The sequence below is a fragment of the Taudactylus pleione genome, unplaced genomic scaffold (genome assembly GCF_031769625.1).
Source record: "Taudactylus pleione unplaced genomic scaffold, aTauple2 ptg000535l, whole genome shotgun sequence".
NCBI classification, from domain to species: domain Eukaryota; kingdom Metazoa; phylum Chordata; class Amphibia; order Anura; family Myobatrachidae; genus Taudactylus; species Taudactylus pleione.
Window position 1 is genome coordinate 5187359 of NW_028284937.1, and position 72089 is coordinate 5259447.

General features: G+C 44.4%; 1 protein-coding gene across 1 annotated transcript; it reads left to right on the top strand.

Moving 5' to 3' along the window:
• Positions 1-8123: 8123 nt before the first annotated feature.
• Positions 8124-45354, top strand: LOC148501065 (immunoglobulin superfamily member 1-like). The gene is made up of 7 exons (XM_088450988.1): positions 8124-8186; positions 27871-27906; positions 27998-28282; positions 35844-36128; positions 37126-37416; positions 43974-44234; positions 45092-45354. Exons 1-7 carry the CDS (start codon positions 8150-8152, stop codon positions 45322-45324), a joined length of 1428 nt encoding a protein of 475 aa, XP_088307114.1. The 5' UTR covers positions 8124-8149; the 3' UTR covers positions 45325-45354.
• Positions 45355-72089: the final 26735 nt, after the last annotated feature.

The following is a 72089-nucleotide window of genomic DNA, read 5'->3' on the forward strand; positions in this document are numbered from 1 at the left end:
AGAGTAGTGCACTTTGTGGGTTACACCACCCTTTAAGAAATGAGCCAGCCGGCTCTTTACTTATGGGACACAGGCGCACGCTTGGCGCTGCTCCTTTGTTGATGCACGTGCAGCCACAGTGCACACAATTCACAAACACAGAAAATAATTTTTTTTTTGGTTTGGACTGGAGTGTACTTTCGGGGGTTACAGCACCCTTAACGGTCAAGCCAGCCGGCCCTTTACTTATGACACAGGTGCACGCTTGGCACTACTTTGTTGATGCACGTGCGGCTACTGCGCACACAATTCACAAACACAGAAAATAATTTTTTTTTGGTTTGGACTGGAGTGTACTTTCGGGGGTTACAGCACCCTTAACGGTCAAGCCAGCCGGCCCTTTACTTATGACACAGGCGCACGCTTGGCACTACTTTGTTGATGCACGTGCGGCTACTGCGCACACAATTCACAAACACAGAAAATAATTTTTTTTTTGGTTTGGACTGGAGTGTACTTTCGGGGGTTACAGCACCCTTAACGGTCAAGCCAGCCGGCCCTTTACTTATGACACAGGCGCACGCTTGGCACTACTTTGTTGATGCACGTGCGGCTACTGCGCACACAATTCACAAACACAGAAAATAATTTTTTTTTTGGTTTGGACTGGAGTGTACTTTCGGGGGTTACAGCACCCTTAACGGTCAAGCCAGTCGGCCCTTTACTTATAACACAGGCGCACGCTTGGCACTACTTTGTTGATGCACGTGCGGCTACTGCGCACACAATTCACAAACACAGAAAATAATTTTTTTTTTGGTTTGGACTGGAGTGTACTTTCGGGGGTTACAGCACCCTTAACGGTCAAGCCAGCCGGCCCTTTACTTATGACACAGGCGCACGCTTGGCACTACTTTGTTGATGCACGTGCGGCTACTGCGCACACAATTCACAAACACAGAAAATAATTTTTTTTTTGGTTTGGACTGGAGTGTACTTTCGGGGGTTACAGCACCCTTAATGGTCAAGCCAGCCGGCCCTTTACTTATGACACAGGCGCACGCTTGGCACTACTTTGTTGATGCACGTGCGGCTACTGCGCACACAATTCACAAACACAGAAAATAATTTTTTTTTCGGTTTGGACTGGAGTGTACTTTCGGGGGTTACAGCACCCTTAACGGTCAAGCCAGCCGGCCCTTTACTTATGACACAGTCGCACGCTTGGCACTACTTTGTTGATGCACGTGCGGCTACTGCGCACACAATTCACAAACACAGAAAATAATTTTTTTTTTGGTTTGGACTGGAGTGTACTTTCGGGGGTTACAGCACCCTTAACGGTCAAGCCAGCCGGCCCTTTACTTATGACACAGGCGCACGCTTGGCACTACTTTGTTGATGCACGTGCGGCTACTGCGCACACAATTCACAAACACAGAAAATAATTTTTTTTTTGGTTTGGACTGGAGTGTACTTTCGGGGGTTACAGCACCCTTAACGGTCAAGCCAGCCGGCCCTTTACTTATGACACAGGAGCACGCTTGGCACTACTTTGTTGATGCACGTGCGGCTACTGCGCACACAATTCACAAACACAGAAAATAATTTTTTTTTCGGTTTGGACTGGAGTGTACTTTCGGGGGTTACAGCACCCTTAACGGTCAAGCCAGCCGGCCCTTTACTTATGACACAGGCGCACGCTTGGCACTACTTTGTTGATGCACGTGCGGCTACTGCGCACACAATTCACAAACACAGAAAATTATTTTTTTTTTGGTTTGGACTGGAGTGTACTTTCGGGGGTTACAGCACCCTTAACGGTCAAGCCAGCCGGCCCTTTACTTATGACACAGGCGCACGCTTGGCACTACTTTGTTGATGCACGTGCGGCTACTGCGCACACAATTCACAAACACAGAAAATAATTTTTTTTTTGGTTTGGACTGGAGTGTACTTTCGGGGGTTACAGCACCCTTAACGGTCAAGCCAGCCGGCCCTTTACTTATGACACAGGCGCACGCTTGGCACTACTTTGTTGATGCACGTGCGGCTACTGCGCACACAATTCACAAACACAGAAAATATATTATTTTTTTAGCACTTGGGGGGAGCACCCCTGATGGACAGAGCACCCCCTGGACAACACTGCAGCACTCCTTTAGGACTGGGACACTGCACAGGACTTTGGAGTGGACACAGCCCCTATGGAGAACTGACTGCACAACACAGTCCAGCCAGCCCCTATGGACTTTGAAGTAGTGGACACAGCCCCTATTAACAACAGCAGCACAGCACAACACAGCCAGCCCCTATGGACTTTGAAGTAGTGGACAACAGCAGCACTACACTACACTACACTACACAGCCCTAACTCCCACCCTCCCTCTTCACTGTCCACAGCCGAGTGAGAAAATGGCGCCGACGTGGGTACCTTATATAGGATCCAAAACCCGCGAGACTCGGAAGGCGGGATGATGACGTTTTGCCTCGATTTCAGATCCGAGTCAGGCGGGAAAAGTCGAGCCTGATTCGGATCGGACTCGGATCGGGGGGGCTCGGGGGGGTTCGGATTTCAGAAATCCGAACCCGCTCACCCCTAATATATATATATATACACAGTATATACACAGTATATATATATATATATATATATATATATTTACCACAAAAAATCCCAAACTGCACTGATCAATTCACATACAGCAGCACCCTTCAGTAAGTCCCCTGTTAGAAGGACTAATTCAAAGACATACAAATGGATTACTGATGGGGCGCTAAGTCGCAACACAATTTATTTAAAAATTTGTAAAATACAATGCAATCTCTCCAAAGGCTTATACGTCTTCTTTTTCTTTTGAAGAGACAACTTCACCGTTATTCCTACTCGTTCTCAATTTTGTTCAATTAGTCCAAATTATAAGTTCACATTAAGTCCTCCTCGAGGTTCTAAAAAAGATACCCTTGTACCAAGACACCCAAACACAGGCCCAAGGCCAACGTTAATAAAAATTAGAAAAATAGAAAGTAAAATAATTCTTTATTAAAATTTAACAGTATGCTAGATGGACAATCTTACACAATTTGGTAATGCACAGCCTTCCAATCTTAGGAAAGGGATATCGTACACCTGAATCGCGCCATCGTGGCCCCGCCCCCTGCTTCACAATGCTGAAAATAACGGCATTGTGAAGAGGTGGCGGGGCCATGATGATGCAATCACGCGGCTCCGCCCCGAATGTGTCATAACTGTCCGGACACGCCCCCTGCTGTTAGCCGACAATCAACTCCTTCCGGGAAGGAGACAGCTGATTGTCAGCAAGTATGCGTTTATAGTGTAGTGGATATTGTCCTCTTCCAAGATCCTGTATTAAATAGATTACGACAGGAAATGTTAGAATATTTACCTCATGCACTGGAAAAACAGCAACCAAGAGAGGATTATCGAGAGCTTTTGCATTTATCTCTTTTGTTTCTTGGTAGTGGAAATAGCAGGGAAACATTTCGAGCTCCTGGTCCTACTCACCACGCTCGATAGATGGGTAAAGGCATTAACGCTCTGAAAGTATGTCTCTTTCTAAATCAGTTCCACTTAACACCTAGAGAGGCAAACAACATGGTGAATTTGGCCTTGTTTGTAAGTCTGGCTAATGTTAAGGATCGGAATGAAGCTCTTTTGGGAATTAAAGCACCATATAATGACATCGAGCTCTTACGTCTCCTAAAAAAGTACCCTGATGTAGCAATTGGTAAGAAAGCTTACATTGCTTTTACCAGACACCTCTGGATTCTTTCTGTACACTTGGTAGCTTTGGTAAAAAATCTGAAATGTCCACAGATACCCGATTTCTCGCGATGTATTAAACTATCTGAGGACGCAGACCTAAGTCTAGAAAAGTTCAATACAGTATAGGGCGACCCCTAAATATTGTTTGTTTGGAAAATGTTTTGGTGTACTACCCATTGATGTGCTAAGGAATAAAAATAACCTTGTGGAGAAATAAAATTTTAATGTTTTATTTTTTGGCCCACCTTAATATATACTGTATATACATATATTTATGCAAATAACAGAAAAGTCCGGCACTCAAGCAAACTCGAAAGGTGTAGATACCTTGGTGCCCTCCAGGGGCATTTTAAGAGAGCAGGGGGCCCATGTGCATTCCCCGTGCAGGGCCCCCTCCTCTCTTCCCGGCGGCCAGCAGCCGACTGACGTGGCTGGCCGGCCACCGTAGAAGCAGTAGACTCTGGGCACTAGAATGTGCCATTTTCCGGTGTGTTCTGTGCAGCGCTGACACCCAACACTTGACCAAGGACAGGTGAGCTTAAAATAATATGGGTGCAGGGTGTGCGGTGCGGGGCCCCCCTGGACCAGAGGGCCCGTGTGCCCCGCACACCCTACACCCATTATAAATACGCCCTTAGTGTGCTCCCAAAGGTAATGCACAGCAATGGAAACACAGGCGGCACTCAGAGGTCTTGTATACGTATAACATAGCACACAATCACATGTAGGTGCGTCTGACGTTTCGGTTTTAATAACCTTCTTCAAGGACAGATATATACAAAATGCAATAAAACACCTAAATAAGAGAGAACACAAATCATGCAGGAAAAGGCAGTTCATACACAGCAGCAGCACATGCCGATGACATGATCAGACAGTGTCCAAAGCAGAGACCCACACCTATGACATACCCACACCCTGCTGCTCACTGGGCTCGGTTGCCTAAGAAACAAGTGTACATAACTATGAGCACCAAATATAGAAAATAAATACAAAGAGTAAATCCAGAAAACATGGCAATGCAAAAGATAGGCAAATATGAATGTAGTCACAAGGATATATCAAAAAACATTTATACAGTACACATTATAGCAAAACTACACTAATAAAACAAAAATACTCATATATACCAAAAGCAGAAGAAAAAAAATCATGAATCACAGAAAGCAGCCAAATGATTGATATTCATTAAGACCAAATGGACGAACTGAATTCAGTTTATGAATCTACCTGGCTTCTAATTACAGAAGCATTCTATTTCTGTCACCTCCACGAGGGGTATAGGCAGATGAGCTATCATCTTGTACCTTATGGCTGCCAAATTATGTTTACACTCTCTAAAGTGACGTGCCACTGGCTGGTCATTAGCCTTGCCCTCCAAGGCAGCTTGAATAGCTGACCTGTGGAGCATACCACCCAACTGTCCCGCATTCAGCGGGACAGTCCCGTTTTCCTGTGACCGTCCCGCTGTCCCACCCGCGGGCCGCAGTGTCCCGCGGTGGGAGGGGAATTGGTGAGAGCAGAAGGTGAACAGATGCCGTGTGCTCAGGGCCAGCTCCAGGGGTCTGAGCACCCTGTGCCGTCCCGGTACATAGCGCCCTGCAATCGCTCGACCGAAACAAGGGCGTGGCCTAATTTTCGCATGGCACGCCTCCATATAATGACAGGCTGGGGGTAAAGCCGGGTAGAGCCGGGACTCGGTTCGACGCCAAAGTTCGGGTACGTACGGTTTTCATAAGCGAAAACTTTCCCACAACCAGGAAGTTCCGCTAAGGTAAATAATGAAGGACAATCATGGTTGCCAGCAACTGCCTGTATTAAGATTTTTATAATGACTGGTCCATCTTTCACTGTCTCTCCTCATTCCAACATTGCCACAAGTACCATTTGTCAATGACGGCTTTAATATTGATGGCTGATATGGCGTATGCCTTCGGTAGCCACGCCCACTTCTCCTGTCACCGATTACAATTGTTATTTTTCTAACAATTACAAAGCACAATGTATTGTGCTATGTAGTATGTTGACATTTTATAAATAAATGAAAATAATATTCTTACATTTCTGCTTAAAAGGAGATTGACTATTCAAAACCTTTCTGATTTCTAACTTACGAGCTGCACTGTTACGGGTGAGATGTTTGATTTTTAATGTCCATAATATTCCTGCATTTTTTCCTGTATGAAACATTTGATGTATATAACGTCTGTTTATAACAATGCATGCTCTTCCTATCTCCCTGCACATACTTTACCTTAGTTCCAGTACATCAGTATATTCCGTACCAAGCTGTGAAACTGAATACTAGAAAAAGTTTAGCAAAATCAATTATAACATGAACTGCAAGATCCAATTTATTATACACAATGAAAATATCCTTATGTGGTAGGATAGGTTCTACATAACAACTTTTTGGAATCTGTGACCAATTTTTCTTTTACACTACATTTCTCATACGCATACTCATCTCTCTTTAAATATTTTACCCACAATATATATTAGATTCACTGTCTATAATTTCTTCGTAGTTTATGTTATTTATTTAAGATAATCTGTTTCATGCTAGTATTGCGGTGCTGAGGGAAGTCCATAAAGCATTAATGGACTATCGGCCTGATTCAGACCCGGTCGCAAAGCTGCGCTCGCTCATTTCCAAAAGGGTCCGGCTATGCAAATCCCGCACTCGCATTGTCTAGCTTAAGGACGCCCTCTATGTCTTAGAGAGTGACGGCAGTGACCGTACGCTGGTGTTTCAAGACCCCCACTTTTCATTCTTAACCCACGTCATCTCCAGGAAGTGTATGAATTATCGGTAACATCAAGATCCATCGGAGCAGCTCGCAGCCCTTGAGGTAGACCTTTCCCCACCTCAAGCACTGCGATCAGTTCAGGGAAAAAAACAACCAAGTGACGTGTTCAGTGACGCTACTTTGCTAATTATGCACAACCATTAAACTCTGTTTTGAAGCTCAGACACGCCTGCGTTCGGACCACCACTCCCCCGTTCACAAGCACCTTCCCCTGTTACCACCCACAAACGGCACTGTCACTTAAAGTAGCGGTCTGTCTGTGTACAACGAGTGCACGATTCCTGATCGCATTGACTGGCTTGCGCACGCACACTGCGAATCATACACATGCGCAAATGTGCGATTATCGCTCCTAGCGAGTGAGCGCAGCTTAGCGACCGGGTCTGAATCAGGCCCAATGTACAACTGAATTCTCTTAGTACGTGTATTTGGGGAAGGTGATCTCTATCTTAATTTTGCTTACAATATATTTGCAGTTCCTCCTTTTTTAGTTAGGTAACATTCACTGTTGTGGTTGGGTTACTGTGACACAACATATTTCTTCAGGTCAGTCTTCTTTTCATTTCAATGCCTTCTTTAGTGCTAGTACAGGTTTGGAAATGTATTCCCAGTCATACAAACACACAATAATAATTTATATAACACCTTTTAAATCCAATGGGATCAGAGCATACATTGTTTCAGAGGATGAGGCAGCCATCTTGTGTAAGCTAAATTAGGGTCCAGGTTTGTTAGGAGCTATGAGCCCTCTTGTTTGTAAAATGCAAATTGTAGATAAGCTTATCTAAAATTCCATTAATAATTTAATTTGGTTTTATTTCATCCACATCAAACTTGATATGGTCAATTATATCATAGAGAAATGCTTTATACTATTGGGTCTTTATCATACATTAACTAAGTTAGACACTGCTGTATGTCATCCTGATTTGATAACCATTTGTGGAAAGCATTCACTTATATAATATGCGTATATAAATACCACAGATACAAGTTATAAACAGGGCTGTAGAGAGCCATCCCGGGCCCCCTAATCATGGGAGGCATGGCCATTCCCCTTATAAGAAATATTTAAAGTGTCGTGCCAATGAGAGGGGTGCTGTGAATCCCTCAGCCAGGGGCAAATCAAAGAGGGGGCGTGATCAAATCCAAGGGGGGGGGCGCGATCAGTGTGATCGCTCCCCCCCATCCCCACACAGTCAGAGAAGACTGCCGCTGCTGCTCAGTGGCAGCAGTCTCCTTGGTCCCCCTGCAGCCCAGCACACAGCAGCCTGTGCTGGGCTACTGACAGGTGAGAGGGAGGGGGGAAGGCGGTGGCAGACCCAGGCCTCTCCGTTGGGCCCCTACCATAAGCACAGACCTGGTAATTAGTACTCGCTCCCCTGTCTTCTTGGCTCCCCTGGTTATAAAAGTGTTATATATACTGTTTAATCAGTCTACACCCATCTGTTATTATTGGTTGGCTAAATTTACATTTTCAGTTTCAGTATTAGTACAGTATGTTAAGTTCCTACTGCAACCAAACTTCTGCAAATTCATCATCACAACAAACGTTTAATCAGTTACTTACAACATGAATTCTGCCCTCTTCTGTCTTATCACTGTGACCTGTAAGTACTATACTCTCTTCCTTTTATTCTATGAGCAAGGTAATAAAATGCAAGGTGTAGTTTCAGGTCTTTGATAGCACGTGTTGGTAATATTAATGCCTTCAGAAATCAGTTCATAACATGACTTGAAAATATATATTTTTTATTTTACAGTTTTGTTTTTTTGCCTGATTACAGCTGAATTCTTTATTCTGTTTACATTCTTCTTCTAATTAAGGTCCACGCCACTGTAAATATAGCATACTGGTTTTTGGAGGTACCACATGACTAATTTTCAATGTGCATTTAAATGTGAATCTGTAATAACAATTGTAATATTTCATTTAAAATTTTAAATAAATGCAAATTGAATAAAATCTTGTCTTCCCAAACTGTGTGCCCAGTGTGACATATATATATATACGTATGTGCAAGGATTTGCACTTCTCGCCCAATTTTTGTCTAGATACAAAAATGTTTAAGTATTATTGGGCTGATTGAGTAAATTATTGCCAGGTGCTCTGCTAAATAAAAGAGGCAGCGTATAACAGACAGCAGCATACAGCACAGGGGGTTGTAATCTCGCTAATACCGGCTTTTATACCTAAATTCCGGACCTGAGCCGGAGGTTGGAACAGGGTTCCAAACCGAATCCAACACGGAATTTAGCCGGCGGCGACCCAGGATATTCCCGAGTCGGCGCCGTTCACACCAGAGCTGGGTTTACAGTGACCCGGCTCTTCCGGGGTGGAAGTGGACACTTGGAGATGACGTCATCTCCAAGTGACACTGAAGCCGGCCAATCGTCTGACATGCGGCACGTTCAGGTTATCGTGACCCGGATCACGCCGTTTACACTACAGGGTTTCACAGGTCTTTCCTGTGTTAAACCCTGCAAGTTACCTGGGTTGGATTGCCGCGTCACTCGACCCGGGAATCCAACTCTGTCCCCTTTTACACCAAGGAGCTACCCGGGTTAACCCTGCAATAACCTGGGTTTTAGCTCTGATGTAAAAGGGATATCACAGACAAACCATGAAAGATAGGGGAGTATCTGTGGTGCTAAGAAATACCAGAAAAATAAATGATTAATAAAAAAAAACACAAGACCAATGATGAAATTACAAAAACTTTATCATAAAACTAATGACATGTAACATATATACACAGGCAGCATGGTTAGTGTAATGGTTAGCATTACTGCCTCACAACCAAGAAGTTCGATTCCCACCACAGCCCTAACTGTGTGGAGTTTGTACATTCTCCCTGTGCTAGCGTGGGTTTCCTCCAGGTACTCTGGTTCCCTCCCACAATACAAAAATAAACTGGTAGGTTAAGTGGCTCCCAAAAAAATGTACAAAGAGGTTTCCAAACGCGGTCCTTAAGGCACCCCTACAGTTCAGATTTTAGAGATATCCATTGAGCACAAGTGGTTAAATCAAATTTTACTGAGGTACTAATTAAGTCACCTTTGATCAAGCTTGAATATCCTTAAAATCTGGACTGTTGCGATGCCTTGAGCACCAAGTTTGGGAACCTCATATGGGATGCCAGCGTTTAGAATACCGGCGCTGGAATTCCAACACCTGTCAGAATCCTGGTGCCGGTATCCTGACCGCCGGCATCCCGAAGATAAGTAGTGAGGTTGGGGAAGGGTTTGGGGTAAGGACTAGGGGGAGGGTTAGGGATAGGCTGCAGGGGAGGGAGGTTAGGTTTAGGCTGCGGGGAGGGAGGGTTAGCTTTAGGCACTAGGGGGGAGGGTTAGGGGTAGGTAGAGGGCTAGGATACCTACCGACAAGTGTTGGTATCCTAACCCTGATGAAACGCCGGCATTGGGATTTTGACTGGCATCCCGCACAAAACACCCTCTGCCATAGTGTGTGCAGCCGTGTAACAGGGTGCTGCTGTGCCCTGTGTTGCACCCACCCCCTGAGCAGCGCTCAAACCGTCATAACCGAGCACCTTAATGGGTAGGCAGGCAAGTGCTCCATCTCTGGAGTACTAACATGCTGCTCAGAGCATCCTGCAGACGCTGCCGGCGGCAGGACAGAACCCACGGCACTGTGGGAGAAGATATAAAGTCTCTCCCCACACAGTGCGGGAGCCATGAGTCAGAGAAGGACACGTGTTGCAGCAGAGGGTACAGCTGGTAGCACCCCGAGGGCATCTTGCACTGTATGACGCCACTGGCTGCACCACCTGCCTTACAGCCCTGTGTGTGCATATATATGTGTGTGTGCAAGTAGTAGGGAATGTAGATTTAAACTTCACGATGCAGCAACAGTTTGAATCTTGTTTTAGAAAACACACTTGAGTGCCAATGCATAATCATTCCATATGAATATATGTTGCATTCTTTATTGCCAAAGGTTCATAAAACATTTTTGGTCAAATTACACTATGGATAGATTTCAAGCCACCAATTCTCAGTGGTTTTGACCCCGAAATTTAAAACAGCAATAATATTAAATGCATATAATATCATTGCAGTTTTAAATATCAAGGTCAAGGGGCCACCACTTAGTAACCCCAAGCCTTATATATAGTTGAGTTCTCAGATGTATTTAACTTTTTGGATGCACTTCAACTACAGTACTGTACATGTTTATTTTCACCATACAAGCAAATTATATTCTATGAGTTTTGTTTCTTTGTTCAATTTTAACACATCTACACTTATAATAATTAAAACGATACACAAAACAAAAGAAAAGGAGTATGTACAGGCGCACTTCAGGAATGGTTACCTTTATTGGTTGTTACTTGAAATAACAAATTATATGTATCTCTTTCTCTATATGGAAATACTACTATTAAAATAGTGTATTCCACAAAAAAAATACACATACAAATAGGGAAGTATTAAAAATATAGAAAAAGTATGAACCAGACTGAAAATAAAGTAAATAAAAAAATTCAGAATGTCTTATTTCACAAGTGCAAAATGGGCTCGGTATGGGAGACCGGCAGTCGGGATGCCGGCCGTCAAAATACCGACAGCGGCACCCCGATGCTCAGAATCCTGACAGGGGCTACCTAAGTATTCTAGCCCTCCCCCCTTTACCCCCTAACCCTCCCTCCGCACCCTAACCTTAACCATCCCCGTTAGTGCCTAAACCTAACCCACCCCCCCTTAGTGCCTAACCCTAACCTCCCCCCGGTTGTGCCTAAAACTAATCCATCCCCCTCAGTTCCTAACCCTAACCTAACCCCTCCGGCGGCGTAACTCTAACCCGCCCTTGGGGCCTAAACCTAACCCTCCCCCCCACGACTAAAAGCTAACCTGGCCCACTATACTTATGTTTGGGATGCCGGCTGTTGGCATCTAAAAAGATGTTGGTATTCCGGCGCCGGTGTTCTGGCCACAGGACGGGATTTCGGCGATGGGATTTCCACCGCCGGCATCCTGTGCGGAGGTAAATTCACTACATCCCGTGCAAAACATGCCCATACATTTCAAATGGGAACCCAAATGAAAGATGATGGAGTTAGCCTCTGTAGCCTATGGGCTGCACCGTGCTTAATTAACCAGGGTTCCAATTCACCATCTTAAATGGACTGTGGATGTGTAGGACATGTCCAGACTGTCCCTGTAAGCTATTCTACTTAAGGGATGGGTACGGGATGCTGGCATTCGGGATGCCAGCATTCGGGATCCCGGCGGTCAGAAACCAGACGCCGGGATTCTGACACAGTTAGAATACAGACACTTTGTTGGTTGGTATCTTAACCCTCCCCCTCTCCCTACCCTAAACCTAACCCTTCCTCCCCGGTGCCTGACCCTAATCTCCCCCCTAGTGCCTAAACCTATCCTCCCCCTCCTTGTACCCTAAATCTCACCCTCCCCCCTTAGTGCCTGACCCTAACCCTCCCCTTAGTGCCTAACCCTAACCCCTAATGCTAACTATCCCCCTAACCCTGCTACTTACCTTTGGGATTCTGCCAATCTCCAAATGAGGGCTTATAATCAAAAAATGAAAATTATAAAATTGCGCTTTATAGTAATTGTTTTTGTCTAATTTATATAGGTAAGTAGACATGTTATTATTGCACAGGAGGTTCTGCCATCGGGCTCACAGCAACAGACAACGTTAACCAAAATCTTGTGAGCCGACGAAGTGTTCCTCTTCCACAAGCTGCAGGTTCAATGTTTAGCTAAAAATCTGCCCTCTAAGAACTTGTGAAGTTTGTGGTGTGAGGAAGCCCCCCTGGACCCAGGGGCCCGTGTGCCCCGCACACCCTGCACCCATTATAAATATGCCCCTGCTTCCAGCTCTGCTGCTATAACCAACAGTATTTACTTTTTATGCGTAATTTCAACCACTTGTTTATTTGCATTTATTAGTAATTGCAAGTTTTATTCCTGTTCATAATTTTTATTTTATATGTATTTCATAGCCAAATATATAAATGTATAAATAACATTAGTGACACTTTATTAAAAAAATGTACTCATATTTATTTTCTTTTTTTGTTATATATTTTTTTGCTATATTTGTTATGTTACTATAAATATAAAATAAATTGTTGTACAATGATTTTAATGTACAAATTAATATTTAAGACTAAAGCTGCATACACGCACAAAGATTTTGTAAATGAACGTTTTAGTAATTTTAGTAAACGATTTTCGTTCATTTTTTCAAGGGAAAAATTAACGAAAATCGTTTACTAAAATCGTTCATTTACTAAATGTAATGAATGATTTTTTTGAACTACAAACGATTTTTGCATAGTCCCTTAATGAAAATCGTTGAGTTGGTCAGTCAGACTGAACTACAAACTACAAACGTGAATGCGCATGAACGATGATCGTTCATTGTTTTAACGATTGAACGATAAACGATATCGTTAATCTTTCAAAAAAATCGTTGTGTGTGTATGCACCTTAATGTTTTATTTGTATTATATTGTACTCGTTCTACATTTGCTTTTTGATATGTGATTTTTTTTGTGCCAACTATTACACTAAATAAAGAGAAATAAATAAATAAAATGTACCCAAGAAAACAAAATTTGAAGTCAGATATTGGTCCGACTAGGTGGATCAGCAAATTAAGCAAAATAAAGTTTTTAATAAATATCCAGATTGTAAAGTTTCCACATTTACGTTTACTGCACCTAAAATGTCTTAACTTTGTTAGCCTTGAAAATCTTTTCAGTGTGATCCATGAATACTGTGAATTTCAGTGATGAATTTCTTGTTAAGCTGACTTTATAAATCAATGATGTAAAATCAGTGTAAAAAAAGGGAAAGCCAGCATAAAAATCAGGGACTACTATTCATTAACGAAAAAAAAATTGTTTAAAGCAAATATATACAGTTTAAAGAAGGCAACATGAACGCATTAAACATGAATAATAATTTTAAGGTACATATTATTCTACTTGTAAAAACAAATTTTACCGGAGTTACCAAATCTTCAGTGAAAGCAGTGTCCTTGTACATAGGTAATGAAATATGGTTTCCATATCATGTAAAAGAAGCCTTAATTACACATTGATGCTTTACAAATATACTGTATGTGTATAAGTGATTTTTATTTTATTTTATTCTACTTTTTCTGCAATTTGCCCAGAACTGATTCGTCCTGTGCATTTTCTATAGTAGGCAGCCAAACACAGTTAGTTAAAGGTAGAAGTTATTTAGGTTTTTTTGTGTATTAAGAGTAACGTTTTATCTGTATTTATTCATTATCTTTTTGGTGCCATGTTTAGTCATTTATTTTGTTAAGAATTCCTAAATATAGTATTTTATATTTCTTTTTGTAGCAGTGATAATGTTGGTGTCTTGTGATGGTGCTGAGAAGGGGCTGTGTGTGTAGGGACAGGGTTCTCACCATCTATGGTGAGTAGACAAGGAAATTGTTTGAGGGAGTAGTCCAGCCCCACACCAGGCTGGAGTCACGCTGACAATGACGTCATGATGCAAGTCCATAAATACTTAATCACATAGTGTACCATCACCATCAATGAATGCACATATAAATACACAGAAAGATATGACAAATTCATCATAAGCAAAACAAGAACCGAACAAGAGAGCATAATACTGACTCATAGCGCTAGGATATAAGCTACATAAAAAGCACCAAGGATTAAGTTAATAAACACTTAATATAATGGGGATCTCATAAAGACACCCTGTACTTCAAAGTATAGAACAAGAGGACAAGGTATCAATCAACAAGCATATAGAAGGTACCCATTCCTATTGCCAGACTATAGGCTGCATAAGTATACATACTGTACCAAAACAGATTAGAGCTAATATATAAAATTCTATTATAAATATTAGGGATGAGCGGGTTCGGATTTCTGAAATCCGAACCCACTCATCCCCCCCCCGAGCCCCCCCGATCCGAGTCGTATCCAAGTCAGGCTCGACTTTTCCCGCCTGACTCGGATCTGAAATCGGGGCAAAACATCATCATCCCGCCTTCCGGATCTCGCAGGTTTTGGATTCTATAAAAGGTCCCCGCGTCGGCGCCATTTCTCACTCCGGCTGTCTACAGTGAAGAGGGAGGGTGGGAGCTAGGGCTGGCTGGGCTGTGTTGTGCTGTTGTTGTCCATAGGGGCTGTGTCCACTCAGTCCATAGGGGCTGACTGGGCTGTGTTGTGCTTCTGTTGTCCATAGGGGCTGGCTGGGCTGTGTTATGCTGCTGTCATAGGGGCTGGCTGGGCTGTGTTGTGCAGACAGTTGTCCATAGGGGCTGTGTCCACTCCAAATTCTATAGGGGCTGGCTGGACTGTGTTGTGCAGTGTCCCATAAAGGCTGTAGTCCTAGAGGGGTGCTGTAGTGATGTCCAGGGGGTGATTTGTCAATCAGGGGTGCTCCCCCCCAAGTGCAAAAAAAAATATTTTTTTTTCTGTGTCTGTGAATTGTGTGCGCAGTAGCCGCACATGCATCAACAAAGTAGCGCCTAGCGTGCACCTGTGTCATAAATCAAGGACCGGCTGACTTGTCCATTAAAGGGTGCTGTAACTCCCAAAGTGCACTCCAAAATAAAAAATATATTTTTTTTGTGTTTATGAATTGTGTGCGCAGTAGCCGCACATGCATCAACAAAGTAACGCCAAGCGTGCGCCTGTGTCATAAGTAAAGGGCCAGCTGGCTTGATCGTTAAAGGGTGCTGTAACCCCCAAAGTGCACTCCAAACAAAATAAATTATTTTCTGTGTTTGTGAATTGTGTGCATTGTGGCTGCACATGCATCAACAAAGGAGCAGCGCCAAACATGCGCCTGTGTCCCATAAGTAAAGGGCCGGCTGGCTTGACCGTTAAAGGGTGCTGTAACCCCCAAAGTGCACTCCAAACAAAATAAAAAATTATTTTATGTGTTTGTGAATTGTGTGCACTGTGGCTGCACGTGCATCAACAAAGGAGCAGCGCCAAGCGTGCGCCTGTGTCCCATAAGTAAAGGGCCGGCTGGCTTGTCCATTAAAGGGTGGTGTAACCCCCAGAGTGCACTCCAAACAAAATAAAAAAATATTTTCTGTGTTTGTGAATTGTGTGCACTGTGGTTGCTCGTGCATCCTCAAAGCAGCAGCGCCAAGCGTGCGTCTGTCTGTTAAAGGGTGGTGTAACCCTCAAAGTGCTCTCCACAAAAAATAAAAAATTATTTTTTTTCTGTCTTTGTGAATTGTGTGCACTGTAGCTGCACGTGCATCAACAAAGGAGCAGCGCCAAGTGTGCGCCTGTGTCCCATAAGTAAAGGGCCGGCTGGCTCATTTCTTAAAGGGTGGTGTAACCCACAAAGTCTCCAACAAAAATAAAAAATTATTTTCTGTGTTTGTGTGCGCCTTAGCCGCACGTATATATCAATATAACATAAATGGAGGACCAAACTTTCTCTGATAAAAATAAAATAGGGAAAGATCAAGAACCACTTCCTCCTAATGCTGAAGCTGCTGCCACTAGTCATGACATAGACGATAACATGCCATCGACGTCGTCTGTCGAGGCCGATGCCCAATGTCATAGTAGAGGGCACATACAATCCCAAATGACTAAGTTCAGGAAAATGACCTTTAAAAAAACATTTAAATCATCTGAGGAGAAACGTAAACTTGCTAATATGCCATTTACGACACGGAGTGGCAAGGAACGGCTAAGGTCTTTCAATATGTTCATGACTAGTGGTTCAGCTTCACATGTCGATGGAAGCCTTCCTCCTGCTAAAAAAATCAAACGAGTTAAGCTGGCAAAAGCACAGCGAAGAACTGTGCGTTCTAAGAAGATATCACAAATCCCCAAGGAGAGTCCAAGTGTGGTGGCGGTTGCGATGCCTGACCTTACCAGCATTGGACGGGAAGAGGTGGCTCTTTCCACCATTTGCACGCCCCCTGCAAGTGCTGAAAGGAGCACCCACAGTCCACTTGCTGATATGCAAATTGAAGATGTCACTGTTGAAGTAAGTATTGCAGTACCGATCGCAGTGGCTTTTTTGTGCACGCGCACTGTGATGCATACGCATGCGCAGGACGCAACAATCGTCCAGGTGCGTGCGTTTTTGCACTTCAGATCTTTGCTGAATCAGGCCCTATGTGAATTAACAATTAAAATCAGAAAACAAACTTGACTATTTGTATATTAGTAGTTGGTGGGAGTTATCACCAACACACAAGATTTTGCTGGCTGCCGTGGAATATGTATGTACTGTTAGCAGGGCCGAAATTAGGATTTTTGTCACCCGGGGCAAGACAGTAATATGGCGCCCATCATAAGATGGCCTTTTCTGACATCAATTTAATTAGAGATGAGCGTTTCGGATTCAGAGGAATCCGGAACGCTCCGAAAAGGTGGAATCCAAGTGCAGCTCGGGTTTTCCCACCTGACTCTGGGCCTGATTCAGAGCCGCTCGTAAGCGGCCGCTCGTTCGTTCGGAGCGATGTTCGCACATCTGCGCATGCATATGGGTTTTAGTACGCATGTGCGAACCAGTCAGTGCGGTCAGAAATCGTGTGCTCGCAAAATAGCGAATGCCTGCTAATTTGAGTGACAGGATGAGGCGTTTGTGGTTGGTAACAGGGGAAGGTGCTTGAAAATGGGGAGTGGAGATCCGAACGCAGGCGTGCCAAACGGTCAAAACGGGCGTTTTAAGGGTGTGCATAATTAACAAAGCAGCGTCATCGACCACGTCACTTGGTTGTCTTTTAGCCAGAACTGCTCGCATGATTGCGGTAGGAAAATGCAACCACAAGAATAGCGAGCAATTCATTCGCCCGTCGATGTACTCGATTAATCTAATAAATAGCGGAGATGACGTATGATGCGAGCGGCCAGGGGGCGTTTTTTACAAAAAGACATCTGCATGTTTTGTTCGCTCGGTCAGACATAGAGGCGTCAACAGACCGCAAATAGTGAAGGTCAATTTAAATAGTCAGCCCCTTTTCTGGACGAGCGAGCGCAAATAGCGTCCGGCTCTGAATCAGGCCCACTGATCCACCACGAGGCCGAACGTGACATTGGATTCTATCGAGATTTGATATACAAGCACTGTGACTCTGCATGTCCTTTTTAATATCCCACATAAGGGTGTGTGGGAGGGCTCAAGGGCAATTCCATCTTGCACTACCTTTCATTTCTGCCACTGCTGTGTGGCAATGTTTCATAGATGTGCTTTAAACTGTGGTGTCTGTGCTTCTGCGCCGCTGCTCTGTTGCTTAGTAACCAGTCAGCTCACTGCAAACTTTGGCCAATAATGGTGAAAACAATATTATAAGCTGTGAGGTAGTCTAAATTGACTGTCAATGACTGGAAATTAATGATACTGAGGTTAATAATACTCTAGGAACAAAAAAAAATCCAAATGATGTGATTTTAGCTTTTATTGTCAATTTTTGTAAAATATCCAAATCCAAAGCCAGTCACGGCAGGTTTGGCAAATCCAAAGCCGGATGACGAATCAGAGCCAAATCCAAATCCAGCAAAAATGGTCCGGCGCACATCACTAAATTTAAAATACATCCCTTAAAAATATTAGTTAAAGTTTCTTAAATAAAACCATCAAATGTCCAAATAATTTTATTAAAATTACAAATATCTACAGAACAAACATATTACACTGTACACATAATGCCACATATTGTAATGCCTTTTACACATAATGCTTCATATTGTAATGCCCTTTACACATAATGCCACATATTGTAATGCCCTTTACACATAATGCCATTAACATATAATGCCCCCCCTGCAACAGGGCCCCAATAGTAATGCCCCCTGTAGTAGCGCCCCTATAGTAATGCCCCCTATAGTAGTGCCCCTATAGTAATGGCCCCTGTAGCAGTGCCTCTATAGTAATGCCCCCTCTAGTAGTGCCCCTATAGTAATGCCCCCTGCAGCAGTGCCCCGATAGTAATGCCCCTTTCAGCAATGCCCCTATAGTAATGCCCCCTGAGCTAATGCCCCAATAATAATGCTCATGCAGCAGTACCCCTATAGTAATTCCCCCTGAAGCAGTGCCGCGATAGTAATGCCCCTTTCAGCAGTGCCCCTATAGTAATGCCCCCTGAGATAATGCCCCCATAGTAATGCCCCTGTAGTAGTGCCCATATAGTAATGCCCCCTGAGCTAATGCCCCCATAGTAATGCTCCCTGTAGTGCCGCTTATACAGGAAAAAAAACAATACTTACCTTAAACCCCACTCCTGCATCTGCCAACGTCTGGTCTGCCTGGCTGCTCCTCAGAACTGTGGGAGAGACGTCATGACGTCTCTCCCATAGTGCCCGTGGGGGTGCCGGAAGCTGGAGTTCTGTAGGGAAGGAGCCGGGCACCTGCTAGTGATAAAATCCCAGCGGGCGTCCGGCAAATGGAGCCGCGCTGAGGTGGCCTGGGGGACACTGGCGGCGAGTGCAGCGGCGCTGTCGGATGCAGGGGCTGTGGGCCTCATTTAACATTCACGAGTGATAAAGCTCTTTGTTTATGATAATGATGATTCAGTTAATCAGCTCCAAACTGTCATTTTTCAAACAGATGATAGTTGGGAGCTGATTGGATGGAGCACCATTGTCATACACAGCGAGTTTTATCGCTTGTCGTGAAGGATAAAACTCGTTGATCACTGAGGCCCAGGATGTATACACCAGCGCATACCCTGGAGTCACTGAACAACCCAGTACTTAACCAGTGAAGGTTTTGATTTAGCAGTACCTTGAATGTACAGCCGTACTCATAGTTATTCATGTAAGAGGCTCTCAGCCTGGAGCGGAGCTGCAACGGAGCATACAGGCACCAGCGGGTGACTGTATGTTGGAAGCAGCGAAGGATGCAAGCGGTGAACAACGCTGTGGAAGCATTATATTGAGTGTGCTGCTGTGCTCTAACACTTTGACAAGATGTCGCCGTGCATGCGCAGAAATACAGACAGCGGCCATCTTGATTAGGGAATGAAGCCTCCCTAAAACAGCCAATATAGAGACTTGAAAGTAGCGGTCTCCTGGCTTCAATAGTTGTCACTGGTAGGGGCATTGTCTATGGTATACATTTTGGTTGTGGCATGTAAGGATGTTTGTGGAAGTTTTTTCGTGTTTATTGGTTTTGACCAGCCCATCCGCTTCTGTGGTTTAGATTATTTTCAGTCTTAGCAGCCATGTTTTATAATAATATGTAGCTTACTTTCCTTCTATTTACAAGAAGTGACCAGTCATTTCAAAAAACATTTTATAGTCTCTTGACCAATAATGGAATATGATGTGCAGCATAAGGGGAAGTAGAGTTATTAATGTAAATACAAAGACGCTGTATTAAATGCTATTAATGAATCTGAAGGGCTGTGTTGGAAATTATTTTTGGCAAATGGTCAATAAGTTATATCAGCAGTTAATAGTCTGAATTAAGGGCCTGATTCAGAGCCGGACGCAATTAGCGCTCGCTCGTCCAGAAAATAGGGGTGGCTATTCAAATGAACCGTTCGCTGTTTGCGGTCTGTTCACGCCTCTAGGTCTGAACGAGCGAACAAAACTTGCGGTCGTTTTTTGGAAAAATACGCCCCCTGGCCGCTCGCATCCTACGTCATGTCCGCTATTTATTAGATTAATCGAGTACATCGACCAGCGTATGAACTGCTCGCTATTCTTGTGGTTGGTTTTTCCTACCACAATCTTGCGAGCAGTTCTGGCTGTAAAATAACCCAGTGACATGGTCAATGACGCTGCTGTTTTAATTGTGCACACCCATAAAACGCCTGTTTTGACCTTTAAGCACGCCTGCGTTCAGATCTCCACTCCCCGTTTTCAAGCACCTTCCCCTGTTACCACCCACATACGCCTCTTTCTGTCACTCAAATTTTCAGGCATTCGCTATTTTGCGAGCACATGAATTTCGACCGCACTGACTGGTTCGCGCATGCGCATAATGATCCGTACGCATGCGCAGTTGGGCAAACATCGCTCGGAGCGAACGAGCTGCCGCTTACGAGCGGCTCTGAATCAGGCCCTAAGACAGAACTTTATTTTAAATTCTAAAGTGATGGTATGCTGCTCTTGTACTCTTTGGTATTGTTAGACTTCTAGGGGTATATTTACTAAAGTGTGGGTTTGCAAAAGTGGAGATGTTGTCCATAGCAACCAATCAGATTCTACTTATTTATCTAGTACTTTCTAGAAAATGATAGCTACAATCTGAGTGTTTGCCACATGCACTGTAGTAAATATACCCCTAACTGCCAGCTTTTGCAGTGGTAGGGTATTGGGGTGGTTTGTAATTAATTATCACACATGCTTGGTAACAATACTTACTTTAACCCATTAACTGGCTTTTGAAAAAAAAAGGGCCAGAAATTGTCTTTTTATTTAAAACTGAATTAAACTTGTTTAAATTGAAAACATATAATAAAAAATCTGATCATTCCCCCCTACTGCTGCTGATCTATACACACACAGAGATCAGCATATTTGTACTGGGAGATTTTGGGAGTGATATCGATGAGCGACATCACTCCCGGGGGGCTGCAGGAGGAAGAGATCCGTTCTGCACATGTGCTGAATGGATTTTCTCCTTAACAGATGGGGGACACATGGGATGCGATTGTGTCAGCTTAAGCTCAGCTGGCTGCGGCTGCATCCCATGTAACCATGCCACGTAAGTAGTTAAACCAGGGGTGTCCAAATTCAGTTATTACAATCCAGATTTTAAGGATATGGCTCAAGTGGTTACATCAAATAGACTGAAGTGCTAATCAGGTCACCTGTGCTCAAGCATGGATATCCCTAAAACCTGGATTGTAATGGTGGAGTTTGGGAACCTCTGAGTTAAGCTGTGTATTTACGCTGCAGGCCTTATGGCTGCATAGTGTTTTTCTTCAAAATTTTATTAGATTTTTAAAGCATAATTCTTTCTTCTACCATCTGTTCCCACCTCAACCCACCTTCTAGTCTCCTCCTCCTCCTACTCCCCCTATCTCCCTTACTCTACCTTTCTTCCACCCCTCTGGTACTCCCCTCTTCCTGTTCCGTTCCTCCATTTTCAATCACTTTTCTCCCACCATGGCCGTGCTACCACACCACTAAGCCCTGCACACTCCTTTCTGTCCCAGTCACCTTTCCTCACCTCCACTCGCATCATACTAAACTCCCTTCTTACCCGCCACCTGCAGTTTCCCTTTCTCATTCAGGAGGCCACACCATCCAAATCTTCTCTTTATCTCCCTGCTCCAAATCAATCTCACCTCCATGCTACAGCAACCCTTGTAATCTCATTCACATCTCTCCCCTATCTCTTGCACCGTCTGAAATGCAAGATCGGTCTGTACAAAAATGGTCCCCACCCATGTTTTTTTTAATCTTTTTATTTGTTACAGCAGAGAAAGAAGACAGAGAAACTGACATTCCCCCACCCATGACCTTTTTTTCTCCAACTCCCTGAATCTCCTAGCCATCATCGAATTCTGAATTTCCCCATCAGATACCACTTTTCCACTGCACTCTCCAGTGGTGGCCTCGCGTTCCCTCATACCCTTTGACCTGGGGGTCTTCATGGTGGTGGTGTAGGGGCCTTCTACCCCTGCTACTCCTTCCAACTCACCTTCCAAACTGTATCTTTCATTCTTTTCCTTAGAGGTTCATATTACTGCATTCACCTCATCCACCTTGTTTACCTTCGAGTAGCTGTCATCTATCATTCCTTTGGCACTATCTCCAAATCCTTTACAACTTTGCTTCCTTCCCCAACTTCCTCTCTTTAAACCTTCCCTTCCTCAACTTAGGTAACTTTAATATCCCTATTGGTCTCCTCAAGACCCCACTGTCTCTAAACTCCTTAGCCTCACTACCTTGATCTGGTCTTCTCTTTATTAATTCCCCATTCCCTCTCTCTGACCATCATTTTATTTCTTCTAACTTATCCCTCACTCCTTCTCCACCTCTGCCTCCCAAGACTAGCATCACAAAGCATTACATTGAGGCTTTTAACACTATGGGCCTGATTCAGATCCATTCGCAAGCAGCCGCTCGCTCGTTCCTGGCCGATGTTATGCAATTGCGCATGCATCGTTATGCGCATGTGCGAATGAGTCTTTGCGAACAGATATTCATTCGCTCGTACAGACTGCGAGCAGGAAGTGACTTCCAAAAGTTGATTGACAGAAAGGGCCATTTGTGGGAGTTGACGGAGGTGTGGTCTAAAAACGCAGGCGTGCCACAGTGTTCGCAAGCCATTTTCGGGGCGTACATAAATTTACTGCTGTGAGAGAGAACGAAGAGCGGAAGTAGCAATAAGTCACTCTGCGAGCAGGCCTCAGGTTGGGATGCTCGTCCAGCTTGTGGTAGGGTATGGTCTCTCGCAAGATCGATAGTATTTTCGTAAATAACTAATGTAACCGATGTAACTAGTGATGTTACTATTTCGGAGCCCACAATGCAATCACCTAATAGTCTGCAAACTTCGTGCTAATAACAGGGCTAATTGGATGGGCAATTGCTCTGGTGCGTTTGGATGTGCGAATTGACTTATTTAACCAAATAACTGTTGGTGCTTATGGAAACATTGTTAGTATATAATAGTATCCTGAAGCTAGTACTCTTTGCTACTTTTGCGTAAATATTTTTAAGCAATTACCTTTTTTTTTTGTCGTTTAATAAATTTTAAACATAATAAAAAAGGGGGAAAAACAAACAAAACAAAACAAACATGAAGGGTTAACCCCCCCCCCCCCCCAAAAAAACAAGGAAATCATTTGGTAAACACTAATGTTAATTAATTACATAATTGTCATCAAACGCTTAGTATATGCTGTGTGATAAACCGATATACAATCAAAACATCACGTTTGCAGGGGACAAAAAACCCTGCGAGTGCAAACACACACACACACGAAAAAAACAAAAAACAGTGGTTCGTTCGCTAACTTCTGTCACTCACCAGCTAAGGCATTGACTAGCATATTCTTGCTCGCCTGCCCTGCGGGCGAGCGGCTGCTTGCTAACAGGTCAGAATTAGGCCCTATGTCCTTATTCTCCCTGCTCAACTCACTTCTGTCCCCCATTGTCTCCCCCTTCTGCCCTGACCAAGCTGTTTCCCGATACAATGTCTCCCTTCCCTTACTCTAGACTCACTAGTCTTCCTCCATTTCAAATATATGCTCTCGACATACAGTGCTGCCCTTTCCTTCTCTAAATAGTCTTATTCCAAAACCCTTATCTCCTCCCAGTCCTCCATCCCCATCTTTTCACCATTTTCAAATTCCTCCTACGCCTCCCTCCTCCCTTTCCTCCTCAGTCTCTGCCCTTGACTTCTTCACTCATTTCACATTCCTTATTGAATCCCTCCATGAGGACATCACATCTCACCAGACCCTCGTTATTCCATCTTGTTCTTTCTTAGCCTGCCTCATCTATTTTACCAACTCGGATTTCTTTCTCCCCAAATGAACTCATGGCCCTAACCTGTACTCACCCCATTCCATGTCCCCCCCTTGACCCTGTACCCTTCTGCCTCCTTTGTTCCCTCTCTCCCATTGCCTATTCCCATCTTGCTCATCTATACAATCTTTCCCTCTCAACAAGCATTGTCCACTCTGCATTTAGACATGCACTTTTCTCCTTCATTGTTAAAAAACCCACCTTGATCATGACACTTTTTATTAATTACTGACCCATCTCTCTCCTTTTTGCCTCCAAACTCCTTCAGCAGATTGTCTACAACCATCTTACCTCCTGTCTGTACTCCCACTCCTTGCTTGACCCATTTCAGCCAGGATTTCATCCTCTACACCCCACAGAAACTGCCCTCACTAAAGTCAGAAATGACCATGCCAAATCCTAGGGCCACTACTTTCTGCTAATTTTCCTTGATCCCTTGTCATCAGGGAATGCTCTCTCCTCCTATCAATCTTCTCTCTCTTGGTCTGTTTGATACTGCCCTCTCCTGGCTCTCCTCGTACCTCTCTGACTGTTCTTTCTATGTCTCCACTCATGATTCCACTTCACCTTACCTCTACTACCAGTAGGTGTTCCCCAAGGTTCTGTTCTTGAACCGCTTCTATTATCTCTTTATACATCGTCTTTAGGCAAGCTCGTCAACTCTTTTGACCTCCAATATCATCTCTATGCTGATGACACTCTACCACTCCTCCCCTGAACTTTCCAACTCTCTCCTTACTCTTATCTCCAGCTGTCTCTCTGCTATTTCCTCTCAAACCTCAATGCTGCTGCCAGGTTCATCATCCTCTCCAAATATACGTCATCTGTCTCCCCTCTGCGATAGGCCCCACACTGGCTCCCCTTTCCCTTTAAAACCCTATTCAAACTCCTCACACTCACTTACAAAGCCTTCACCCAATCCTCTCCTATTTATATCTCCCTTTGCACTCCCGCTGGCCAACTTCACTCCACAAATGAATGCCGCCTCTCCTCCCATCTGATTACTTCCTTACACTCCCGTCTCCAAGATTTTTCCTGTGCTACTCCCTACAACTAGAACTCTCTCCTTCTTCCAATTAGACTCTCCACCACTTTACAAAATTTCAAATGGGCTCTCAAGACACAATCCATCCTAACCCACTGCTCCTCATGTATTGTCTCTCTTCTCTGTTTCACCCCTCTATGTCTGCCACTCCACTATAGATTGTAAACTCTCTTGAGCAGGGCCCTCTTCCCTCATGCCCTTTAAGGTTCAGCCGACGCTGCTTCTTTGGGGATTATTACTCCTGATGCAGCAATATTTATAAACCTTGTAGTCCATGCAGAGCCATAGCTAGACATTTTGGTGCCGTGTGCCAGAAAGAGCTTTGGCGCCCTTGCCCCCATCGTAAACAGGGACAGTGCATGGTGCAGGTGCGCGGGCCAAAAAAAGGGCATGGTCTCATAGGGAAAGGGCATGGCCACACTATAATACCCCCAATTCACATTACGCCACATAGTAGTGCCCCTTATTTACATTACACTTCATACCTGTCCCTTATACACATTACGCTAAATTGTAGTAGTGCCCCTTACACATTATGCCACACAGTAGTAATGCCCCATACACATTATGCCACACAGTACAACTCCTCCCATCCTCCCTTACATATTATGCCACACAGTACAACTCCCCCCTCCTCCTGTACATATAATGCCACACAGTACAACTTTCCCCCTCCTCCCTTACATATTATGCCACGGCACCACCCGCCCATATCTGTAACAGTGTTAACAACACAGTGGACTCACCTGGCAGGTTCTGTCACTGTCCAGTGTCCTGGTGTCCACACAGCGTAGCCGCAGCATGTCGCTCCCTGCCTGACCCACCCAACAGCAACAGCTCCTCGGCAGAGAGACCTCACCCACGGAACTGTGGGAGCTTTGGGCGGGGAGACATCATGACGTAATGACGTCTAAGCAGTCCCAATGGATACAGGGCTGTTGCGCTTGCCGGGACTCAAGAGGCGGAGCCGGAGACTCAGACTGAGTGAGTCACACTCTGTCACATGTAGGGGGGAGCTGGAGGCTGCGGCTGTTAACTGTCCTCCTGCTGGGCGCCGTGGCTGCGCATCACACTTTAAATAGCGGCCGCCCAGCACCGGGGACTGGAGACTAGAGAGAAAATGAGGTGGGTGGCTGGTGTTCCGTCCTCAGGGCAGTTGCGCTCTGTGCGGTGGCACCGGCCGCACCACCCTAGCTATGGCCCTGAGTCCATGTTCTGCAGTATTTTGTACTGTATGAGATATATTTACTAAAGTACGGGTTTTTAGTAGTGGATATGTTGCCCATAGCAACCAATCAGATTCTACTTAACATTTATCTAGCACCTTGTAGAAGATAATAGGTAGAATCTGATTGGTTGCTATGGGCAACACCTCCACTTCTAAAAACCCGCACTTTAGTTAATATACCCCATAGTCTCTTTTTTTCTTGTTTTGTTCATACCGTTTCTGTTTACATACTTTGTAAAGTGCTCATGTATACACCCGTTATATGTCTGTGAAAGATGACATTCACAGATATATCGTGTGGAACGTGCAGCATGGCAGATGCGATATATCTTGCAGATATACTGGGCACATCTGCCGGTGTGCAGGGCCGACTTACCGACCAAACTTTTACACTGGCCGCAAGAACCACTCACATCACAAATTTCAATGCCCATCCAGTTGTGATGTCTGGCCAGACAAATCGAGCGGCTGATTGGTAAGTGTGTATGCTTACCAATTTGGTTGCTCGGTCTGCGTGATGGCCTGCTCGCCACTGGGTTGCTCAGGCGTGTACCCAGCATAAATTAATGCAGACCAAAACAACCTACATAAAATATAAATATTTACTTTGTTGTTTATATATGTGCCATGGCCCTTTCGGTGCGCATCCTCTTGACGACTGTGAAAAGGCATTGTAATCGTGCAGTCGTTTCACAGTCTGTGATGTGCCTACACTGAACGTTCAGTCGTTCAATGTAGTCACATCCATCATCCCCGTACATGCTGGGACTGACGTGATCCTCAGGTTGAATAGCATGTTCCGGCGATGATAGATGTCAAAAATGACCAGCGGGCGCGAGCATCGCTGGTCGTTTTTGACATTAAAATGTCTGATTTGTGCCTGATTTGCAAGCGATTGAACGATAACAAGGTCGTGGATACTCACCAGCCGTCACCAATTCCCATCTACAGGAATTAAGAAGTAAAAAAGGCTGGGCTGCACATCCTAATCTTAAACATAATAATTGGTGCTACCATGCTGAGACTTGTAGTACTACAGCTAAAAAAAGGGGGAGATGTAGGTGCACACAATAAGCAGTAAGAATTCTCATTATCAAAATATTTACAATAAACTCCAACAATTAACATGTTTTTTTAAGAAAGGCTTCCTAGTACATATTTGGCCAAAGATGTTTGCCCACCTACCACGTCATGTTGGAGTTAATTATAAATAATTTGATCGTTAGAACTGTTAGGGGTCTATTTACTAAGCAGTATTAGGAGACAGTGAAAAGTTATAAGTGATAAGGTGCCAGCCAATCAGCTCCCAACTGTAATTTTCAGCCTGTGAGATGACAGTTGGGAGCTGATTGGCTGGCACCTTATCACTTATAACTTTTCACTGTCTCCTAACACTGCTTAGTAAATAGACCCCTCACAGTTCTAACGATCAAAATATTTATAATTAACTCCAACTAACTCTACTTAGTAAATAGACCCCTTAGTGCTTATAATGTGCACCTACATCCCCCCCCCCCCTTTTTTTCTGCTGTAGGATTTAAGAATTATATATATTTTTTTCTATCTTACAGGTAATTTGCTGGTCACTAGACGGTGGGTGTCTGGAAGTAAGTACAGAAGCAAAAAGCTCCCAACTTGTTACTCTGCTATGGTTTAATTCTCTGCTTTAATATCTGCTTCATTTAATTTTTAATCCAGACGATCTACCGCAACCAGTCCTTAAAAAAAGAACTGATGATACCCGAGGTAACATTATACAGGGCGACGCTGTTACGTTACAATGTGCGCATGGGTCACATAATGCAGACAAGTTTTTCTTGCTGTACAAAAAAGAAAATGGACAAAATGAGACGCTAGAGAGAAGCAGCGGAGAATTCCTCTTCCAGAATATCAAAAGTGATAAAAATGGGGATTACCTTTGTAGATACTGCGAGAAAACCTCCTGCTCAGTGTTTAGCTCACCTTTAAATGTCTATGTTCAAGGTAAGTTATGATGTTGGAGACGTTACATTCTGAATGATTTGTGAAATGGTCACTGAATGGAGATCCAATCAATTTAGAGAGATGAGTGAGATTTTAGTATGTTGGTGTCATGTTAAATGAAATAGCATTGTACATCTGATCCAGCAGCAGGGCCGGCTCCAGGAGGAGCCACGCCCTGTGCAGAAAAGGACACCGACGCCCCTTTAACCATGCGCTTGGCCGAAAAGGGTGTGTGGTCTAATTACCATAGGACACCCCCCCTAAATGATGCTATTTGGGGGCGGGTCCGTATAACATGCCTCCCATTAATGTCAGACTGCAGGCTAGCCCAGCACTCCTTCAGTAGCTGGGCTGCCCTCAACCCTCTCCCTGCACTGATAGGGCATCCATTCATCTTCTCTGGGGCCAGCACCGCCGCACAGCTGTGGCGGTGGGGGTGCCCAACCTCCTGACCAATGGCGGGACACTTAAGCCTGTGGGTGGAACAGCGGGACAGTGCCCAAAAAACGTGACTGTCCCACTGAAATAGGGATGGTTGGGAGGGGGCGCCCTTGTTCGACCCTCCTGGTCGAACGTGCCTCGAGCCGGCCCTGTCCAGCGGCACCGGCTTTGGCATGCAGAGGGCTAACTCAGGTGGCGCTTGAGTCCATTAACTGCTACATCACATCCGCGATGCTTAAGAGGGCCAAAAACTGCTCTGTCTGCACTGTGCATACTGCAGTAGCCCAGTCCAGACCCTGAGGCCACAGTCAGTTCCACCTCAGTGTCTTCAGGAACCAGCCAGGTCTCACTGGTACGTAGCAGTATTGGCCAAAAGAGGGGACATTTAAGCATAGAGGGGCTCTGTGTGGCATAATAAGAGAACTTTACCATATGGGTGACACTGTAGAATATGGGGTACACTCTGTGTAACATAATAGGGGGGCACTGTGTGACATAACAGGGGACACTCTGTGGCATAACAGGAGTCACTGCAGCATATGGGCCTGCCAAAAATGATTAAGGGGTCTATTTACTAAGCAGTGTTATGAGACAGAGTGAAAAGTGATAAGTCTTTGATAAGGTGCCAGCCAATCAGCTCCCAACTGTCATCTCACAGGCTGTGTTTGAAAAATAACAGTTGGGAGCTGATTGGCTTGCACCTTATCACGGACTTATCACTTTTCACTCTGTCTCATAACACTGCTTAGTGAATAGACCCCTCAGGCACAAAATGATGGTTGCTCAAATCAATTTATAAGCCTATTACACATGTATGTGTACGGAAAAAATCCCCCCAGCAATCTGCACATACTGTAAGCTAGTAAAGAGATTTGCATCCTGTATGCTGTAAGTAAGTATGCTGCAGTAATTGCTGAGATCTCAGTACATATATTTTCAAATGTGTTGGGCACGGGATCCCGGCGGTAGTGATGCCGGTGGTCAAAATGACTACAGCACATCCCGACAATCAAAATCTCGACACCTTTAGGTAAGTACCCTAATGCTAACCCTACCCCTCCGTCCCCGCAGCCTAACACTAACTCTCCCTCCCCGCAGCCTAACACTAACTCTCCCTCCCCGCAGCCTAACCCTAACCCTCCCTCCCCGCAGCCTAACACTAACTCTCCCTCCCCGCAGCCTAACACTAACTCTCCCTCCCCGCAGCCTAACCCTAACCCTCCCTATGACGACTACCTCCCTTTCAAACATATGGTTAAGCCACCAAGCCATGCACCCACAAATAACTTACTCTAGGGCCCTTACAATCCTTAATCCAGCCCTGCTTATTTTACTTTGCATCCAATTTGGGCATTATTCCTAATGTACGGGATTCATTAATAAATTTGGCATCAATAGACTCAGCAGCGTAACACATTTTATGTACATTTACATTGGAACAACTGCTCCATGGGGGCTGGTTAACTTGTAACCTGCTCCAGTGATGCCAGAAGAGGAAGAATCCATATTCCTGTTTTAAACCCTTTAATTTCATTCAAAACAATTTACAATATATTATTGTAAATTTTTATTTATCTGTTTTTTATCTGAAGCATCGTGACTACATTATGTCATGTTGCTTACGCCCTGTTGCTTATTTGAGTGTTATGATCGTTAATGTACAGTAGCAATGTATATATATAAGCCACGCTCTTGTCCTACATTGTATTGTACAGTAAGTCCTTGGTTTCACTTACTTGTTTATGTACTTTGTAAGGCAATGCGGAACACTTGTGGCACCATATAAATAAACAATAATAATGATAACAAAAATAATAATAATAATAATAATAAATATCCTCTAATATATATATTTTTTAAACATATACATGCACTAGGGATTACTTGGTTATTTTGGCAAAGCTAAATTTTAAGGCAGATATTGTTAGCAACAATAGATCTGATTAAAGTAAATAGAGACCATCCAGGCAAATCTTAGGTTTTAGGTAAATTAGTCTTAGGGGTAAATTTACTAAGATTCGAGTCTGATCGAGTTTGTTTTCTTTTAAACTCAATTAGCATCGCCGAAACTCGGGTGATTTGAGGATCCTAAAACTCACAAATTTACTAAGAAGTGAGTTTAGCTGAGAGTGAGTTTTCCGAAGGTGAAGCAGATCAAGATTACTCACCTGAGTAGCAAGTGTAGATGAAATTACTCACCCGAGATTGCAGTGTCTTCTCCCTGCCTAAAGCCGCTTATCCGCTATGCGATATTAACGGACGACTGAACAATAATTATATTGTTATCATTCAGTCGTCCATTAATCGTTCACAGATCGGGCAGCAAAATGTCGTCAACATGCAGCGATGCACGTTCACGCTGGTCGTTGACAACATCGCTCATCGCCTGAACATGCTGGTCAACCTGTCAATATCGTCAGGCTGGCCATGTTCGGAGATGAGGGTGGGTGCCTGCACTGAACAATATATCGTTCAGTGTGGGCACTGTACAGTTAGTAAATGACTGAACGATAACGAATTGTTATCGTTCAGTCTTTACATTGTTGCGTAGTGGATACGCAGCATAACTCTCCCGAACAAGCAGCCTGCACATATCAGTGAGGTATGTGAAGGATGCTTGTGTGTTGTACCTGTAAACAAAAGGGTTAAATCTTTTTTTAAAAAAGTTACGTAGAGTCCTCCCCAAAAGCATTGCACCCCAGTGCTGGTTTTAAATATAGAGGGACCCCTATGCATTTTTCCCCCTATATGTAAAACCAGGACTAGCCCTGCAGCCAGGTGCTGGTTCCTGAATTACAGGGGAACCCTACACATTTTTTCCCCCATAATTTTAGGAATCAGGACTGGCTGAGCAGTCCGGGGCTGGTTATGTCTTTTGGGGGAGGGGGACCCTACGTAATTTTTTTTTAACATTTACAATTATAATAGTAATTCAAGGCAGAAACATACACAAATCACACTGATCTGTGTATGTTTCTGGCAAAGTCGCAGCTCAGGAGGTGGAGTGTATAAACTTCAATTTCATAGCGTGTTTGCTACAATTTCACCCGAGATTGTAATCTTGATTCTTGGTAAATTCCCGAGTTGCATCTTTTCCATGAAAAGCACTTCAGAGTTTGGCCGATGGTGAGTTTATTCGAGTTTGCAATCTCACTCGAGTTTTACAGTGAAAAATGAGAACTCTCTCCCAAACTCACCTGAGTTTGTCTTTATTAAATTTGCGAGATGAAAAACATGCCTAAACTCAACCGAGATTGCTATCTCTACCAAACTCAAATCTTAGTAAATTTACTGCTAAGTGTTGGCAAGAAGCAGGTATATTAAAGGTGGATTTTAATCATTATAGACAGGCCAGGGAGATTAGTTTTAAATAACCCTTGCAGACTCACATGTAAGCAGACATAGGTGAGTCAGAGTTGTGACAGTGGAGTTTTCAGACATTTAGGGCCTAATTCAGTAGTGCACACTAGTGAACTGCTGAACGCAGATTCCCGATGATCAGGAATCTGCACAGGCGTCAGACCCATTCTGCACATGTAAACTGGCAGCAGACTGTCATTGATTGACAATCTGCTGCCGTTACCTGAAATGGAGGCGTGTCATCGCCAGTGGGGGGGAGGGAAGAGGCCAGGATCTCCATCAGCTAACGGAGATTTCCTGGCCTCTTCTTCGCAGCTGTGATGGCTGGCTGCGTGACCCCATGGGTCACTTTAGCCTGTCAATGGTCCACAGAGTATCCGATGCTGCATTGGACAACGCAGCTCGTATACGTAATGCAGCAAGAGGCGTGATGCCTCCTGCTACATTAGCATATCAGCACAGACGGAATAGCTAAGCTGCCTGTGAGCATTTTAGCTATTCCGTCTGAAGCTGAATCAGACACTTAGTCCACAGGAAGAAACTGAACAAATAGCTGAAACTCTACTTACTAACCAGAGCCTTCAATTGTAACTAAGCATGTCCAGTTCTAGACTAAGTGGAGTCCAGGGCAAGAATTTCCTTTGCCCCCACCCACTCTCTGCACACCATAGCCTCACACGCACACTGACCCTATAGCCTTATATACATGCTACTCCCATGGCCTCACACACACACATTGCCCTCATAGCCTCACACACCCATGCTGACCCCATAGCCTCACACGCACACTGCCCCTATAGCCTTATATACACGCTACCCACATGGTCTGACACACACACGTTACCCTCATAGCCTCACACACCCATGCTACCCCCATAGCCTCACACACACACTGCCCATATAGACTCACACACATACACACTGCCCCCACGCCAGGGGCGGATTGGGTCTGAAAACCAACCCAGGAAATTTCTGGACGCAGCCCTAATGAGGGCGGGGTCTGTTGAGGGGTGTGGTCTTTTGAGGGGCGGAGTCTGGTGAGAGGGCAGGATGCTCTCTTCTTGGAAGCAAGTATGTGTATATAAAGTAAATAAATAATATATATATATATATATATATATATATATATACGACAGGCTTAATCCACGGCACTCAACCATCTGGGGTGCCCTTGGCATGTGACCACACCATCTACATAAAAAATATCATACAAACAAGTGAGTGCCGAGTTTGTATGATGTTTTTTATTTATATATATATATAATTAAATATACATATTTATATACAAGTATATATGAAAATAAACATCAGATATATTTATATGTTACATATATGATATGTGATATATATTACTTTTCATATATATAACTATCTATACAGATATATATCAATCTATATAGTGATATATATATATATATATATATATATTACTTTTCATATATATATATATATGTATATATTTATATATATCTATCTCAATCTATATATAATCTATATATCATCTAAATGATCCAGAATATTGTAGACTTACTTTATATAAATGAATATTATTTTCAATTATTTGCCACCCAGCCTCCTCGCCTGCTGTTGTTGTCTAGTAGCTACGTCTGCTGCCTGTGTCCCATGAGGCTGGGGGCGGGCCACGGAGGGGCTTGAGGCGGGGCCGTCAGTATTGACTGACAGCTCGGGCTCCGCAAAGGCTTATGGGAGGAGCTGCTGCTGGTGGGCATGCGCAGCAGCTCCCTGTCGGCCATATTTTTTGTGCACATTGCAGCTGCCCGCTTCAATCGCGGCAGCGGGTCAGCCGGGGTTCAAACTCCAGGAAGAGGAGGCCGTGCAGGAACTGAGGTTAGGTGGGGTGGGGGGTCAGACTGGTGAAGGGCCGGGCGGTCGCCGTGCTGCTGCGCTGTTCAGCTCCCTGATCGGAGCTGATTGCGGCAGCGCGCCGGTGGAGAGCCGGAGGGAGATAGTCACTGAAGGGTGTGGGGTGGGCTGGGCGGCTGCCGGCCACCAAGGAGACCGGCCCAGCGGTAACTAGCCCGGCGTCTCGGCGGCCCAATCCGCCCCTGCCCCATGCCAAGTTCTGTTGTGCTTTGTATACAGACTCAACCGCACACAGATATACAAGTGTTGCATATCAAATAAATCAGTGCAGTCTGGCGGTGCGTCTAAGTCACTTCACATTGCAACTAAGATGCTCACTTGCACCAGGTATCTCACTCCACATGGCATATTGAGGATAGGGTGTAAATTTACTAAAGTGAGAGCTCTTAGAAGTGAGTTTTAGAAGAGATGTTTCCCATAGCAACCTATAAGATTCTAGCTATTATCTTCTAGAAGGCACTAGTTAAATGTTAAGTAGAATCTGAGTGTTTGCTATGGGCAACATCACTTCTAAAACTCAATTCTAAAAATTTTAGTAAATTTACCTCCTGGGTGTATGAGGACACATTTGTATATATCGACAGGAACACCATTAGGAGCAGTGACGTAACTACAGTATAATGGGTTCCTGGTGTGTGGTGCACATGGGCCCCTGGGTTCAGGGGGGACCACACCTCACACCCTACATCCATGTTCTTCAATACTAACCTCTCAAAAGTCTCAGGTTGACAGCCCCAGAGTCTACTCCTGTGTGCTGCCGGCTAGACAAGAGGGGGCCCGGCTGCCCAGATGGAGACTGCACACAGGCTCCCTCCTCTCTTAATACATCGGTGATCAGGTCCTTAATTATTTTACATATGTTACATTATTATACTGCATACCCAGGACTTTGATGTATACATTATGGCGCATTGCTGTTATCAATCTGGCACATTATCATGCATGCACTATCAGTATGTACTATTTATATATTTACAAAGGGGGCCCAGACTATGCACTCTCTAATAGTTAGCCAAGCCTCTGTGGTGGCTGGCCACATCCCCTCTGGTGGTTAACCACACCTCTCTGGTGGCTAACTACACCCCCTCTGGTGGTTAACCACACCCATAAGAATGAGCCCCTACCCCTGCACTCCCCCGGTGGGCCCTTCATACACATGTGTGAAACTGGTCGGCCACAAGGGCGGACATCAGTGACAGCCAGAATTACAACCTTGTGCTAATGCAAGGATCCAACCGTCTGTAAGGGGAAGAACGCACTGTCCACTGGTTCTCTATGCATAGCCATCATCATTAGTACTGCCACTTACACTCCCCTCAAGCTGGATACAAATATGAACCATCAGAAACAGGCATCTCATATATCTGCACTCTTCATACAAGCACGGAATTTGGTCTACACAGCCATGACACCCCACAAGTCGGATCTATACTGACTGATCCGGTAGCTGCCCAGAAATGCCCATTTCACATACCTACAGCTCCAGCCATGTACGGAGCGAATCGGCCACCCTTGAATCCTCCATGAAGGTGCGTAAGCCTGGTGCGGATCATATGCAGTCTGCAATTGATTTATTTGGCGCACAAACAGTCTGCTGACCATCGAGAGAAATGTCCACTTGTGGATTTAGCACCCATCTCAGAATTCGTGCCCTCAAAAGGCAACTGAATGAAAGGCTCAGATATTAGCTAAATACATTGATGTTTATTTTAGAACAAGGTAAATAACTGCGCAGTATAATTCTTTTGTTACTTCATTACTAAATATAATACTTTACTCAAAACTTTACTCATTATAAATGAACATTCTATTATGCCTTGTTTTCTAGTGGTTTGTATGTTCATTTTTTTTCTCCTTTTTGTTTTTCATTACACAGAGAAGTTTCCAAGGCCCTCTATACGCATTAGTCCCCGGAGAGTTGTCCAGCCAGGAGCAGCCATAACAATCACTTGTGAAACCCACCGTTCAGATATTACATTTACTTTACTAAAGAATAATGTTCCTATCCAGAGCTCTGATAGCGATAAAACAATGTCCTATGTAATAAACCCTGCAAAAGATGAAAACAATGGATATTATTCATGCATGTATGAAAGCAAAAGTGGAAGTTCCGTTCATCTCAAATCTGCAAAAAGTAACCCAATGAAGATCACAGTTCTAGGTAAACTATCTCTCATAGCTCTCTCTCTCTCTCTCTCTCTTGTCTATCGCTTATCTATAAGTCTATCTCTTCTCACTTTCTCTGTCTCAGAGTTGGCCATATCTTTGTGACCGAACGCACCAGCCCTGTCATTGGTACAAGAGATCTATCTGATATCAGAAGGATCTCTGCATGCAGTAACTTCTTAATGTCCTGCAATTCCATTTAGACACCTATGATCTGCTTATCTTACATGTGAACACCCAGTTATATCCACTCAGCAGCAAGTGGAGATGCGACTGAGAGGCAAACACCCATTGTTATTCAGAGTTGCATATGTAGGCTCCAATGCGGGTGCAGTTTGCCAAAAATTGCAAGATCCGTCCAGTGCAACTCTGAATCAAACCCTTTGTGTAGAATAACAAGTGACTAGGGATGGCCGTCAACCATTGACAGTTACCAATAATGGTCGATGGTTTGCCAACGATGAGAGAATCTATGGTTCTCTGCAATCAACAGTAGAGAGCCTGGACATTTTTTTTTAAATTCTCCTCAGGCACTTGGGTGGTACTGAGCTATGCTCCAACCCTTGATGTGATCCATGAAGCCATTCCCCTTCCCCTGATTGGTCCAACACCTGCTGAGTCCCGCCTCCAGCTGCTGCAGTGTTGGCTGTCAATGGTGTAAACCATCTATTGTCTCCTGTAGATGGATTCCTGCCATTGATGTAAACCACCGATGGCACCATCAATGGAGACCATCGATATTAGACCGTCAATGGCCATCCCTAAAAGTGGCACTTAGTATTTGCCATCGCTGTCTAGACCTAATGTGCCTAAAGCTTAATCAGACCCTGTATACATTCAAATTCCAGACTAGATTCCCTTCCACGAAAGTCTTGTGCCTGCCCTGTAATCATAATCTACTGGTGTTACTCATTGTGGCACAACTTCTGCGTAATGGAAAATATCTGAATTGCCTGGTTTGACTCACATTCTGCTAATTTACATGGTTTTAGGACTGCCATCTCCTTCAGTGACTTGTGAAGAAGATCCTAATGACAGTAGAATGTGCATAATCAACTGCACAGTACCCAATAATCTAAAGTATAAAAGATTGGACTTTAAGCTACTAAATGGCAGCAAGGTAGCTGAAACTGCAAAAGACTATGTTAAAGACACCACTGTGACATTTACTGTGGCCAAACTTCAGTATGTTACAAAGAAATATATTTGTATGTATCAGATTACTAATGATTTTGTGGACACTGAAGACTCCTCATACAGTAATGAAATACATCTGTGGGAAGGTAAGAGCTGCAAGACAATGGTCAACATTAAAATATTTGTTTGTTTAGTAAAATATTTATTAATTACAGAACATGGAAGATACAAAAGGGAAAAGTTTATATATGCACACATCTATATGTTGTATAGTGCGGTTGCACTATCAGTATCCAAATATTTATAATTTTATATGTGGATTGGGGGTGCTGCCTGCAGACAAATGGTAATAAATACCTACATTTACAAATATATAGAGAAAGAGAAGAAGTATTGTCAATAATGCGGCGCACAACTTTCAAGTATTATTTAGAATAAGATTATAATTCTTTATTGGGTATACATTGAAAATGTTCCATTGGGGAACAATGTTCAGCGAAATAATGGTTTTAGAATGACAGGAGCATATGTGCGGAAAGTCAGAAATGTGCAATAAAATCAAGGGTTATCTTCACTGTGTGTCCTCATTATTTGTTATTATATTATTGTGTGGAATAACAAGGTTGTATGCTACATAAATAAAAAAAAATGGAAGAGACAATTCAACTAAAACCTCTCAATTATATATGGCATATGATTATTCGGCCACTTGATATATGTGGTTTTTAGTTATCTAACCACTTGATATAATATTGGTGGGTATCAGTATTCCTGATTAATTTATTACCCTAGGAATTGAATATAATACCCTCTTGTATTGACAAGTATCCGTATATCTGCTATATAATAAAAGAAAAATCCTTCTGATCTCATATAGCCACACTATGGGTATGGGCCTCATTCATAGGCGGTCGGAGGATGCAAGCGGTCGCTCAGAAACTGGGCGGCCTCTTGCATCCTGACCGCCTGCCTCTGTTTCGGTCGTTAGGCTGTGGGTTTACACCCACAGCTCTAACGACCGCTCGGGTGATGGTCGCGATGGTCAGAGACCATCGCGACCATCGGGGCTTACGACGAGACCCCAGGGTAGGGTCTCACTTGTCGTAAGCTCCGGAGAGCTTCTGGCTCTGTCAGAGCCGGAAGCTCTCCACTGACATCACTAGTGATGTCAGTGGGGCCTCCCCCAAACGGTAGGCGTTCCCATGGGAACGCCTCCGTTTGGGCTGCCACCCCCCCCGGCCCGCCTTCCAAACGGGGCGAGCTGTCAATCAACATCGACAGCTCGCCCCCTCTGGAAAGAGACCCGCTACGACCGGCGCTGTCGGTCGTAGCGGGTCTCACGCATGCGCACGAAGGAGCCGGCTCCCTCGTGCGCATGCGCACTGGACAAACATCAAGGCGGCCGTGCGGTCGTAGACCATATGGCCGCCTCTGAATAAGGTCCTGTATCTCAGTTCCAGACCTCACACAAGATGTATATGATATAATTATCCTTATTTGATTATTAATGGTTAATACACATTGAAACCAACATCGGTGCTTGGGGTGAAACTGTTCTGATTATTGTCAGAGGTTTAGTGCATATTGTATCTTTTCCTCATTCTCTATTGATATTTAGTTAATGTCTCTCATTAATTATTCATTTAAGATGTTCCATCTCCCTATGCTGCTATTAGAGAATTGTCACATAGCCTCAATGCATATCGTGACAGTCTGTGCAGCAAGAGTATATTTGCAACAATGTTGCTACATCAATCAGATGGTAACTTATGTAGCCATAAACCATGTAGGTGCGAGGTAAAATCAGCATGAGGCCGCCCTATTCGGCCTCGCGCGAGCATGAATAACACACTGATTCCGCAGTTCTCGCGGAATCAGTGTGTTCTCGCGTGGAAGTCCTGTTTTTTGATGTGGGGAAAAAGCTATTCTATTGAATTGCTTAACCCCGCGCCACGGGACTTTCACCCCTCAATTACTCGCGGGAGAAGTCCCACGGGTAATTGAATATGCCCCATAGTGCGGCTATATGAGATCAGAAGGAATTTTCTTTTATTATATAGAAGATATACGGATACTTGTCAATACAAGAGGGTATTATGGCCCTCATTCAGAGCCGCTCGTTAGCGGCAGTACGCTCGTTCCGAGCGACGTTTGCACATCTGCGCATGCGTACGGATTTTAGTACGCATGCGCGAACCAGTCAGTGCGGCCGAAAATCGTTGGTACGCAATATAGCGAGGGCCTGCTATTTTGAGTGACAGAATGAGGCGTATGTGGGTGGTAACAGGGGAAGGTGCTTGAAAACGGGGAGTGGAGATCCGAACGCAGGCGTGCTTAAAGGTCAAAACGGGCGTTTTAAGGGAGTGCATAATTAATACAGCAGCGTCATTGACCACGTCACTGGGTTATTTTATAGCCAGAACTGCTCGCAAATTTGTGGTAGCAAACACCAACCACAAGAATAGCGAGCAGTTCATACGCTGTTCGATGTACTCGATTAATCTAATAAATAGCGGACATGACGTATGGTGCGAGCGGCCAGGGGGCGTTTTTAACAAATAAACGAGCGTATGTTTTGCTCGCTCGTTCAGACTTAGAGGTGTGAACAGACTGCAATGTGCGTACGGATCATTTGAATAGCCACCCCTTGTTTTTGAACGAACGACCGCAAATAGCGAACGGCTCTGAATCAGGCCCCATATTCAATCCCTAGGGTAATAAATTAATCAGGAATACTGATACCCACCAATATTATATCAAGTGGTTAGATAACTAAAAACCACATATATCAAGTGGCCGAATAATCATATGCTATATATAATTGAGAGGTTTTAGTTGAATTATCTCTTCCATTTTTTTTTATTTATGTAGCATACAACCTTGTTATTCCACACAATAATATAATAACAAATAATGAGGACACACAGTGAAGATAACCCTTGATTTTATTGCACATTTCTGACTTTACGCACATATGCTCTGTCATTTTAAAACCATTATTTCGCTGAACATTGTTCCCCAATGGAACATTTTTAATGTATACCCAATAAAGAATTATAATCTTATTCTAAATAATACTTGAAAGTTGTGCGCCGCATTATAGACAATACTTCTTCTCTTTCTCTATATATTTGTTAATTACAGAACATTAGTCCAACAGCAGTCTGGGGCTTTTTCATACATAAACAATATGTAAATTGGGGCCCAATTAAGGCCCACATGGGCATGTGGCTGAAAATGCTCAAGGGCCAATAATGAGAAGGGAAGGAGGTGTGACCAGTGATGTGTGGGTGTGGCCAAAGCTGTATGGGTGTGACCAGTGATGTGAGGGTGTGGCCAGTGCTGTCTGAATGTGACCAGTGATGTGTGGGTGTGCCCAGTACCATATGGGTGTACACCCCCCGCACTATCAGCTACAATGACTCCCTTTATGAGTAAAATTTCATACATTTGAGAGGAAAATAGAAATACAATTTTCATGATTTATGGGCAGCTGGTTACATCATGCTGTCATGAAGTAAAGCCTATTTTATGTAGAGGCCTGGAGCTGTAGTCCCATTCACCCCATTTTTAATCTGGCCCTAATGTAAGCTCAATCGCCCTATGTAAAGACTCATGACATCATATTAAAGATTGCTGAATACAGATACTTCCAATTAACAAGCAATCCACATAGAGTAACCCATACAGTAGAGATAGAGAGAATAACCATTTTAGATGACCAGTGCATTTTAATTGCAGTTGCATGGCTTACTGTTTGCACTTTTGGTGCTTAACCATGTCTCACTTGTATAAAAATTAGAGATGTGCGCAGACCTCTGTGTTTTGGTTCTAAATCATTGTCATGTTTTGTTTTTGTTTTTGTCAAAACCACCCTCCAGTGTTTTGGTTTGGTTTAGGTTTTATTTAAAATCCAAAACACGCGAAATTCGGTATTTAGATCTGAGTTCTGAACTTGGCAAGAAGACCCGAGGCAGGACTTGATTCTCCTCAGAACCCCAAAGTTATCCGAGCCAGGACTTGGTTTGACTCTGAACCCCAAAGTTTGGGTGTGATCTGCTTTCGGCAAAAACGAACCGCTGTTCTCTAATAAAAATACAGATGAGAAGGTGAAAAAATGGCGTCACAATCCAGCCAACCCTCATGATTTGGGGACAGTCACTCCAATTGTAATAACCAAGAAGGTTCCAGCAGTTGCTAAAATCTTTTAAAGCTTTGCAAAACAGTAATAAACAGAAAATAAATGTTTACCTTAACAATCAGAACAATTGCATATAATCGCTTCAAAAGGGCATCTCTGCCTTTTGCTAAAAATATTGTGAAAACTTGTATATATTGTGGATACGCCATTGGTCCGGTTGATATGGTGTACTGTGCCTCCAATACAATTCAGTTTTTGAATTTGAATGAACAGATTTAATCCACCCAGGATTCCTTGGATATGTGGGCACCCTTTGAAGACCTTAACACAGCCCAAGGTATTTCCATCATTCATAAATAAATAAAATAGATAGTACTTATCTTGTACCTTGGCACACATTGGGTATAATACTTTCCAATAGCAGTCCTTAGCAAAAGTTTAAAAACAATATCATAAAATATACTCACTCATCAGGGGTGTTTTAAGAGAGGAAGGGGCCCATGAGCAGATCCAGTGCGGGCCCCCTCCTCTCTCTGGCGGTGTCGCGGTACAGTAGATTTTGGCTTAGTGCCAGGATCTACTGCGCATGCGTGGGTCTCCGGGAAAAGAGTAGCACTCTGGAGACTACGGACAAGTAGGTATAAGACTATATGGGTGCATGGTGTTCGGTGTGGGCCCCCTAGACCCAGAGGCCCATGTGCACCACACACCCAGAACCCATTATAGATACACCCCTGACACTCACAGTACTCACCACCAGCATCCACATGGCAGGTCTCATGTTACCTGATCAGTGAGTATTCAGTGCCTGATTGCTGCAGCCTATGGTGCCAGCATGAGTCAGAATTTGTTTAATGTGAGTAAATGCTGAGTTCTCTGTGCTCAGAAGTTACAATATGCCTCCACTGTGGCCCCTGACATCCCCCCCCAAAGCCCACGCAAACCCCACCCCCTACCCTTTCAAGTTGTGGTCAGGACATTCCTCCTTCACTGTGCCACTGGCAGTCTGACTGGTTGAGCGGAGCTGGGAGAATCTATAGATCACATGAGAGTCAAGCACACAGACTGTACAGTGCCTACCTGCAGTAGGGAAGGATATCAGCAGCCCAGCATCAAGTGGTTGCCGGGCTTCCAACATCAAAACAAGTGAATCAGTGACTACTAGCCAAAGTATATTTCTTACAGCCTAGGAGATTTAGGAACTTCCTAAATAGTTCCAAAAACTATAGCAAAAAAATATGTTTATCTCCAGCACTGGAATAGGGACCCGAGGTGTGGCGGGCTATAAATGGTGTTGGTTTTCCAAGAATATTTAAACTCTGACTAATTATGATTGTGAGCTCTACTATATTTGCCTGATGAAGCTGGGAGAATCTGTAGATCACATGACAGACAAAGCAGCTAGATTGTACAGTGTGGTCCTGCAGTAGGGATGGACATCAGAAACCCTGCATCGAACGGTTGGCGGGCTTCCAACATTGAAACAAGTGAATCAATGGCTACTATCCAATTAATCAAAACCATTTGATGGTATAAGTATCGATGGTTACTATGTGCACATACGCAGAAGGAGTTGGAGCTCCAGGCACATGCACATAAGCTGAGCTGTGGACACCACTTCTGTGGATAGATGAGCATAAAACAAATTGGGGAGAGGCATAAAACACAGACAGGAAGATAAGGTAAGCAGCATTGTAATTAGCCAGCAAGACATATGAGTGTAGGGAGGGGTGGGTGGGGCACAAGTGTATTAGCCTTGGATGGTCAGAACCCTAACTCATGGCTCTGATGAGGATGGTGTCAGCAAAAGATGCAACTCAAGTAACCAGAAGGCCAGATACATACCCAGCATGTTCATATTCAGCTGCTTCCTTTTGCTGTTGACTCCTCAATGGCGCTGTCTGTGTCACTTGAGCACTTTTTAAATAGTGTTCAATTAGGGTCCGGGCGCTGTTATATGAAAAGAATACACCCAAAATGTTCCTTGCCCAATCAGCATCCAGCCTATTGTGCCTATTGTGTTTTTCAAGGCCATACAGGAATCCCCACCATGTGCACTTTTCTTTATTGCTGGATGATCGCTCATTGTCTCCACTGCGAGCAGTGTCCTGCCCCATGTACCTACATCAGGGCATTCGACCCAGCCGCGGAGATACTGTAACAGCAGAAGCATTTTCTACACTATCTTTCCACCTGAGGGACTGGTAGATGAGAGAATCTCAACACTCATTCAAAGCAACAGCAAACATGTAAAAGCAGAGGTGACTCTGGCTCAGCACTGCAGCACTTTTAAAGTACAATAGCCGAATAAATACTAATTCCTGTTATTCCCAATTAAAACTATCGTTGAACCTGCAGCTGTCTATTTTTTGACCTTGGATTTTACTAGTACAACTCTTATTCTCAGAAAGGAAATTACTTACAAATCATATAATCATCAATACAGGAGAATGAATTAAAACCTATATATGTATTCCAATGCATATAGCTACAGGTTGTATGTATTGACATTTCCAAATGATCTATAACATTGTTTATCTGCTGTACATTACAATATTTCAGACCTACCTGAACCATCAATGTATTTAGAACCTGACTCTACTAACAATGAAATGAGGATTCGCTGCAACGCACCAAAAGCGTACAATGGAATTCGGTTCCAGCTGTTGAATGACACTCGTATAATAACAGAACAGGCAGCGAATGAAACCCCCAGTACTATATTCACTATAAATCCAAGTACATATCCTAAGGAAAGAGTTTCATGTAGTTACCGCATAAAACTTGATTGTGGCTTTGTGGATTCTAGACCCTGCAGATACTGTAAGTCTTTATAAAAAGCTTTTTACCTTCTTAGATATATTTAGCAGTATAATATAATAAACAATGATATGCCACAACCTATAGCAAACAGATATCAGTTTCAGGAGTGTAGTCTATCCAGACTATTAGGAAGATTATATAGTATTCTATTGGCTGATATGGGTTAGAGGAAGTCATTGTGCATACAATTATGAAAATATACATCCGTAAAGGGAAATGTAGACAATGTGAAAAAGTGTCTTTAGTTCTGCAAAAATGTGCTTAATGGTGATCTGTTTTATTATAGAAGCTTTTAATTATGACATGGAAAAAATTAAATAAAATGATTGGGGTTGTTGTCATCGGCGCCTCTAGAGTAATAACTAGAGTATTGAGTGAGGCATATATTCTACAGCCTAGGAGATTTAGGTACAGTACCTTCAAATTGGTTCCAAAAGCTATAAACCCTGTCACACTGTTTCATGTAGAGACCTATAATTACCAACACACATCTAGTTATACCCCTTGTCTCTCTTTACTGAGGATTGTGGGGATAAATGGTTTATATAAAAATTGGAAGACAAAATCCTTTATTCCGGCTCCCTTATGACAACTTAATAAATATGCATTATATATTGTAAATTATATTACATTAGGGACAGACATACTTTTGTGCTACTGGCTAGACCTCCTAATTGTCCAATTTATGAGAGGTATGAGGAGTGCAGGGTCATAAGTGCTGCTATGAGAGGTGCCTGTTACAATCAGTTATACTATATGAAGACATACAGATTATCCACACAGCATTTACTTTTACTGCTTACGGTTCTCTGAGCTTTTATTCCTGCATATTAACCTATCAGTATTGTTGATCTCAGTTTCAGAAACCTACACACTGATGTTCATCCGACATATTCTCTCAGCGTTGGTCCTAATTCTGATGGGTGTCATTATATTAATACACTTCAGAGGATTCAGGAAGACAGAGGAATCCGCACTTCCTCTACCACCTGCTCGGTGCAGATTTGAAAAAGTGTCTGATAATACCCAGGTTGTATGGGGAAGCGGCAGCGAGGAGGAGACTACACCCGTCGCAGAAGCCACAAAATAACTGTTTCGACTCCCATCATACTACACAATAATTGCAGCACAATATTGTTTGTGAGCAAATTCTATGATAAACGTATTAGTTTTTGTTGATGTTGCATCACCATTTCCTACAGTATAATAAAAAAGGAAATTTACTGACATGGCAAAATGAGTAGGCTTTATATTTGCCTCACTGTGCCCCTGTTTATGTGTATTTGGGGCCTGATTTTGAGTTGCAGTACTCAATGTCCGCAGTCACAACCATCCTTGTTAGTATCAGGATTTACACCAGCCCCATGCGGGGTGCAAAGAATCCCTCAGAAACAGGCATCCCTTCTCTGTACGCCCACCTCACACTAGCACGGAAGTGTGGCTACATGCTCATGAGAACCCCACGATATTCCTGCCAGACAGATCTTTTTGATTGTTTGAAAGGTAGCCACCCAGTTACTCCCATGGCTGACGAGAGATCTATCCAATCATGGAGGGAACCAGACACTCTTGTTACTTGCGCCAAGATGTGTATGCATGGTGCAGCATCTGCTCAGTCTGCTATTGCTTTTTGCACAGCATGCCCTGTCTGTGAATAATCAAGGAATATGTCCGCTTTTGGGCTTGCATCAGGCCCTTAATCCAGTTTGCATGTATGAGTATGTAAAAAAGAGGAATATCTTCAGCGCTGGTGGAGGGTATCATAGGCAAGTGCAGGGGGGTTTCCGATTGCCTGGAAACTCCCTCCCCAACCCACACCATGACCACAATAACAGTATATAATAAAATTTTACTAGAGCTACACGTTTTAAAGATCTCAGTATCACAAATGAAATATTTATCACAACCAGTAATGATTACACCTGTGCACCAACTAGGAGATCTGTAAAACATGCATTGTTAGGGGTACACTACTATAGACCATCTATAGGGATAATTATTAATGCTATATACTATCCAGTGCACAAGGAAACCAATGTGTACATATATGTCCAGGGCAGTGCTAGGTTATACTGCCGCTCCTGGACTTGCTCCAGTGCTCTTAAAAGGTGGTCACAGTTGAAATAAAAACATTCAGCTCAGACAGGATGGCCCTACCACCGCTTCAAATGCGTTAACTATATTTGCTGGCCCTGTATATGTCAGAATTAAGACATACACTGCACTTTGTGTGACATATATTATAGCTGGTTAAGTGCCCTCTTCATGGACTGGCCACACTAATATCAAGCATTTGGAAACCCTCTTCTAGAAATCCTGCATTTGACCCTGGGTATAGCAATAATCTTTCTTATAATCTGATAAAATGTGTCTGTGACACAGCTCTGTGACTAGACTGTCGCGTAAGATGGGTACCCACTACACGATGTGAGTACCCATTGACAGCACAATGCAGTGGACGATGGCGCGATGTGTCATTCAATGCTGCATTTAGCAGATTGTCGTTGTTCATCACATTGTCCCATTGGCTTTGCAGCACATTCTTCCCTTCCCATCCTCCCTCTCTGCCCTTGACCTACTTTACATTTGAAATTGATACTATCTGCAATGACCTCTTATCCCTTAGTCCACATCCTCTTCTTCCTTTTCCCTCTTCTTATTCTCTCCTACTTTGTTTTCCTTCTCCCCACCAGTGGGGATGAAGTCCATGTCCTCCTCTCATCTTCTCATCTCTATAACTGCCTTATGGACCCGATTCCCTCTTATCGCCTTCGCTCCTTCTTGCTTGAGGCCTAATCTCATTTTGCCAATCTCTTTAATCTATCCCTCATCTTTCAAATATGCACTTGTTTCACCCATAATCAACAAACCCTCCCTCTACCCAGGCTCCATCTCCAGGTACAACCCACATACTGTATCTGCAGCCTTTGACACTGTTGATCACCCGCTTCTGCTTCAAACATTCCATTCCATTGGTCTCTGTGAATTGTACTTTACTGATAATTCCTTTTATGTTTCTACCTCAACTTCTACCTTCCCCCTTTTCCTCTACCATTGGCGAGCCCCAAAGCTCTGTCATTGAGCTCTTCTCACTGTACACTTCCACTCTTGGAAAACTCATCAACTCCTTTGGGCTACAATACAACCTTTATGTTGACGATACCCAAATCTACATTTCCTCTCCTGATCTTCACCCTGGTCTCTCTCTGCTGCATTATTCTTGATGTTCCAGCATTTTCTCAAACTAAACATGGCCAAATCTTAACTCATTGTCGTACACCTTCCAGTCATTGTACCATTGTTATGTCAGTTTCTCTGGTTTTTGCATTTTACCTGTATGGCACTGCAAAAAATGTGGTACCATCAAAATAATAATAATAAAAATAATAATAATAATAGTAATGATAATATATACCTATAAATTGCAATAATCCACATATTTACTGATGAGATCTGCACAGTTCTGTCTAAACATATCCAGTATAATCAGACATTTCCATTTCTTGCACCCAATAATATAAACACTTGATTGGTGGTAAAATGTAATTGATTTATTAATGCCAGTGAAATAATGCAGAATGGCTGAGGAAGCCTTGCATACCAAAGGAGGGCAGAAAGTATGATGTAGCAGAGGGGCATATCTCCTGACACAGACTATAATGTGTGAATAGCCTCTTTCCTTTCTGGGCCAGATGGATTGGTCTTTCTGAACACACCCCAGGACTCATCACAATAGAAGGACCCCTTACCTTAATTCAAAGTGGAAGGTGCTTTTCAATCCTACAAATATAACCACTGCCACTGGTAACAAATGCATTCCCATCTAACATCAGAAAGGCACCACAAGCAACTATACAAGGGAAGGAGGGTGGGAAACTCCTATAGAAAAGAGAAAGAACCCTCCTTCTTGTCCACAATATTCCTATAAATCCCTCCCTAACATATCTTCATAGGCTGCCTCACTAAACAAAACTGTCAATCAAAGAATCTTATTAACCTTGTAAGTGAAGTATGACCAGAAAATGGCACTATGTTATTGCAATATGGTATTGGGAAAATTAATCTCACATATTATGAAAATACAAGTAATCTGCTTTACAGAGTTCTACTGAGTGGTATTAATACAATGTACCAAATAAAGCCATTAAAATAATAAATGTATAGTACTGCATGTCCATAAATTGAACCAGTGCAGAAACTTAATTGAACCAGAGGGATGACGTGTGGGACAACAATTCATCATGAGACAGACCACCACTTGATACTCCCCTATGTAATGGCACGCACATTAAACAATCTTGAGTTGTGCACCTAAAGGTTTCTATAAATTTGGCTTCTTATTGTTCAGGATTTTACCATAATCCCATGATAACTTCCCTCCACTCACTGACAACAGGACAGCTGCTGCAGCAGCAGCAGAAATGCGAAAGGAAAGTCATCTTACCTTCAAATGGGAAGATGCCTCCCAATCATACAAATATAACTACTGCCACTGAAAGCAATGCTTTCCCACCAACAGCCTGTTGATAAAACCACAGTCTATCATCCAAATGCCTCGCAACTTCCAATCACCCAAAACAAAATGAACCAACAACTTATAACAACCCAGCAACAGGCCCAAACAAGCTTGAACAAACCAATAGCAGAAACCTCCAACAGAGAATGAACAGCCAAACCCCAAACAAAGCTACCACAGAGCTGACCTGCTGCCGTAGCCTGTTGGGTACAGCAGGACTGTCAGGACTGCGCCTATTTCAGTACATAAAGATAGATTACTTTTGCCAAAGTTCAATTGTGGTCGTTGGAGGAGCTATCCTGCTTGCTGGCATGCTTCTCAGTCAGGGGATAGAGTGTTAAAGTGATCATCTGTTTCCAAGGTGTTGTCAGGTTGTGGGATTCCTAGATTACTCATTATTTCAAACCTGATTCCACTTGGGTCACATGTTCTGAAACTTCCTATGGATCACAGACCTCTAGTATAAAACCTGTTACTAACTGTGTCTCAGTGTCTGTGCAACGTTGCTTTCAGGTCTTTCTTGGACTCCTGCCAGATCCCCGCTGTGCCTGTGGATTGCTGTGGACTTTGTTATATTCCAAATAAACTTCTGATGCCAATTATCTGCTGCACTACAGAGCCCAGCATTCCTATTGCCTAAGTATTGCTTACTGCTTCATCATTGTGGTTTCATCATTTTGCTGCACTATTTACTTTGCTTGTTGTCTTTCCATTCCTGTGGATATTGGACTCATCCTTGTTACAGTTGTCAACTGCACCATTACAGTATAATCTCTGCATCACAGGGCTCAACCCTGTTCCGGAATCTCATCACATCACAGGGCTCAACCATGCTACAACCTTCTCTGCATCACGGGGCTCAACCCTGCTCCGAACTCTAGCCACGCCGCAGGGCTCAACCCTGTTCCGGAATCTCATCACATCACAGGGCTCAACCCTGCTACAACCTTCTCTGCATCACGGGGCTCAACCCTGCTCCGACCTCTATCCACGCCACAGGGCTCAACCCTGTTCCGGAATCTCATCGCATCACAGGGCTCAACCCTGCTTCAATCTTCTCTGCATCACGGCCTAATCTAATTTTGCCAATCTCTTTAATCTATCCCTCATCTTTCAAATATGCACTTGTTTCACCCATAATCAACAAACCCTCCCTCTACCCAGGCTCCATCTCCAGGTACCACCCACATACTGTATCTGCAGCCTTTGACACTGTTGATTTTCAGGAAAAAAAAAGGCAAATCCATTCGATGCTCCATCAAAACAGTGGCATGTAACTGAAGTCCTCGGTTACCCCCCTTCAAGGAGTGCAAACTACAGTACTCAAGGCAGCAGAACAGGTAGCATAAATCAGGACAAAGGGGGAGGGGCAGGGCCTACCCCGAAATGGATATCACACCCCATACCAATGGAGTCACAATCACACTGCAACCAGAAAAACCACCAGCAAGCAGAGTAAAGGGCACCAAGGAGACTTTGAGCTCAAAACTAAGCAGGCACAAAGTGGCCAATCTGATCAAACACAGAAAAGGACCAGAGACTGGACAAGACCACCTTAAATCAAGGGACTTAAGGAACACCCAGTGCGGCATAAGTGTCCAGGGAGGCTGCTGCTCTCTCTCTCCCTGCATAATGTGTGGGGGAACGCGATCGCACTGACCACCCCCTTCCCCCAGAAACTAACACGCCCCCTTTGGTGGGCGTGCCGGGGGTGTGGCTGCCCAGACGGAGGCGTTCCCATGGGAACGCCTACCGTCTGGGGCCGGCCCCACTGACATCACTAGTGATGTCAGTGGGAGTGCTTTTGGCTCTGATAGAGCCAAAAGCACTCCAGGGCTTGCGGCAGCAAGACCCTACCACAAGGGTCTCATCGCAAGCCCGATGGTCGTGATGGTCTTGACCATCGCAACCATCATTTTGGCCACTCGCTATAGGTGTGGGTGGTCACCCACAGGTATGCGAGCGGCCAGGAGGTCGCTCCAAAAAGTAGGAGGGACGGCCCTGATTCAGAGCGAGCGCTCTGTCAGAACGTCCGGCTCTGAATCAGGGCCATAGTCTTTTGTCATATTAATCTTTTTGTAGGGTGCGTGGCCATGCCTCAATGATCTAGCTCCTCCTCAGTGCCAAGCCCTTCCCCGCTCTCTACGGCCTTGTCCTTACTTAAGATGCCATATAGTACAGTGGAAAGCCTGGCCCTGCCCCCTAAGTGGCCCGCTGCATTTCCCCCCCTGACTCCTGGGCTTTTCCCTGGTAGGAGAAGCATAAAATCGGTAAATATGGTATGTGAATATCTCTTCCATTGTCACAGATTTTAAAACATAACTCTTACCTGGTTACATATTTTCCTTCACTGCAATTGCATTGTCGCAGATTTTCTTGAATACGTTTTTTCTGATCAGAGATTTTCCTGCACATCTCTTTTTTGTCGATAATTTTCACGCATATCTCTGTACTGGTAGCAAGTTAACGTACATCACTTCTGTAGTTGCAGATTGTGGAGCACCCCCATCTACTGGTCATAGACTTGCCTGCATGGCTCTTCCATTGTCACAGATTTTCCAAACACCCTGATTTTACTGTAGATTTTAATGTCCAGCTGTTTCCTGGTTGCACCTTGCAAATTTTCATGCACAGATTTTCCTGCAAAGTACTTCCCTGGATGCAGATTTTCATGCACAGCTCTTCTCTGCACGTAATTTAATGAATAACTATTCTTCGTTGTAGATTACACTGCCATGCACATGAAAGACGCCGCCTATTATGTGGAGAAAGGAGAGATATGCCCAGTAATGCTCTTCTCTGGTCCATAATTTGAATGCACAGCTCACTCCTGGTTACACATTCTGCCGCATAGCTCTTCCCTCGTCTCAGATTTTCCAAGATAGCTTTTCCATAGTTATAGATTATCCTGTACATATATTACCTGGTCACAGATTATCCAGCACAGCTCTTACCTGCACAGATATTCCCAGATAGGTTTTCCCTGGTACCAGATTATCCCGCACTGCTCTTCCCTGGTCACAGGTTCTCCCAGGGCCGTAACTAGGGTAGTGTGACAAGTGCCATGGCACAGGGCACCGCAGGGCAGGAGGCGCTGTTTGGGCCTGTCAGTTTTCCTGTTTATTATAATTCTCACTTGTAGCTTCCTCTTCTTTTATCCCCAGCATCTGCTGGCCTCCCCTATCTCTTCCCTGGCCCTTCCCCATGAAGCCATGGCCCTTTTTCAGATGCATTATCTTATGTCCCATTTAAAAAATAGGGAGGGGGGGCGCCAATACTGTCTCTGGCACATATCACCAAATAGTCTAGTTACGGCTCTGGTTTCTCCCACACAACACTTTCCTGGTCACTGATTTTTCCACACACAACTGCCATCGATGGTTTCTGATCCATCAGGGAATCTGAGAAATTCTTCATGTTATATTGTGATAGGCAAATCTGTGAAATCCAACATGTTAGATTTTACGATGCCCCCGGCGCCTGGGGATGAAGGAATTGCGGTAATCTGTTGCTAGTGTAAGGGGCCTATATTCCTCCCTGGTCACAGATTTTTCCACACACAGATGTGTATTCATACATCCTTGCCGATTGCATTACAAATGTGGCTATGGCATGTACTGCGAACGCACCATGCAATCCTATGAAGTCGCGGGTGCGAATGCTGTGCGCATATCCGCTCACTGGCACAAGCCTCGTGCCATGCATGGTGTGATTTGCCACGTACACAGCAAAGATGCAAGAGGACATATCTGTAGCTCATACCTGGTCGCAGATTTTCAAGTACTGCTCTTCCATTGTCATTGATATTTTCTAGTGCAAATTTACCCTAGTTGCAGATTTTCCCCACAAGTCTCTTCTCTGGTCGCCCATTTTACCACACAGCCCACCCCTGGTCATACGTTCTCCTACAGTACTTACCTGGTTGCAGATATTTCATAACTTTTATTCCTGGCAGTATATTTACTGAAGTGTGTATTTTTAGAAGTAGAGCTGTTGCCCATAGCAACCAATCAGATTCTTGTTAACATTTATCTAGCACCTTCTAGAAGATAATAGCTAGAATATGACTGCTTGCTAAGGGCAACATCTCCACTTTTAAAAACCTGCACTTTGGTAAATATACCCCCTGGTTTCCCAGAATGGTGCACAGCTCTTACCTGGTTGCATATTTTCCCACACAGCCCTTACCTGGTTGCAGGTTTTACTGAACTAATCACCTTTGTTTGCAGATGTTTCTGCAATGGTTTTCTCTAGATCTACCCACTCTTCCAGAAGGTGACCTCCGATTCGACTGCTGTCAGTGTTGGCAGTGTGGCGGTGTTGGCAGAGTGGGGGCCCTGGCAGTGTCCTGAGTGCATAGTGCCGGCAGAGCGGGGGTGCAAGTGGTGTCCTTAGTGCAGGAGTGCTGACAGTGTCGGCTATGCAGGGATGCCCTCGGTGTGGGAGTAGAGCAGTACGGGGTCGCTGACCGAGTCCTCAATACGTGGGGCAGTAGTGCGGGGTTGCTGGCAGTATCCTTAGTGCAGGGTTCCGGTGGTGTCTGCAAAGCAGGGGTACCAGCGGTGTTCTCAGGCATGTGTGCTGACAGTGTTGGCTGTCCAGGGGTGCCGATGGTGTCCTCAGTGTGAGAGTGTCGGAAATGCGGGGGTTGCTGACTGTGTCCTCAGTACATGGGATGGCAGTGCTGTGGTGCTAGCAGTGTCCTCAGTAAAGGTACCGGCGATGTCAGCAGTGCGGGGGTGCTAGTGGTGTCTTTAGTGCAGGTTTGCTGGCTGTGTCTGCGGTACGGGGGTTTCTGACTGTGTCCTCAGTACGTGGAATGGCAGTGCTGCGGTGCTGGCAGTGTCCTCAGTGAAGGGTACTGGAGATGTCGGCAGTGCGGGGTGCCAGCAGTGTCTTTAGTGCAGGCTTGCTGACTGTGTCGGCAGTGCAGGGGTGTTCTCAATGCAGGGTGCCGGCGTTGTCGGCAGAGCGGGGGTGCCAGCGGTGTCCTCAGTGCATGTGTGCTGACAGTGTCGGCAGTACAGGGGTGCTAGTGGTGTCCTCAGTGTCGGAGTGCCGGCAGTGTGGGGGTAACTGACGGTGATTTCAGTACGTGGGGCAGCAGTGCAAGGGTGCCGGCAGTGGGGGATGCTGCCAATGGGGGTGCCGGTGGTGTCAGCAGCAGGGGGTGCCGGCAGTGTCAGGCAGCTGGGGATGGCGGGCGCCATCTTCTTATGCTTCCTGTGTGCATATTAAATGGGTTTAATGCTGATTGGCTGAGAGCCGTGACAGACGGCTCTCTCAGCCAATCAGCGTTAAGCTCACTCAATACAGAACCTCGCGACCCGACAGCAGGATCGTAAGGTTTTGCCTCGAGTGAGGGATCCTGGGCAGGCAGGGAGATCCGAGCTTGGCTCGGATCGCCCCGGATCCCCGAAATTCGGGTGGGTTTGGTTCTATGAGAACCAAACCCGCTCATCCCTAGTAAATGGAGCGCAAAGTTAGAAAGACTGCTCTTTTCTGGAAACCCATTTTTCTGCATAGCCCACCCCTGCTCACACGCTGTACCACACAGATCTTACCTCATTGCAAATTGTTCTTAACTGCTTGTCCATGGTCTCTGATTTCTCACACATCTCTTCCATTGTCACAGTTATGATGAATCAGGACATCCTGCAAAACATAGATACAGAAAACAGATGGGTAAAGGCTGCGCTAAACCTATATTCTGTAAGGGATGCCAGCCTTGAGGTTGACAGGGATTCACCTTCCCTAATTCAAGATTATTAATACACTTTCTTAGTGTAGGTTTTTGTTTCAATTCTGTTATTTTCGATAAAAATGTTAAGATTCAGGAAGTTTATGGATTTATCACTTGTTTCGCTAGTAAATTCTAGATTCTCCTTATTAAGGTTTATACAGCGAAAAAATTGTGTGGTGTTCTTAGTGTTTGCCGGCAAACCACCTCTATTCATTGTTTCCACAAGCGCTACTCAGCTCAGCACAAGAACGGCGAGAAACCATCATTTACCACATACTTAAGGGCTGTTCTATTTAGCAAGTGCAAATACCGTCCTCTGCACCAGTTCAGTCATACTTCATCACAGGTTTTTTTCAGTGCTCTGAGGATAAATACCGCCATCTATATACACCTCATTGGAGGTTTTATCACTGCGGAGAGACTTACTGCACCCTGAACAATTCAGAACGGGGGAGGGAGAGTAAAACGCCCTAGTGGTGTATCTTGTCCCCCACTTTTTACTCAGCACCATTATGTTCGTTTTTATGTATGTTTGTTTGTTTTATTACTATATACTAGGGGTGAGCGGGTTAGGATTTCTGAAATCAGAACCCCCCCGAGCCCCCCCGATCCGATTCAGGCTCGACTTTTCCCGCCTGACTCGGATCTGAAATCGAGGCAAAACGTCATCATCCCGCCTTCCGGGTCTCGCGGGTTTTGGATCCTATATAAGGTACCCGCGTCGGCGCCATTTTCTCACTCGGCTGTGGACAGTGAAGAGGGAGGGTGGGAGATAGGGCTGGCTGGGCTGTGTAGTGTAGTGTAGTGCAGAGTAGTGTTGTGCTGTGCTGTGCTGCTGTTGTCCACTACTTCAAAGTCCATAGGGGCTGGCTGTGTTGTGCTGTGCTGCTGTTGTTAATAGGGGCTGTGTCCACTACTTCAAAGTCCATAGGGGCTGGCTGGACTGTGTTGTGCAGTCAGTTCTCCATAGAGGCTGTGTCCACTCCAAAGTCCTGTGCAGTGTCCCAGTCCTAAAGGGGCGCTGTAGTGTTGTCCAGGGAGTGCTCTGTCCATCAGGGGTACTCCCCCCAAGTGCTAAAAAAATAATATTTTTTCTGTGTTTGTGAATTGTGTGCGCAGTAGCCGCACGTGCATCAACAAAGTAGTGCCAAGCGTGCGCCTGTGTCATAAGTAAAGGGCCGGCTGGCTTGACCGCTAAAGGGTGCTGTAACCCCCAAAGTACACTCCAAACCAAATAACAAAATATTTTTTCTGTGTTTGTGAATTGTGTGAGCAGTAGCCGCACGTGCATCAACAAAGTAGTGCCAAGCGTGCGCCTGTGTCATAAGTAAAGGGCCGGCCTGGCTTGACCGTCAAAGGGTGCTGTAACCCCCAAAGTACACTCCAAACCAAATAACAAAATATTTTTTCTGTGTTTGTGAATTGTGTGCGCAGTAGCCGCACGTGCATCAACAAAGTAGTGCCAAGCGTGCGCCTGTGTCATAAGTAAAGGGCCGGCTGGCTTGACCATTAAAGGGTGCTGTAACCCCCAAAGTACACTCCAAACCAAACCAAAAAAATATATATTTTCTGTGTTTGTGAATTGTGTGCGCAGTAGCCGCACGTGCATCAACAAAGTAGTGCCAAGCGTGCGCCTGTGTCATAAGTAAAGGGCCGGCTGGCTTGACCGTTAAAGGGTGCTGTAACCCCCAAAGTACACTCCAGTCCAAACCAAAAAAATATATATTTTCTGTGTTTGTGAATTGTGTGCGCAGTAGCCGCACGTGCATCAACAAAGTAGTGCCAAGCGTGCGCCTGTGTCATAAGTAAAGAGCCAGCTGGCTTGACCGTTAAAGGGTGCTGTAACTCCCAAAGTACACTCCAGTCCAAACCAAAAAAAAAAATATTTTCTGTGTTTGTGAATTGTGTGCGCAGTAGCCGCACGTGCATCAACAAAGTAGTGCCAAGCGTGCGCCTGTGTCATAAGTAAAGGGCCGGCTGGCTTGACCGTTAAAGGGTGCTGTAACCCCCAAAGCACACTCCAGTCCAAACCAAAAAAAAAGATATTTTCTGTGTTTGTGAATTGTGTGCGCAGTAGCCGCACGTGCATCAACAAAGTAGTGCCAAGCGTGCGCCTGTGTCATAAGTAAAGGGCCGGCTGGCTTGACCGTCAAAGGGTGCTGTAACCCCCAAAGTACACTCCAGTCCAAACCAAAAAAAATAATATATTTCTGTGTTTGTGAATTGTGTGCGCAGTAGCCGCACGTGCATCAACAAAGTAGTGCCAAGCGTGCGCCTGTGTCATAAGCAAAGGGCCGGCTGGCTTGACCGTTAAAGGGTGCTGTAACCCCCAAAGTACACTCCAAACCAAAAAAATATATATTTTCTGTGTTTGTGAATTGTGTGCGCAGTAGCCGCACGTGCATCAACAAAGTAGTGCCAAGCAGGCGCCTGTGTCATAAGTAAAGGGCCGGCTGGCTTGACCATTAAAGGGTGCTGTAACCCCCAAAGTACACTCCAGTCCAAACCAAAAAAAAAATATTTTCTGTGTTTGTGAATTGTGTGCGCAGTAGCCGCACGTGCATCAACAAAGTAGTGCCAAGCGTGCGCCTGTGTCATAAGTAAAGGGCCGGCTGGCTTGACCGTTAAAGGGTGCTGTAACCCCCAAAGTACACTCCAAACCAAATAACAAAATATTTTTTCTGTGTTTGTGAATTGTGTGCGCAGTAGCCGCACGTGCATCAACAAAGTAGTGCCAAGCAGGCGCCTGTGTCATAAGTAAAGGGCCGGCTGGCTTAACCGTTAAAGGGTGCTGTAACCCCCAAAGTACACTCCAGTCCAAACCAAAAAAAAAAATATTTTCTGTGTTTGTGAATTGTGTGCGCAGTAGCCGCACGTGCATCAACAAAGGAGCAGCGCCAAGCGTGCGCCTGTGTCCCATAAGTAAAGAGCCGGCTGGCTCATTTCTTAAAGGCTGGTGTAACCCACAAAGTGCACTACTCTCCAGCAAAAATAAAAAAATATTTTCTGTGTTTAGCCGCACTTATATATCAAATCGATATAACATAAATGGAGGACCAAACTTTCTCCGATAAAAATAAAATAGAGAAAGATCAAGAACCACTTCCTCCTAGTGCTGAAGCTGCTGCAACTAGTCATGACATAGACGATAACATGCCATCAACGTCGTCTGCCAAGGCCGATGCCCAATGTCATAGTAGAGGGCACATACAATCCCAAATGACAAAGTTCAGGAAAATGACCTTGAAAAAAAACATTTAAATCATCTGAAGAGAAACGTAAACTTGCCAATATGCCATTTACGACACGGAGTGGCAAGGAACTGCTAAGGTCGATCCCTAGTATGTTCATGACTAGTGGTTCAGCTTCACATGACGATGGAAGCCCTCCTCCCACTAAAAAAAGCAAAAGAGTTAAGCTGGCAAAAGCACAGCGAAGAACTGTGCTTTCTAAGAAGATATCACAAATCCCCAAGGAGAGTCCAAGTGTGGTGGTGGTTGCGATGCCTGACCTTCCCAGCACTGGACGGGAAGAGGTGGCCCATCACGGTCATGCCTGGGCAGAAGACCAAACATTCCACCTCTTTGGTCTGGCAATATTTCTATCCAAATCCGGACAACAACTGTCTTGCCATATGTACCATATTTAAAGGTGGAATAAGTAGGGGTAGGGACGTTAACCATCTAGGAACATCCTCGCTTATACGGCACCTGCAGCGTGTTCATAATAAGTTACTGTCAAGTTCAGAAACTTTGGCTAAGACCGTAAGCAGTCCAGGGACACCTAAATCCCGTTGTCCTGTTGTATCCAAACGCCTGCAAAGCACACCGTCAAGTCCCTCCTCATCAATTTCCTCCTTAGTCAGGATCGGAAGTAGTCCTGCTGGCCATGTCACTGGCATGACTGACTCAACTATCTGGGATTCCTCCGGAGGATCCTGCATTGCTACGCCTCCTGCTGCCGCTGCTGCTGTTGCTGCTGCTGGGAGTCGTTCATCATCCCAGAGAGGAAGTAGGAACACCACTACTTTTACTAAACAATTGACCCTCCAACAGTCCTTAGCGAGGAGGATGAAGTACGACAGCCGTCATCCTGAAGCAAAACGTATAACTGAGGCCTTGACTGCTATGTTGGTGTTAGACGTGCGTCCGGTATCCGCCATTAGTGCAGTGGGATTTAGACAATTGATGGAGGTAGTGTGTCCCTGGTTCCAAATCCCGTCTAGATTCCACTTCACTAGGCAGGCGATACCGAGACTGTACAGAAACATCAGAAAAAGTGTCCTCAGTGTCCTGAAAAATGCCGTTGTACCCAATGTCCACTTAACCATGGACATGTGGACAAGTGGAACAGGGCAGACTAAGGACTATATGACTGTGACAGCCCACTGGGTAGATGTATCACCTTACGCAGCAACAGCAGCAGCGTCACCAGTAGCAGCATCTCAGAAACGCCAGCTCGTTCCAAGGCAGGCTACGCTGTGTATCACCGGTTTCAGTAAGAGGCACACCGCCGACAATCTCTTAGAGAAACTGAGGGAAATCATCGCCCAGTGGCTTACCCCACTTAGACTCTCCTGGGGATTTGTGATATCTGACAACGCCACCAATATTGTGCGGGCATTACATCTGGGCAAATTCCAGCACGTCCCATGTTTTGCTCACACAATAAACTTGGTGGTGCAGAATTTTCTGAAAAGCGACAGGGGCGTGCTGGAGACGCTTTGGGTGGCCCGAAAAATTTCTGGCCACTTTCGCCATTCAGCGACTGCGTGCCGAATACTGGAGCGCCAGCCAACACTCTTGAACCTGCCCCGCCATCACCTGAAGCAAGAGGTTGTGACGCGGTGGAACTCAACCCTCTATATGCTTCAGAGGATGGAGGAGCAGCAAAAGGCCATACAAGCCTATACATCCACCTATGACATAGGCAAAGGAGGGGGTATGCACCTGACTCAAGCGCAGTGGAGAATGATTTCCGTGTTGTGCAAGGTTCTCCAGCCCTTCGAACTTGCCACACGTGAAGTCAGTTCAGACACTGCCAGCTTAAGTCAGGTCATTCCCCTCATCAGGCTTTTGCAGAAGCAGCTGGAGAAAGTGAAGGAGGAGCTAAGATGGAGCGATTCCGCTCGGCATGTGGGACTTGTGGATGAAGCCCTTCATTCGCTTTGCCAGGATTCCAGGGTGGTCTATCTGTTGAAATCAGACCACTACATTTTGGCCACCGTGCTCGATCCTAGGTTTAAAGCCTATGTGGTGTCTCTCTTTCCGGCCGACACAAGCCTGCAGAGGTGCAAAGACCTGCTGGTGAAAACACTGTCAGCTGAAGCAGAACGTGACACGTCAACAGCTCCTTCTTCATTTTCTCCCGCAACTGGGACTGCCAGGAAAAAACTTAGGCCCTCATTCAGAGCCGTACGCTCTGAGCAGAGCGCACGCTCTGCATGAGGGCCGGGCTCCATTTTCATGGAGCGTCCTCCTGGACGCTCGTATAGCTGTGGGTCACCACCCACAGGCTATACGAGCGTGCATTTTGATGGCCGCGATGGTCGTGACCATCGCGACCATCGAAATTGCGAGCCGGAGCCTGCGGTTGAGGTTTTCAACCGCAAGCTCCGGAGTGATTTTGGCTCTATCAGAGCCAAAATCACTCCCACTGACATCACTAGTGATGTCAGTGGGCCGGCTTCTGACGGGAGGCGTTCCCGTGGGAACGCCCCCGTCAGGGAGGCACGCCCCCGGCACGCCCACCAAAGGGGGCGTGCTGTCAATCAACATTGACAGCACGCCCCCTTTGATCGGACACAACGAGCGAAGGAAAGTCCTTCGCTCGTCGTGTCTGGCGCATGCGCACGACGGAGCTCCCTCCGTCGTGCGCATGCTCAGTGCAGACCATCGACCCACTTGCGAGCGGACAGCGTATGATAAATGGTGCTCCAGCCACTCAGCTCCCAACTGTAATTTTTCTAACACATGACAGTTAGGAGCTGATTGGTTGGAGCACCATTTAAGATTTGTAACAAGTGATAACAAGAATATCACTTGTTGATAAATGAGGTGGTGTTTCTGTCAGCAGCCAACTATTTTCTGTCATTTTTTTGTGTGGTTTATGAAATAAAAGCAAACATATGATAAGCTGCAGACCTCCCACTTTTCGGGAACTGTCCCGCAATCCCACCTGCAGGCCACAGTGTCCCATGGAAGAAGGGAGAGTTGGGAGGAGCTCTCTCATCGCAGAGAGCAGCAGGTGAAAAATGTGCACAGCATCTATACAGTGCAGGTAAGAGCCTGGGGCAGCCCAGCATTCCAGAGAGTGTTGGGCACTCCCCCAAAGTGATGAAACTGAGGGGGGCTTCTCTATGAGGCCATGCCCCTTTTTATTGGGGGGGGGGGAGGTGGTTTTACTCCAGTAATGTCATGTTGGGAGGTATGTAGTTGCTATGTGGAATGCAAGTTTTTTTTCATTCTTCCAGATTCTAGAATTGTCCCCTTTTTACTGTTTTATTAATTTGTTCAATGAAAACATCACATTTAGTTTATTAAGATTCCTGATTGCCTAACACCTATTTTCAGAACTGGATTAAGGGGAGGCCACAGCGGGCATGTGCCTTTGGACAGCTGTAGTGCAGAATCACACTGCAAGCTGGAGAAATTGGAAAGGAGAGGGAGGCTGGAGTCTGAGCAGGGAGCAGTGTACAGCAGGGATGGATATTGGAAGCTTGGCATGGAATGGTTGCTAACAGGGCTGCCACCAGAAATTATGGGATCCGGTACTGACACAATAGGCAGGGCTCCCCTCCCGGAGGGATGGGGCAGAGGTAGGCGGAGCTGTGAATAATTTGGGTGGAGCTACATCAGGAGTGGGGCATCAACTGGTGCGTAAAAGAGTTTAAAGTTCTCAAAGTTTGGGCTATTGGGGTGGTTATTATGACATGACAATCTATCATATTGTATGAAACTATAAAAATACAGCAGTGTAGGAGAGCAATCAGCTGTAAATTCACACACACAGGTAACCAGAATCTATACTAAATATATAGGGAAACCAACGTCAAATCGTATATAATATATAAAAAGCCAGAACCACATAAAATACATTGAAATACAAGGATCCACATAAAAAGCCAGAAGGAAGGGAAAGTGCAGGACAGGGAAGGCTGGACCTTAAAGGGGGGCACAGAGCAGGGAAGGCTGGACATGGGGGGGCACAAGGCTGTGAAGGCTGGACTAGGAGAGGCACAGGGCTGGAAAGGCTAGCTGGACTAGGGGGGGCACAGGGCTGGGAAGGCTGGCTGGACTAGGGTAGGGCACATGGCTGGGAAGAATGGCTGGACTAGGGGGCACAGGGCTGGGAAGGCTGGCTGGACTAGGGGGGCACAGGGCTGGGTGGACTAGGGGGGCACAGGGCTGGGAAGGCTGGCTGACTAGGGGAGGGCACAGGGCAGGGAAGGCTGGACTAGGGGAGGGCACATGGCTGGGAAGAATGGCTGGACTAGGGGGCACAGGGCTGGGAAGGCTGGTTGGACTATGGGAGGGCACAGGGCTGGAAATAATGGCTGGACTGGGGGAGCACAGGGCTAGGAAGGCTGGCTGGACTAGAGGGCACAGGGCTGGGAAGGTTGGCTAGACTAGGGGGGGTACAGGACAGGGAAGGCTGGCTGGACTAGGGGTGGGGGGACAGGGCTGGCAAGAATGGCTGGACTAGGGGGGCACAGGGCAGGGAAGGCTAGCTGGAGTAGAGGAGGAAAGGACAGGTAAGGATGGCTGGACTGGGAAGGGTGTGCAGGAAAGGCTGGCTTGCTGGAATGGGGGTGAAGCGCAGGTGAAGGCTAGTTGGACTATAAAGTGGGTGCCGGGAAGGGTCAGTATGCTTACCTGTCACTGGCAGCCAGTCAGGCTTGGAGAAAACCGGGCCCGGATGTCAGCATTGTGGATTGCATTGGCAGCCAGGGAGAAGAAACAGCGCCGGCATCTTTTTAAATATGGCATTGGCCGCGAGCCAATCACAGCTCGCGGACTGACAGCCAATCAGGAGGGGCCGCTTCTAATTGGCTGCAGTTCCGCGAGCTAATTGCCTTCGCCGTTTCTTCTGCCGGTATATTAATGATTGATCCACACCACTGACATCCAGGCCCCCTCTCCGTGTCTGGGACTACAGGCCTGCAGTCCCGCCCCCCCCCCCCCGATGGCAGCACTGGTTGCTAAACTTCTGACATCAGATCCAGCGATTGCGATGACTACTAACCATTGCTTTGCAGCTATTTTATGGTATTGCCAGCGATAGTTTTACTGTGCACATGCAGAAGCTTTAAAAGCTTCATGGATGTGCAGATTAGCTAAGCTGCAGAAACCAATTCCTGGTGTCTGCAGCTGCGTGTAAGTTGCTAGCCATCATATGGACATTAGAAGACTGAGGGCCTGATTCAGAGCCGGACGCAATTAGCGCTCGTTCGTCCAGAAAATAGGGGTGGCGATTCAAATGAACCGTTCACTGTTTGCGGTCTGTTCACGCCTCTAGGTCTGAACGAGCGTACAAAACTTGCGGTCGTTTTTTGGGAAACTACGCCCCCTGGCCGCTCGCATCCTACGTCATGTCCGCTATTTATTAGATTAATCGAGTACATCGACCAGCGTATGAACTGCTCGCTATTCTTGTGGTTGGTTTTTGCTACCACAATTTTGCGAGCAGTTCTGACTATAAAATAACCCAGTGACATGGTCAATGACGCTGCTGTTTTAAATATGCACACCCATAAAACGCCCGTTTTGACCTTTAAGCACGCCTGCAATCGGATCTCCACTCCCCGTTTTCAAGCACCTTCCCCTGTTACCACCCACATACGCCTCTTTCTGTCACTCAAATTAGCAGGCATTCGCTATTTTGCGAGCACATGAATTTCGGCCGCACTGACTGGTTCGCGCATGCGTATAACGATCCGTACGCATGCGCAGTTGGGCAAACATCGCTCAGAGCGAACGAGCTGCCGCTTACGAGTGGCTCTGAATCAGGCCCTGCATCTGAAGCTGACAACCATCAAATTCTCACAATTTGATGGAAAATGTACTTCAATTGAATCGGGAACAGAGATGCATTCTAACCTTCAGATTTTGATTTCCTTCCCTACTGTACAGTTAATGTACTGTAAGCAAGCAGCATGGGAGAGAGGAGGGGAGGAGGAGCTGCTGACAGTGAGCCTGATTCAGAGATGGATGCAAATCCGATGTTTACATAGTTGAGCGATTATTGGAGATCTGCTCATGCGTGTGAGTCACGCTGCACATGTTGCAAGTTTAATTACCGTTGTCACTCGCAGTGAGGATTTATTCGGAATGTGATTGACAGGTAAGGATGATTTGTGGTGGGGGCAATGGGGTGGGAGATGGCAACTCCAAAGCAGGCGTATCGCAACTGTTTTTGGGGCGTGTCTCAGCCTGTTATTGTGATCCTCAAGGCAGTAAAATGGCTCTGGCATCTCAGTTCAGGCAGCCATTCGGAGTAACCATAGGGTTACTCAGAACTCTGATAATCGACTGTTCTGCGACTGATGCTGAAATTATGTACACAGTCGTTTGGATTTGCAGAGCCACCAGTGGGTGTCTCAATACGAATCCCAGCAACAGCAACATTTGCATATTTTCGGACATCCTAATTTGCAGCAGCAGTGGTATCAATGTACATCTCTGAATCAGGCTCAGTGTACTCAGGGAATGAGGAAACTCTACAGTCTTTAAGGAAGGAAGGAGGGGCACTATATTGCCTATCTGAATGTGTGATGCATGTATGTGTATATATGTGCGTGACTGTATGTGTGTGTGTGTTTGTGCGTGTGTGTCATACTTGCCAACTTTATGTTTCTTCTTTCTGGGAGAAGCCTGGAGAGGAAATGTAGCTGACCACTTGGGGCATCTGACTGTAGGTATGAGTATACTGTATGTGTGGCTGTATCTATGTTTATATGGATATGTATGTATGTGACTGTGTATATGTGAGGCAGATTGGCACATTCACTCACCAGTGTACATTAGATATCCACAGTCACACTGACCACTGGCTCCTCTGCTGTCTCAAGTCCAGGCACATTATGCAGTCACAGGTCACTATGGTGTTACCAGCTGTTGCTGTAATGGCAACAGATACTTAGCTAGGGATGGCCATTGACCATTAATAATTTGAAATCATTGATGGCTTATGGCCGATGTAAAATGTTTTTTTAATCTTCTTAACCATCGATGGCGGAGAACCAGATGGCCAGATGTCTTTCCGCCATCGATGGTGGGTATGAGCCAATGGTGAGGTTTTTTTTTTTTATTATGCCCACAAAACTCACTAGTAGATTTACAGTTCTAAAGCTTCTAAAGATGAAAAGTGGTGGTGGATGCAATAGAGAAATGATAGCTACAATCTGATTGGTTACAACATCACTACTTTTTATTTTTAGAAGTTTTACTAAATCTTCCCTCACTCTAAACTGTTCACCTTGTACCTTTGTAATTTAAGTATATGTTTTATCCTCTGAACTCTCATGGGGCCTCTATAAATGATAATGATATTAAAAGTAATAATAATGAAAAGCTATATGTAGAATCCTGCTTTTATATTTTTTTGGAAAGGGGACATAAAGCTGAACCACAAAGTAGTTCTCGTGGCATTTATAACAAAAAATACACACATTTGTGTTTGTTCACTTTCTTCCTATTTAAAAGAAAAACCTAACTTTTTTTTTTTTTTTTTTTGGGGGGGGGGGGGAGTGGGCAGCTTGTGGTAGACTTTATTTACAGTTAGAATGAATAAAAAGACTAATGCTATTCTCAGGAAATGCAAAGACTTCCGAAAGTAAGCAAGGTATATTTTGTCTGGTTACTGCTTACAAAATGGTGACATTAATGTTGGAATGTAACCAGTCCAAAGGTACCTTGAAGGCTCAGCACAGGAGCTAGATCAGTAATGGAATTTGACCCTAGCACTGCAGGGGTTAAATAATACAGTTTTATATATTTAGTTAGCAGGTTGACGTATTTTCGGCAACCTGAGATAGAACATGAGTCAGAGCTGGCAGGAGTTTATATCATGGTCACTGTCTGCTGAATATAAGATCAAAGAAGGAAAGACTAAAAATAGAATAGATGATTATTAAGTAGAACTATAAGACCGGAAAGAGATCACAGCAACAGATAACTACGCCTACACGTCTCGCCTGCTCTGACAGCACTTCTTCATCCTATCCTTCAATGTCAGCTCTTTTTCTATCACTTTCCCTTAATAATGGGAAATGTTTGCCATGCTCACCCTATTATGTGCTTGCCCTGTCCTTCTTCCCTTTGGTGTGGACAATAAAATTGATGGCAAAGATGTGAATGTAGCCTGTGACGCATGGACGGTATGCAAATCATCACTAGATTGGCCATGTCTGATGTTAGCGTGAGACTGCGTTTTGACCTGTGGTGGTGCAACACAGGATAAGTGCTGAGAGGGGTGCACCTACATTATCATTAATATCCTGTGACGCTCATCACAGCTTATTACCACTGGTAAAAATGGCACCTATTATTATATTATTATTTAACGGAAATATAGACCTGAATCTTTTTTCTTGTCTTGTACGCTGAAATATAGAGATGGACTCAATGCCAACGTTTACACAGTTGAGCAATTATCGGTGGTCTGTGCATGTGTGTCTGTCACCTGATGGGCCTAATGGCAAAGTTTCCACAGGCCCCTTATATGATTAAGAGTGGGCTAGGTGCTCCCCTTGCTAAGCCCCGTTGGTCAATCTTTAATTTGTTACCAGTGTGATAATGCAGGGCACCACATCTGCTGTCACAGGCCTAGCCAATTCCATCTCTTCTAACTGATCACAAGAAGAGGTGTGGCCAGACATACATAGCCATGGCCCCCAATTAAACAATAGGAGCAAAATTTAAATACAGGTTGAGTCTCCCATATCCAAAATGCTTGGGACCAGGGGTATTTTGTATAATGGAATATTCCGTATTTTGGAATATTTGCATATCATAATGAAATGTCTTGGAAATAGGACACAAATATACACACAGAATGCATTTATGTGTTATATACACATTATACACACAGCCTGCGGGAAACTTTATACAATATTTTCAATAATTTTGTGGCTCAAGGAATGTTTGTGTACAGAAATGAAATTAATTTATGTTTCATATGCACCTTATACACAATGCATGAAAGTAATTTTTTACAATATTTTTAATAATTTGTGCTTTAGACAAAGTTTGTGTACTGTACATTGAAACATCAAAAATCAAAGGTTTCATTATCTCAGTCATGCCAAAATAATTCCGCATTTCGGGAATATTTGGATATGGGAGACTCAACCTGTATAGCCACGTTATATCATACACATAAGGATTAGGTAGACTATGTAATGTTTTCCTTTTTAAATATATTTTTTGTTAATAATACTTTATTTAATCCATTATGTCAACTAAGCAGACAGAGAGTGCAAACATTAGATTGTTTACAATCATAATGGATAAAAAGCAAAATCATTTGCATATATGTATATTATTTTGCTGCTTTTACATCATGATTGTAAAATGATCTAATGTTTGCATTATCTGCTTGCTAGGTTGATATGATTGATCAATTGAATAGCATATAGCATATAGTAAGTATTATTGACTAATATATTGTGATATGATTGGGGTTAGGGGTCCCTCTCCTGGGGTAGACGGACGCCTCCTTACACACAGCAGCCAGGAAACAGCGGTAGTCGTGGGTTTTCGTGCAAGCTGGTCAGCACCAGTTTTTATTGTGTGACTCCAATAATCAAACAAACAAAACATAACTAGACAGGTAACTCCCTCTCTACATGTGCCAGGGCCTAATTCCTTACCACAAACATAGTACATACCAATGTCACAGTGTCTCAGAACAAAACCTCAATGTCTGTTCTCCCCAGGGTGTGTGAGATACTGCATGAAAACTCTTACACAGCTATATTGAGCCATTTCCAGGTGTATCCCTTAATTAGCCTGCTCACAGGCTGGAAGGCCTAACACCTGAAACGGCCCTTCATGGAGCCCTTCTTTCTCTCTCACATCCACACCCCCAGAACCCATTCTCCAGCTTTTACCTAAAGCCGACACTCAGATCTGTTTGTAAAACAGACTCTTCCTGGGGGTTAAGAAAGATACATATTACAGGAATATGGGATACATATACACGCCATCCCTAACTTGTCCAGTGCTTTTATCACATATCCCCCCCCTTTCTTTTGACCTGTGGGCGGAACAATTGCAGCTCCCATACAACGGATATGTGACAAAGCATCTGTTTTGGCCAGCTGGCTTCCTGGCCTGTGTTCTACTGTGAACTTGAAATTTTGCAATGCCAAGAACCACCTTGTTATTAAGCTGTGGTTTTATTAAACCTCTGCCAATGGTGTAACCAAGATACTTTACTTCTTCCATCCCTAGGCAACATTTTTTTGGGTTGGCTGTCAATCCTGCCCTATAGATGGAGTCCAATACTGCTTGTACTCTGGGCAAATGAGACTGTCAATCAGGACTATGAATGACTACATCACCTAGACAAGCAGTAGCATACCGACTATGGGGTCTTAAAATTCTGTCCATCTTCCTTTGGAAGCTAGCTGGTGCCCCATGTAACCCAAAGGGCAAAATCTTGTGTTGGAACAACCCTTCTGGTGTCGAAAAAGCTATCTTTTCTTTGGCATTCTCAGTTAACGGTACTTGCCAATACTCTTTGGTTAAGTCTAGAGTGGTTAAATATCTGGCTGTCCCTAGCCTTTCAATTAGTTCATCCACCCTTGGCATTGGGTAGGCATTGAACTTTGGCACACTGTTCAATTTTCAGAAATCGGTGCCGAAGCGTACACTCCCGTCAGGCTTTGAAATAAGCACAATGGGACTTGACCACTCACTATGCGATTTTTCAATTACACCCAGTTCCAACATTTTTTAAATTTCTTTAGATACTGATTCTTTTTGGGCTTCTGGTAACCTATTGGGCTTTAGGTTAATCTTAACCCCTGGGTCAGGGATTATGTCATGTTTAATGACTGTGGTTTTGCCCGGTACATCTGAGAACAAAACCCTATTTCTGATAAGAAATTCCTTAACTTCCTGCTGTTGAGCGGTCGACAGGGTTTTAGCTAATGTCACTTCAGGAACCAAAGGCCCTAAGTTTACTGGAGGGGCCGAGATGGCTGACAGAGCTACTCTATCCTTTCAAGGTTGAATTGGATTTACATGGTACAACTGTTCTGGCTTTCTTTCCCTACGCTCAATGACAGTTTTATAGGGACTGGACTGCCCCTCCCATGTCTCCTTGGTAATGTCAGGTAATCCCCTTGGATGTCTCCCGTACAAAAAATCCTGGCGTACCGCCATGTGGGACATGACAACGGATTATCAGGGTCTATGGATTTTCCACCAATCATTTTTACATTCTCCCTGGCTTTTACCAGAATAGGGTCATTTAACTGCTCCACTGCAAAGATCTCATTTCTGTCCTCCAGATCAGACAGACGATCAACTGGTTTAACCACACTTCCCACCTCAGTATTCTCTGGTTCACCAACCATGCTAGAAAAAGGGAACTTCCCCTGCTACTGCATCAACAACCTTCTCAAATGGGTTGGGATTATTTACTTCGGTAACAAATCGGCTTTCCCACAACTTCCAGAAGTGAGCAAAGTCTCTCCCCAACGTTATATCATACCTCAAGTCATGCACCAAACCCACAGAGACTATAGCGGAACCACACTGTGTTTCTATGTTCACTTCCGCAGTCACATAATACTGAGTATCCCCATGTATGCAGGTCACACCAACAGCTTTTTCCTTGCTAAAACAAATAAAAAGATATCCCAGCGATCACCAATATATATATATATATATATATATATATATATAAAAAAAGGCACTATGTGCCAAGAAAAAGTCTGACAAAATATAGACTATATAGTATATTTAATAACTAAAAAGGTAATCACGGATATGTTCCCAACAAACAATAATAAATAGTGTGCACACACTAAAAACAGTATAACTAATACCGGTATACATATAACATATGACATAGACTAGACACACATTTATACAATACAACATATAGAATATAAAATCTCCAGAAAGGGTGTTCAATATAGAATACCAGTAAACACCACCTGGCGTCTAACTATACTGGTCTCTACACAACCACTAATATACATCAATGTCCAGCTCCAATTAGGATAACTGCTATGCAGCAACAATAATATGCACCTGTTAGCAGATAAAACAGCTCCAGCTAGGGTGGCTGCTATGCAGCAACAATAATCCACAGTATGCGCTTGCTAGCAGTCCGTCCGTTATAGGTAGGTAAATGTCCTGATGCAGGCAAAATAGAACTAACCTGAATAGGTAACACGTCCAGAAAGGGTATCCAGTCTGCAATGAAGAAAAGTGAAGAAAAGTCTGCTGGCAGACAGGGATGCGTAATACAGCCGTATGAGACTGAAAGAGCGTCCCCTCGATGTCCTCTGCGATCGACGCATTTCGCCTGTTCACAGGCTTCGTCACGATGCAGAGTACATGATCTCCTCTCTATTTAATCCTTCTTCCAGCAACCTGTTTCGTCCGGGTACGGCGGCATCACTTCCGCCCTTACTTGTATGGCATCCATGCTGTTAATATTAACCCATATCTCCTAATTATATATCTTCTTCATAACCACAAAAGGCATATAGAAAAAACAGCCTGATGATTTTTTGTACGGGAGACATCCAAGGGGATTACCTGACATTTCCAAGGAGACATGGGAGGGGCAGTCCAGTCCCTATAAAACTGTCATTGAGCGTAGGGAAAGAAAGCCAGAACAGTTGTACCATGTAAATCCAATTCAACCTTGAAAGGATAGAGTAGCTCTGTCAGCCGTCTCGGCCCCTCCAGTAAACTTAGGGCCTTTGGTTCCTGAAGTGACATTAGCTAAAACCCTGTCGACCGCTCAACAGCAGGAAGTTAAGGAATTTCTTATCAGAAATAGGGTTTTGTTCTCAGATGTACCGGGCAAAACCACAGTCATTAAACATGACATAATCACTGACCCAGGGGTTAAGATTAACCTAAAGCCCAATAGGTTACCAGAAGCCCAAAAAGAATCAGTGTCTAAAGAAATTTAAAAAATGTTGGAACTGGGTGTAATTGAAAAATCGCATAGTGAGTGGTCAAGTCCCATTGTGCTTATTCCAAAGCCTGATGGGAGTGTACGCTTCGGCACCGATTTCTGAAAATTGAACAGTGTGTCAAAGTTCAATGCATACCCAATGCCAAGGGAGGATGAACTAATTGAAAGGCAAGGGACAGCCAGATATTTAACCACTCTAGACTTAACCAAAGAGTATTGGCAAGTACCGTTAACTGAGAATGCCAAAGAAAAGACAGCTTTTTCGACACCAGAAGGGTTGTTCCAACACAAGATTTTGCCCTTTGGGTTACGTGGGGCACCAGCTACCTTCCAAAGGATGATGGACAGAATTTTAAGACCCCATAGTCGGTATGCTACTGCTTGTCTAGGTAATGTAGTCATTCATAGTCCTGATTGACAGTCTCATTTGCCCAGAGTACAAGCAGTATTGGACTCCATCTATAGGGCTGGATTGACAGCCAACCCAAAGAAATGTTGCCTAGGGATGGAAGAAGTAAAGTATCTTGGTTACACCTTTGGCAGAGGTTTAATAAAACCACAGCTTAATCACAAGGTGGTTCTTGGCATAAGCCCTATCTGAGAGATAACATAACATACATGAAACAAACATATACTCCTACACACAACAACAGTTATTACAAGATAAAAATATATGTATATAGACCTATAATAAGTATTACAAACATCTATACTATATATTTATTATTAATAATAATATATAATATATATAATAAATAATATCTATTAAGAATTTTTATTTTTTATTTTTTACTTTAAAAAAGGCAACAGATCAAAATCTATATTCAGACCTTTAGGGGTTAAAGGCCCTGATTCAGAGCCGGACGCTCTGACAGAGCGCTCGCTCTGAATCAGGGCCGGTCTTTTTTTTTTTTTAGAACGGCCTCCTGGCCACTCGCATAGCTGTGGGTACCTCAATCTCTGGGCTAGGATACCTCAATCTCTGGGCTAGGTATATTGATGATGTTATTATAAGATGGGATGGGACGGCAGAAAGACTTAATCATTTTATTAAGAAGATTAATCAAAATGAGGAAGACTTGGAATTAACAAGTGAAGTGAGTCAAAATTGTGTAAATTTTCTGGATCTTACGATTTTTATAGATCAGGGAAAAATTGAAACTAAAACTTTTATGAAAAGTGTGGACTGTAACAGTTATCTAGACGCCTACAGCAATTATCATAAGAATTGGATATCTAACATCCCCAAGGGACAGCTGAGAAGAATAAGGAGAAATTGCTCCAAGTTGGAAGATTTTAAACATCAGTCCACCAAGTTACTCTTGGAGTTTAAAGAAAATAATTATTGTATGAAGATGGTAGAAGAGAATAAAGGAGAAATACAATCTATGGATAGAGGCCCGCTGTTACATTACAAAGAGAACAAAAA

What these genes read in the sequence shown, in the direction of transcription:
- LOC148501065 (XM_088450988.1), top strand. Translation starts at nt 8,150, where the DNA reads ATGAATTCTGCCCTCTTCTGTCTTATCACTGTGACCT. An exon ending in CTGTCTTATCACTGTGACCT is followed by an intron (nt 8,187 to 27,870) that starts GTAAGTACTATA and finishes TCTATCTTACAG; the next exon opens with GTAATTTGCTGGTCACTAGA. An exon ending in AATGAAGATCACAGTTCTAG is followed by an intron (nt 36,129 to 37,125) that starts GTAAACTATCTC and finishes ACATGGTTTTAG; the next exon opens with GACTGCCATCTCCTTCAGTG.